Source organism: Oncorhynchus keta, chromosome 9 (genome assembly GCF_023373465.1).
Source record: "Oncorhynchus keta strain PuntledgeMale-10-30-2019 chromosome 9, Oket_V2, whole genome shotgun sequence".
In the NCBI taxonomy this organism is placed as follows: domain Eukaryota; kingdom Metazoa; phylum Chordata; class Actinopteri; order Salmoniformes; family Salmonidae; genus Oncorhynchus; species Oncorhynchus keta.
In genome coordinates, this window is record NC_068429.1 from 23542353 (window position 1) to 23613721 (window position 71369).

The following is a 71369-nucleotide window of genomic DNA, read 5'->3' on the forward strand; positions in this document are numbered from 1 at the left end:
GGGTGTATAACTGATCCTTGAACTTTGACGTGCTCCCAATTACTTCCTGGTCAATAATTTACATCCTGTCCTTCCTTCAGTGGAATAGGGTGGTGGGCAAGTTTTTTTCCACATTTTGTGTCACAAAGTATAATGGATTTATACACCAGTCCAGTTGGTGGTGGTAATGCAACATATTGGATGCCAACTGCCATAAAAGCTAAGAAGAAGAAGATGACTCACGTCCTTCTATAGACTATGATCAATCAACAGCTTATTGATATTCATATTGCAGATGAATTGGGCGTAATCCAATCGGAATCGGATGGTTCATTCATTCAGATCAATAAACTATTATGACTGACAAGTGCATAATGTTTTTTTGGGACTTGACGGACGTAGGATTTGACCGTTAAACAGAAAACTTTGAAAGCTGGAACTTTTGATAGGCTATAATTCGCACCTCTGTCTAAGCTACTGTGAGAAATCTATCGTTCAACCTCTCTATTTTCCTGCTGACGGGTGACTGCAATGGGGAGTGTGCGATCGACAGATAAATCAATCAATCAACTCATAGAAAACGAGACAGTGGATGCCAGAAAATTGCAAGAGTTTACACTGATTATTTAGTTCCAGTAGGACCTATTGATCTTTTTTCATGCTCAAGCTATATATGCCAAGTAGTTATTGATTTCCTCCAGACTATTATATTGCATAGACAATGCCCCTCCTATCTGAACATTACACACACGGCAAAGGGCTATTGAGGGTGAAAGAAAAGTTTTCAGGGAGAGGATTCTAATGACATATCCTTCATCCACTCCCCAGTGCTTTCTGCACTATTTCTAAACAATGTATTTATATCCTCCTGAAGTTCCACCTTATGAAAATCTCAGAAAAACATAACAAAATGCCTTCCTGTGGGGTTGACTAGTTTTATTGGCAAGAACTATGGGGCTAATTGTCAAATCGACTGTTCTGTGGTTTGGTTCCGTGTCAGGCCGTGGTAGGCTACTGATGGTAGGGTCGATGGTTGTGTGTGTGTGTGTGGGCGCGCACGCCCCAGGGCATGTTACTTGGCCCAGTACAGAGAGGTATTGGGATACGTGACTGATTCAGTGCACACACATACACACACACACATACACAATCACACACACACATACACTTACACACACACACACACATATACATACACACATACACATACACATACACATACACACACACACACACACACACACACACACACACACACACACACACACACACACATACACACATACACACACACACACATACACACACACGCACACACGCACACATATACACGTACACACACACACACACACACACACACACACACACACACACACACACACACACACACACACACACACACACACACACACACACACACACACACACACACACACACACACACACACACACGTACACACACACACACACACACACACACACACACACACACACACATACACAGGAAGGAGGACCAACAGCTATCTGTCGTTGGTGCAGGACAGTTGTATGCAGCAGAGCCCAGAGTGACATTGAGACCTGCGTCCATTACTGAATCTATTATTAGTTCATCATTAACTTAATTCCTCTCAGTTCAACTCTAACTGTCTGCTCAGGTAAGCCACTGACTCCTGTTACTGTTAATGCTCTGTTGTGAATGGAGTTCAAAACTTGTTTGGGTGGTTGAGTTTTTGCTGTTTTTGTGTGTTCTTTACAAACAGGGCTTTTCTAACAACATCACTGACTGCATTCTCATTACTCTTTTAAATATACGCATGATCAGGAAATAAACGGTTTGGTTTGACTTGGGATTTTCAGTTCAATAAGAGAAACGGTCAACTTGTATATTGTGTTTTGTTGTGTACGAACATGAGCTTGTACTGTTGGAGTTTGATTGAAAGATTAATGTGTGCTAACGAAACAGTAGCATCGTTAGGAGAGACTGGACTCATGTTTTATGTTAATCAATAGATCTGATCGATCAGTGATGAGTTGGAAAGCTTGCTCAGCCATTCATTGTATTTATTGCATTATTTAATGCCTTTGGAGAGTATATTGAAAAGACAGGAGAATATTTGATAGAGTATATATCATCACATACAGATGTTAGATATGAGATGAATCCTAATTTAACCTACCATGGCTAGATGTTAGATATGAGATGAATCCTAATTTAACCTACCATGGCTAGATGTTAGATATGAGATGAATCCTAATTTAACCTACCATGGCTAGATGTTAGATATGAGATGAATCCTAATTTAACCTACCATGGCTAGATGTTAGATATGAGATGAATCCTAATTTAACCTACCATGGCTAGATGTTAGATATGAGATGAATCCTGATATAACCTACCATGGCTAGATGTTAGATATGAGATTAATCCTGATATAACCTACCATGGCTAGATGTTAGATATGAGATGAATCCTAATTTAACCTACCATGGCTAGATGTTAGATATGAGATTAATCCTGATATAACCTACCATGGCTAGATGTTAGATATGAGATGAATCCTAATTTAACCTACCATGGCTAGATGTTAGATATGAGATGAATCCTGATATAACCTACCATGGCTAGATGTTAGATATGAGATGAATCCTGATATAACCTACCATGGCTAGATGTTAGATATGAGATGAATCCTAATTTAACCTACCATGGCTAGATGTTAGATATGAGATGAATCCTGATATAACCTACCATGGCTAGATGTTAGATATGAGATTAATCCTGATATAACCTACCATGGCTAGATGTTAGATATGAGATGAATCCTAATTTAACCTACCATGGCTAGATGTTAGATATGAGATTAATCCTGATATAACCTACCATGGCTAGATGTTAGATATGAGATGAATCCTAATTTAACCTACCATGGCTAGATGTTAGATATGAGATGAATCCTGATATAACCTACCATGGCTAGATGTTAGATATGAGATGAATCCGGATATAACCTACCATGGCTAGATGTTAGATATGAGATGAATCCTAATTTAACCTACCATGGCTAGATGTTAGATATGAGATGAATCCTGATATAACCTACAATGGCTAGATGTTAGATATGAGACGAATCCTCATATAACCTACCATGGCCAGATGTTAGATATGAGATGAATCCTGATATAACCTACCATGGCTAGATGTTAGATATGAGATGAATCCTGATATAACCTACCATGGCTAGATGTTAGATATGAGATGAATCCTGATATAACCTACCATGGCTAGATGTTAGATATGAGATGAATCCTCATATAACCTTCCATGGCCAGATGTTAGATATGAGATGAATCCTGATATAACCTACCATGGCCAGATGAGCTGTGTATTCTGAACAGGAGCTGTTTCTCTGCTAGTTGTGTTGCTTTGTTAGTTTACAGTGGACATGTGTTATTATCATGGTTTAGTGCAGTGTTTCTGTTTCCTAACCCAGGACTTGGGTTAGTTGAATCAAGGGCTTGATCATTACCATATTAGTTGAATCAAGGGCTTGATCATTACCATATTAGTTGAATCAAGGGCTTGATCATTACCATATTAGTTGAATCAAGGGCTTGATCATTACCATATTAGTTGAATCAAGGGCTTGATCATTACCATATTAGTTGAATCAAGGGCTTGATCATTACCATATTAGTTGAATCAAGGGTGCTGTTGTGCATATATGCCGCCTTCAAAACAACTGGGAACTGGGGAAAAATATTTTTGAACGGTCATCCAAGCTGGAAACTCTGGCATTTTTCTAGAGCGCCGACTTTCCAACCGGAAGATCACTGACGTCATGATTTGACCTTGTTTTTTTCAAGTTCCCAACACCTGGAAAGGTATTTTACATATCAGCTAACCACAACTATGTTACAGCAATCTGTCAGTTGATGACACAGTCATGGAACCATTGGTTGATGCATGTATGCAACTTCTGAGCAGGGTAATGCAACCTTGATTTTAGGCAGTGTCTACACAGGTAGCCCAATTCTAATCTTTTGACCAATCAGATCAGCTCTGAAAAAGATCTGATGTGAAAAGATCTTTATTGGTCAAAATATCAGTTTGTGGAAAAATATGAGAATTTTAGAATCCTTTGATCCTTTGATCCCTGTTTAGAATCCTTTGATCCCTGTTTGATCTTTATGCCTGGCAGTTATGACAGTTATGGCTTGGGTTGATTGTGTCATCTGCTCTGCCTTGTTACCAGGGTGAGGAACTTCATGGAATTGACTCCAACGCAACTCATTACCAATAGGAGAATTGTGATCCAGTGAAGTGTGTTGACCAGGGGTGCACAACTCAGGCCCTGCAGCTTCTCATCCTACTGTTCTAAATTTCTCCATTGTACTTACCTAATCAGTGAATGTTAGAGAATGATTGTGCAGTGAATGCATACACCTGGTTTTCAGGTAGAAAACCATTCAAAATCAAATTAATCAGTCACCCAAAATGGCCCTCAAGGACCAGAGCTGGGCACCCCAGCTGTAAGCCTACCACTAGTATTGTCAGTAGCCCACTCAGTCAAAGTATTCCATGTTCTGAGTTGTCCTTACAATGAACAGCACTCAGGGTGTATGTGGGTTGTGAAACATGCCCTTCACACCCAATGATCAGGAGCTCAGGGGCCAGCTGGTGATCTGGACTGACAAAGGTATTGATCAGCCTACAAAAACCCTGTGTGACTGACAGACAGACAGACAGACAGACAGACAGACAGACAGACAGACAGACAGACAGACACACACACACACACACACACACACACACACAGGGGTACAGATGTAAAATCATTAAATCATTACAAATCTGTTGCCTCATTGTCATCCTTAAAGGTTAATGTAGGCCTAAAGCTGAATTGAATTGTTGAATGTTGTGTATACATTAATGCCCAGTCAGAAATGAACCCATACCCCCCCAGGACAATTTTCATAGATCTGAAGGAATGGGATTGGGTTTAAGTACAGAAGTATATGTCGACCTAGCCCATATGGAGTTTCCGGCATTTTGGTTACATTAATCCGACCCTTTCCGATCTGTGAAAAGTGTCTATGGGATAGGAGTTAGGGATTGATTATTGACTGTTCATAATGTTACGAAATTGATATTTTGAGGGATATTCCTTGAGCATGTCCCCATACACTGCTGTCCCTCTTTATCTCTCTAGCTCTTGTGTGGTCAACCTCTGGTCAGCTATGATTTTCCAATGAGTTTTCCTCGTGTCAATCACCCATCGATCTCCCGGGTTACCAAATACACGTGTGGTGCTGTGTGGTTTGGCCAGGCGTCACATGGCCAGCAGGGTTATTCCTTTAAAGCTGGAATCTGCATTAGGTGAAACAGAGACACTGGTCACCCCAGGCACATTTCTTATTGTTTATGTTTTGTTTATGAAAGGAGGAGAGGAGCAAAAACTGAAAGTTAGTGACCTGAATGTTAGTGACCTGAACGTTCGTGACCTGAATGTTAGTGACTATTACAAGACTGCCAGATGGCAGCTCAGGTGATATGTTGTGATGATCCTCACCAGGAGAGGGCAGGATCACTACGTGGAATACAAATGAGTTTACCTGGGATCATTCAGGTCCCTCTTTAATAAAGTGACCACATATTCAAAATGTAGAAAAACATACAACAGCCAAATTAGAGGTCGAGGACTTAAACCCTATGGGGGAGATGTTCTACACAACTGCAATTCAAAAGTTTACACACACTGTCAAGTTGTTCCTTTGCAATCTACCTGGCTGTATATATATATACAGGTACGTCAGGTTTAGATGAAGAAGTTTATATCCTCATAGTTCATACAGTATATTGGTTCTAAAGGTTCTGTTTCTGTGTGTATTTCATCTGTCTGTGTGTTAAAGCAAGACTCATATCAAAGGATTCTGTAATGAAACAGATTGGAGAGATAGAGAATCAGAGGAGAGAGAAGTGTACAGACTTTCATCCTCTCTCTGTCTCTCTGTCTCTCTATCTCTCTCGCTGTGTCTCTCTCTCTCTCTCTGTCTCTCTATCTCTCTCGCTGTGTCTCTCTCTCTGTGTCTCTGTCTCTCTCTCTCTCTGTGTCTCTCTGTCTCTCTCGTTGTGTCTCTCTCTGTGTGTCTCTCTCTCTCTCTCTGTGTCTCTCTCTCTCTGTCTCTCTGTCTCTCTCGCTGTGTCTCTCTCGCTGTGTCTCTCTCTCTCTCTCTCTCTCTCTCTCTCTCTCTCTCTCTCTCTCTGTGTCTCTCTCTCTCTGTCTCTCTCTCTCTCTGTCTCTCTCGCTGTGTGTCTCTCTCTGTCTCTCTCAATTCAATTCAATTTCAATTCAATTCAATTCAAGGGCTTTATTGGCATGGGAAACATGTGTTAACATTGCCAAAGCAAGTGAGGTAGAAATATATACAGCGAATATATAAAGTGAAATAAACAATAAAAATGAACAGTAAACATTACACATACAGAAGTTTCAAAACAATAAAGACATTACAAATGTCATATTATATATATATATGTATATATATATATATATATATATATATATATATATATACAGTGTTTTAAAAATGTACAAATGGTAAAGGACACAAGATAAAATAAATAAGCATAAATATGGGTTGTATTTACAATGGTGTGTGTTCTTCACTGGTTGCCCTTTTCTCGTGGCAACAGGTCACACATCTTGCTGCTGTGATGGCACACTGTGGAATTTCACCCAGTAGATATGGGAGTTTTTCAAAATTGGATTTGTTTTCGAATTCTTTGTGGATCTGTGTAATCTGAGGGAAATATGTCTCTCTAATATGGTCATACATTGGGCAGGAGGTGAGGAAGTGCAGCTCAGTTTCCACCTCATTTTGGGGGCAGTGAGCACATAGCCTGTCTTCTCTTGAGAGCCATGTCTGCCTACGGCGGCCTTTCTCAATAGCAAGGCTATGCTCTCTCTCTCTCTCTGTCTCTCTCTCTCTGTGTCTCTGTCTCTGTCTCTGTCTCTCTCTCTGTCTCTGTCTCTCTCTCAGGATGGCACATGATTGGCAGGGAGGTAGAAGTAGGAGTCACCAACGATATGAGGAAGATGATGAAGGTGAGTACGGCCACACACACACACACACACACACACACACACACACACACACACACACACACACACACACACACACACACACACACACACACACACACACACACACACACACACACACACACACACACACACACACACACACACACACACACAGTTGTGTAGTGTGTGCAATGTCCACTGTATGGAAGGAACAGACATCTGTAAGTCCAATACGTCAAGTAGAGTTTTAAGGAAGATAATGTCGATGGTAACCTCTCTTCTCTTTCTCTCTCTTCCCTCTCCCTCTTATCTCCTCTCTCTCTCTTCTTGCTCTCCTCTCTCTCTCTCTCTTCTCGCTCTCTTCTCTCTCTCTTCTCTCTCTCTCTCTCTCTCCTCTCTCTCTCCTCTCTCTCTCTCTCTCTCTCTCTCTCTCTCTCTCTCTCTCTCTCTCTCTCTCTCCCTCTCTCTCTCTCTCTTTCTCAGAACCCCAGCCAGTGTATATTGGTGTTCCGTTAACACACGGTTACAGTAAAAGGAGACGGCGTAAACACCGCTCCCAACGCGAGAAACATCACACCCACCATGACCAACACACACAGCACGAACACACACACCATGACCATCACTATGACAACCAGGAACACTATGAAGATGAGGAGGAGATGGAACAACATGACATATTTCACCCTGACTCCACAGGTGAGCGCTCACACAGAGAAGGGGAGGAAGTATAGAAAACAGGAAGAGAGGAGGGAAGGAAGTATAGAAAACAGGAAGAGAGGAGGGGAGGAAGTATAGAAAACAGGAAGAGAGGAGGGGAGGATGTATAGAAAACAGGAAGAGAGGAGGGGAGGAAGTATAGAAAACAGGAAGAGAGGAGGGGAGGAAGTATAGAAAACAGGAAGAGAGGAGGGGAGGAAGTATAGAAAACAGGAAGAGAGGAGGGGAGGAAGTATAGAAAACAGGAAGAGAGGAGGGGAGGAAGTATAGAAAACAGGAAGAGAGGAGGGGAGGACGGGAGGAAGTACAGAAAACAGGAAGAGAGGACGGGAGGATGTATAGAAAACAGGAAGAGAGGAGGGGAGGAAGTATAGAAAACAGGAAGAGAGGAGGGGAGGACGGGAGGAAGTATAGAAAACAGGAAGAGAAGACAAGAGGAAGTATAGAAAACAGGAAGAGAGGAGGGGAGGAAGTATAGAAAACAGGAAGAGAGAAGGGGAGGAGGTATAGAAAACAGGAAGAGAGGATGGGAGGAAGTATAGAAAACAGGAAGAGAGGAGGGGAGGAAGTATAGAAAACAGGAAGAGAGGAGGGGAGGACGGGAGGAAGTATAGAAAACAGGAAGAGAGGACGGGAGGAAGTATAGAAAACAGGAAGAGAGGAGGGGAGGAAGTATAGAAAACAGGAAGAGAGGATGGGAGGAAGTATAGAAAACAGGAAGAGAGGAGGGGAGGAAGTATAGAAAACAGGAAGAGAGGAGGGGAGGACAGGAGGAAGTATAGAAAACAGGAAGAGAGGACCGGAGGAAGTATAGAAAACAGGAAGAGAGGAGGGGAGGAAGTATAGAAAACAGGAAGAGAGGAGGGGAGGACAGGAGGAAGTATAGAAAACAGGAAGAGAGGACGGGAGGAAGTACAGAAAAAATTAAGAGTGGATGAGAGAAGGAGAGGAGGTATAGAAAGCATGTGGCGTTTGAGATTTCATATGAGGCTGGTGTTTCTCAACCTCCTGTCTCAGGGATGTTGTTGACGGATTGTTCAATTAGTTATTGTGTGATAGTTTGGATCTAATGTGGAGACTGTAGCAAAGTGTCTGTTTGCCTCAGTCTCTGAAGGACTAGTCTCTCTCGCTCTGTCACATCTCTTTCTTTGATTCACTCTGCTTCTGTCTCTGATTCACTCTGCTTCTTTGTCCGATTCACTCTGCTTCTTTTTCTGATTCACTCTGCTTCTGTCACTGATTCACTCTGCTTCTTTGTCCGATTCACTCTGCTTCTTTTTCTGATTCACTCTGCTTCTGTCTCTGATTCACTCTGCTTCTTTGTCCGATTCACTCTGCTTCTTTTTCTGATTCACTCTGCTTCTGTCACTGATTCACTCTGCTTCTTTGTCTGATTCACTCTGCCTCTTTCTCTGATTCACTCTGCTTCTGTCTCTGATTCACTCTGCTTCTTTGTCCGATTCACTCTGCTTCTTTTTCTGATTCACTCTGCTTCTGTCTCTGATTCACTCTGCTTCTGTCTCCGATTCACTCTGCTTCTTTTTCTGATTCACTCTGCTTCTGTCTCTGATTCACTCTCCTTCTGTCTCTGATTCACTCTGCTTCTTTCCTTATCCACTCTGCTTCTTTCTCTGATTCACTCAGACACACAGACACACAGACACACAGACACACAGACACACAGACACACACACACACTTCTTATCCTCAAACCGTAGCAAAGATATGGGTTCTGAAAGTGAAATACCATGCAAACACACCAGCACACCACACTCATTTACAGAGTATATTGTGTGAAGTGTGTATAGTATGTATGCAGATGTTTGTGCTATGTATCAGTCACATGTCATTTGGCATTTCAGGGAATCAATGTATGGACCGGGTGGGGGGCCAGAAAGGGGGGAGGTTATTCATTGACTGTATAAAGGGGGTGAGTGGGGATTAGATGGATCAGGGGGGTGCATGGGGGGTATTTATTTACCAGCTTTCACTGGATCTCTGTGACTGACAGGGGTAAGAGTGTTAGAGATTAGTGGTGTTGTTTTGGGTTTGGGGTGGAAGGGAACTCACACAGGATCAAAGTAAGATAGGACCATCAGGAGAGGAGCGACACACGCAGACACACATACAGCACACACACCCATGCAGACGAGTGGTGTGGTGGCAGTTATCAGAGCTCTGGGCTAGGAGCATGTTAATGGGCTTTGTTCCACCGACAGGAAATTCTGAGACAATCTTGGGAACACTACAGTTTTCCAGTTCTATTCAGTTACAGTTGCAGGCTATACATTTTACAAAGAGTTCCAAACACATATTCTATAAAATGTCTGATTTGTCTGAGTAAATGGTTTAGTACACACAGACAATCCAAAGCTGCAGCAACTGTCTGTCCCCCGTACATCAAAGTAGAATATCCTATAATGAACTCACACACACTGTAAGTAAAAGTGTTCGATACATAGAGTAGATACAGTATATTTTCAAATTCTATTTTTTTGGTTTGATAGTTATTCTCTTGTGTTTGAACTCCATTTCCCAGTGTCCCCGGCGGCGGAGAGGCTGCGTTACATCCTGGGTGAAGATGATGACTTGCCGACGCCCACTCTGTTCACAGAGATGGACACACTTCAACACGATGGAGACGATATGGAGTGGAAAGAGTCTGCTAGGTACACACAAACACACACTTCAACACGATGGAGACGATATGGAGTGGAAAGAGTCTGCTTGGTACACACAAACACACACTTCAACACGATGGAGACGATATGGAGTGGAAAGAGTCTGCTTGGTACACACAAACACACACTTCAACACGATGGAGACGATATGGAGTGGAAAGAGTCTGCTTGGTACACACAAACACACACTTCAACACGATGGAGACGATATGGAGTGGAAAGAGTCTGCTTGGTACACACAAACACACACTTCAACACGATGGAGACGATATGGAGTGGAAAGAGTCTGCTAGGTACACACAAACACACACTTCAACACGATGGAGACGATATGGAGTGGAAAGAGTCTGCTTGGTACACACAAACACACACTTCAACACGATGGAGACGATATGGAGTGGAAAGAGTCTGCTTGGTACACACAAACACACACTTCAACACGATGGAGACGATATGGAGTGGAAAGAGTCTGCTTGGTACACACAAACACACACTTCAACACGATGGAGACGATATGGAGTGGAAAGACTCTGCTTGGTACACACAAACACACACTTCAACACGATGGAGACGATATGGAGTGGAAAGAGTCTGCTAGGTACACACAAACACACACTTCAGGGGACCTGTAGATAGTTTCATTAGAAGAGTGTTAGCAGCAGAGCCCTACAATCGGCTACATCTGACTCCCCTCTATGACTCTGGGGTTAGAGGTCAATCCCAGCATCCCTCAAGGTCACAGGCTGGGAGGCAATAAACCAGCTGACCAATCAATCAATATGTCAAACATTCAATAATGCACATGCATACACAGCCGAGCTGTGTAAGCGGTGAAACAAAAACGACATCCTCTGGCTTTTGAAGAAACAGGAAATTGTCATATTTGAGTCCAGCAGACAGTATTTCGTATGCCTCTATAGCATTTTCCTGTCTGCTCTCTCTGCCTTACTCTCTTTTCCGTGTGTGTGTTGCTCTCTATCTCTCTGTCTCTCTTCCTCTTGCTCCTTCTCTCTAGGTGGGTGAAGTTTGAGGAGAAGGTGGAGGAGGGAGGAGAGAGGTGGAGTAAGCCCCATGTGTCCACCTTGACCCTCCACAGTCTGTTTGAGTTGAGGACCTGTATACAGACTGGCAGTGTACTGCTTGATCTGGAGGGATACTCACTGCCAGAGATAGTGGGTGAGTGTGTGTTTGTGTGACCCTCTGCCATGTCCCAACAACCTGATGTTCCGGTTTTCAGGGGAAATGGAAAGAGAACCTGTGACGAGACTTCCACTTTTGGACGTTAACAAGATAACACTCCATCCTCCTCCAAATTGACTGGATTGGTTGAACAGTGGAGAAGAGAACCTCCCCCGACAGTTTTACTTCTTATTGTCAAGACCAGTATGTAGGGGATTTAGTTTCAGGCACTTATTTTACACCTGCTAGGTCAGGTTAGTGTGACCCAGGCTATGTTCCCTTCTAAAATCAACCCATAGTTCCTGTGCACCTGTGGAGATCCGAGAAAATGTGATAGGTGTAAGCAATATAGTAAAGCTCCATCTTGCCCTCTGATAGGTCAGGTGGATGTGGATCAGAGGCGTTTGGTGGGAGGAGCTATAGGGCTTATTGTAATGTCTGGGATGGAATTCATGGAACGGAGTCAGACATGTGGGTCCATATGTTTGATGTGTTCGATACTGTTCCATTGATTCCATTCTATCCGTTACAATGAGCACATCCTCCTATAGCCACTCCCACCAGCCTCCTCTGAAGTGGATAGGGGGTAAGGGGTTGATCTGGGATTGAGACCACTGATCTCCCTGTGACCAGTTACACCTGCAACCTGTCTGTTCTATATCGCACTCTGTTTCTCTATGTTTGACCTTTGAACTCTCACCCCTGACCCCAGATGACATTGTGGATCGCCAGATAGCTGATGGTCTCATTGGTCCAGAGCTGAGGGAGAAGGTCAGCTTCGTGTTGCTACGGAAACATCGCCACCAGCATAAGAAACCCATGCATCGCTCACTAGCCGACATGGGCAAATCAAACAATTGCCCCGCCAGTGAGTGTGTGTGTGCATCTGTAGGTCTGCGTGCATGTGTGTGTGTATGTGTTGAGTGATCTTGTTGATTTCATCTCTATCATGCTGATTTTATTGAAACAATAATAATTTCTCTCCTCTTTTAACAAACACCTTCACCATCTCTCTTGTTCACTCCATCCCTTTCTCTTTTCTTTCTCTCTCCTATCTCTCCTTCTCTCTCTCTCCCTCCCTCGCTCCTTCCTTACTCTGTCTCTCTCTCTCTAGGCCGTAGTCCCCAATCTGTTCATAATGCCAGCCGTACTAATTTCAGTCGTAGTCCTAGTTCAGCCTCTGGCATCCATCGTTCTACAGAAGACCTACGTGCCAAGTCAGGCAGCCTTGCCCGCCTGCGTGAGTGCACACGCACACACACACACGCACGCACGCACGCACGCACGCACGCACGCACGCACGCACGCACGCACACACACACACACACACACACACACACACACACACACACACACACACACACACACTTAACACTCACGTATACATATAAACTAATACTCTTTCACCCTTTTTCTTATATATGATCCTCATAGAGATAGGTGTTTTAATTGACATATCTATCCTCATAAACCAGTAGAGATACAGTATGTTGGATTGCTGTGTGTGATTGCGTGCAAGCTTTGGTCACACAGTACTTTCAAGAGCTCCCAGTACACAGTGTGTCAATTTGGGGATTGTAGGGTGAACAAGATTAGTTTGTGTGTGTGTGTCCTAACCAAGGTGTTTTCCTGTTCTTTCCCTGCAACTTAATTTTGTCCCTACATTAATAATCAGCTTTGGTGGTAATGATCATTAGGTCTAATCGGCCACACAAAGACACACATTCACACAATAGCTAAAGCTATATTTAACCACAAAGATGAGTTGGAGATGTCTAGTATCCCACATATAAAAATACTACAGTTTAGAATTCTATTGTATTCTGTTGTAAACTGTAGTATAATGTAGAATACTATACTTCCCACTGTAGTATCCTTCATGTAGTACTTACTATAGAATTGTGTTATATACTGTAGAATACTATGCTACACACTGTAGTATCCCTTGATCACGCAGTGCTTACTATATAATTTTGTAGTATACTGTAGAATACTATACGACTCCATACGGAAAAATTATATATATATATATATATATTATATATAAAAAAATTATATATATATATATTTTAACATATAAATATATGTGTACATATGTTTTTCCTATTTTGTTGCATTACAACCTGCAATTTAAACAGATTTTTATTTGGATTTCATGTAATAAACATACATAAAATAGTCAAAATTGGTGAAGTGAAATGAAAAAGATTACTTGTTTAAAAAAACATAAAAAATGAAAAAGTGGTGTGTGCATATGTATTCACCCTTTGCTATGAAGCCCCTAAATAAGATCTGGTGCAACCAATTACCTTCAGAAGTTGCATAATTGATTAAATTAAGTCCCCCTGTGTGCAATCTAAGTGTCACATGATCTGTCACATGCTCTCAGTATATATACACCTGTTCTGAAAGCCCCCAGAGTCTGCAACACCACTAAGCAAGGGGAACCACCAAGCAAGCGGCACTATGAAGACCAAGGAGTTCTCCAAACAGGTCAGGGACAAAGCTGTGGACAAGTACAGATCGGGGTTAGGTTATAAAAAAATATCTGAAACTTTTAACATCCCGCGGAGCACAATTAAATCCATTATTAAAAAATGGAAAGAATATGGCACCACAACAAACCTGCCAAGAAAGGGCCGCCCACCAAACTCATGGACCAGGCAAGGAAGGCACTAATCAGAGAGGCAACAAAGAGACCAAGATAACCCTGAAGGAGCTGCAAAGCTCCACAGCGGAGATTGGAGTATCTGTCCATTGGACCACTTTAAGCTGTACACTCCACAGAGCTGGGCTTTACGGAAGAGTGTCCAGAAAAAAAGCCATTGCTTTAAAGAAAAAAATAAGCAAAAAGGCATGTGGGAGACTCCCCAAACATATGGAAGAAGGTACTCTGGTCAGATGAGCCAAAAATGTAGCTTTTTGGCCATCAAGGAAAACTATATGTCTGGCGCAAACCCAACACCTCTCATCACCCTGAGAACACCATCCCCACAGTGAAGCATGGTGGTGGCAGCATCATGCTGTGGGGATGTTTTTCATTGACAGGTACTGGGAAACTGGTCAGAATTGAAGGAATGATGGATGGCACTAAATACAGGGAAATTATTGAGGAAAACCAGTTTCAGTCTTCCAGAGATTTGAGACTGGGATGGAGGTTCTCCTTCCAGCAGGACAATGACCCCAAGCATACTGCTAAAGCAACACTTGGGTGGTTTAAGGGGAAACATTTAAATGACTTGGAATGGCCTATTCAAAGCCCAGACCTCAATCTAATTGAGAATCTGTGGTATGACTTAAAGATTGCTGTACACCAGCAGGAACCCATCCAACTTGAAGGAGCTGGAGCTGGAGCAGTTTAGCCTTGAAGAATGGGCAAAAATCCCAGTGGCTAGATGTTCCAAGCTTATAGAGACATATCCCAAGAGACTTGCAGCTGTAATTGCTGCAGAAGGTGGCTTGTTTCTTGTTTGTTTCACAAACAAAATATTTTCCATCTTCAAAGTGGTAAGCATCTTGTGTAAATCAAATGATACAACCCCGCCCAAAAATCTATTTTAATTCCCGGTTGTAAGGCAATGACATAGGAAAAATGCCAAGGGGGTGAATACTTTATATACGTATATTTTGTACAAAGATATATGGACATATTACAAAATTGTCCGTTTTCATATATGTTTATATTTAAATATATGTTGTGGAAATATACTTTGACAGCATGTTGTGGTAGCTAGTAAAATATATTCCAAAATATATTTAATAATTATATGTTCCCATGTATTTTAATGAATGGAAAACTTTTCTTCTTAACTTAGATACTGTAGCTATAATTCAATGCATAAAACTACAAATTCAGCACTAAATCACAATAGCATGCTGTGGTATATGCTGTGAAAAGTTTGAATGAATGACTCATGACTGACAACTAAAAGAGCTTTCTATATCCAAAATAATTTGTTAAAATAACTGGGACCATTGTTGGGACCATACCTCTTTGGGACCATACCTCTTTGCAATTAACATCTGTATTTGAAAATAATGTATTTGAACATCAAATTGATGTTTACAATGCAAATTCCTTCACCTCCAGTATCGATTTTCAGACTCACAAGAAATGTTCCCTCTAAGCTGCATGCGTGGGTGTGCAGCTCCCCTGGGACTGCAGCACAGCAGAAATATCAGCCTGCACAGAGAAGCATGAGATTACACTTCACTTCACTTTCTAGACTTTTCCCCATTAGTTAACACTATTAACGTTTCCCTTTACTGTGGGAATTGTGATCGAATCAACACAATATTAACCACGCCCAATGCAGTATACCGAAACAAAACAAACTATGAAAGAGATTTTGTTGTAGGCAGAACGCATCAGAGTGGGATTCTGTTGCATTGACAGGCACGACCCAGAACTTTACTCTAATCTACACAGACCTGTGCGCCATAACCAATCAGAGCTGCACTAGGCCTCTGTGCAAATAGACCGTTGCCATATACCATTCACTTTGAACTGGACTGTTTTTACAGCATAAGCGGCCGTGAGTAGATGGCCTTATTTTGAGATCAAAGCGAGAGGCACATTTGTACATTTGCTCATATCCTTTGCTAGTTCATGAGTTATTAGCACAGGTATAAATCATTTCTAGTCAGCAATGAGGAAGTGATTGCTTCCTACATTTCTATCTTTGAAAAGCAAGCCAGGTAATTTGAGAGAGAGGCTTTAATAAACTAAGTAGCCAATAGGCAGGAGGTTAATTTGCCTGATTCTCTGTAATAGTGGTGTGGGAATAATGATGCATTTTATTTTGTAAAGTGGTTTCTTGCATCAAACAACACAACAACATTTTCAGTCACCTCCTCATTTTCTGAAGGACAAGTAGATGAACAGCTTAATGTCAAGCCCTGCATGTTTTTTTCTTCTCAAAAGTCTCATAGAATGTAGGTCTACATTGAACACCACACATTGGCTGCTCCTGTAGGCTGAATGATAAAACAGCCATTTCCATGTCAAATGTTTTCCGATGCAATTTCTTCATAGTTTTTTATGGCAGGTCAGTCTGCCTACATTATGATAAAATAGCCACAGTAGTGAACATTGCTCACAAGTTGACAGTTACCCTGTGGATAATGCAGAGACATTCCACAGAAGATGAAGCATTTGGGGTTAATGTTCATGAACATCAAATTGATACTTCCAATGCAGATTCCTTCCCCTCCAGTGTCCACTGCAGACTCACATGTTGACAGTTACGCTGTGGATAATAATGCAGAGACAGAGAGTCAGTAAAACAATTCCAGACAAAATTAATAATAAATCTGGGGTTAATGCTCATGAACACATTTTAATTTCATTAGCAAATATGTAGCTAAATGATACAAAAGACGACTTACATTGGTGCTTTCAGGTGTTTGGAAATTGCTCCCAAGGATGAACCAGACTTGTGGAGGTCTACCATTTTTTTTCTGAGGTCTTGGCTGATTTCTTTGGATTTTCCCATGATGTCAAGCAAAGAGACACTGAGATTGAAGGTAGGCCTTGATATACATCCACAGGTACACCTCCAATTGACTCAAATGATGTCAATTCGCCTCTCAGAAGCTTCTAAAGCCATAACATCATTTTCTGGAATTTTCCAAGCTGTTTAAAGGCATAGTCAACTTAGTGTATGTAAACTTCTGACCCACTGGAATTGTGATACAGTGAATTATAAGTGAAATAATCTGTCTGTAAACAATTGTTGGAAAAATTACTTGTGTCATGCACAAAGTAGATGTCCTAACCGACTTGCCAAAACTATCATTTGTCAACAAGAAATTTGTGGAGTGGTTGAAAAACGAGTTTTAATGACTCCAACCTAAGTGCATGTAAACTTCCGACTTCAACTGTGCATAAAATTAACTCTGCTGATTTCTACTCAACTTTCATTTTTAAAACAATTACCTTGGTCAGTCACATTGCACGTTGGTGGCAAGCTAAAGAAGGAGCTACCTATCTAGCTAGCTAGGTAGCTAGCTGTGTTAGCAAGATCGATGAAAACTCTGGGCTGAGGGTTGGGCTCGGGAACATTTCAAATTGTGATTGACAGCTCTGGAAACATATATTTTCATTACAGATACGTTCAAGTGTCTTTTCGAAATAAATAGCATATGTTTCATAAGAGGCAGATAGCAGCTATTAAAGCAAAGTCTAAGGTAGCAGAGGCCAATAGAGACTCAACATTAACGTCAGGGTAGAGAAGGTTGTGAGGTGTGAGTGTCTATTTGATTTATTTATATATTTGATTTTTGTTTTTAAATCATTTAAATATATTTAAATATATTCATATTTTATTGAAATATATACATGTGTTATTTCTCCATATGGGACACACTGTAGTATCCGTCGATCGTGTAGTGCTGACTATATCATTATGTACAGTAAGTAGTACACTGTAGTAAACTGTAGAATACTAGACTACACACTGTATTGATTTGCTAATAGGTCATTTGCATACACCCTGTCCATTCCCCTCCCCCACGTCCCAATTTGTGCTATCCACAAGACCATATGCCAATTATAGACCATATATTGTGTTCTCTACAGGTTATAAAAAAGAGGTTCAGATCCCAGTCCTACCTACTTACAGGTTATGGAAAATGTGCTTTTTTAATATTTGTCTAGTAGGTTTCCTCGAGAAGAAAGCCCCCACTTCTATGTTAAAGATAATAAAACAAAAAACTATTTCGTAAATAATACACTAATTTCCACAAAATCACAACAGTAAATAAATACTACAGCAGGGGTGCCAAACCTACGGTCCACGTACGGTCAGCGCAGGGGGGTCCAATCCTAGTCTAGCTAACACCTAACTCTCCCTCCTGACTTCAGAGTATGGAATGGCTCGTTGATGTTGTCGTCACAATGCGTCAATAATGAAGGAGGCTGTGCTTTTACTGGCTTTCCTCTGTGTCTTTCTCACTCAGCCCCCTGAGCAGCACCCCCTTCCATTACAACGGTTTGATTTTCAAATCCAAACAAGAGAGGCCTCAACCCTGAGGGGAAAAAAACATATTCTGCGCGAATATTGTATATGTTCTCCTTTTGTAGTCAGAGCTCTCCCTGCATCGTGAGTCACGTGGGTCATGTCAGCCAGGCTAGTCTGTATGCAATATACTGTCCATTTGTGCAAAAACACTACAGTGAATAATTACTACAGTAAAGTCCGCAAAAACACTACAGTGTATACTATAGTATATAAATATAATAATACCAAGGAATTTATATCATGTTATAAATGTTCATGTGGGTAGTGCCTTTTCTACTCAATGTGAAAATGAAACACACTAAACAAACTCTAAACTGTACACACACAGAGAAGACAGAGAAGATTGCTAACTTGAGGTGAATTTGTGTGTGTTTTTTTTGATTCCCGTGTTTTGATATGATGTTTCAGATCATGCACAAAGCCGAAGTATGAACGACATTTCAGACACACCAAGCACAGACCAGGTAACAACGAACGTCACTATTCTGTGTGTGACTGTGTAGCCTGGTGTGTGTGTGAATGTCTGTGTGTGAATGATGATGATGGGAATGTCATTACATTGCACAACCCTAAGCTCCTAATAATAGAGTGAGTGTGAGAGAAAGACGAGAGAGAGAGAGAGAGAGAGAGAGAGAGAGAGAGAGAGAGAGAGAGAGAGAGAGAGAGAGAGAGAGAGAGAGAGAGAGAGAGAGAGAGAGAGAGAGAGAGAGAGAGAGAGAGAGAGAGAGAGAGAGAGAGAGAGAGAGAGAGAGAGAGAGAGACTGAAGGCAGAATTAAAATATTTGAGATTCCCTGTTGAAAGAACAAAACAGCACAGCCTTTGCTGTGTTTTTGCTTGTGACTAGCCTGTGTTGTGTTTTTGCTTGTGACTAGCCTGTGTTGTGTTTTTGCTTGCTTGTTGAAGCACCTTTGGCAGCGATTACAGCCTAGAAACCTCTTGGGTATAAAGATACTCCCTGTTCAGCCATGACTGCGTGGCCATGCAAGCCTGCAACTCAATCATCAAGTTTGCAGTGAATACAATAGTAATAGGCTTGATTAACAACAACGACGAGACAGCCTACAGGGAGGAGGTGAGGGCACTTGGAGTGTGATGTCAGGAAAACAACCTCTCACTCAACGTCAACAAAACAAAGGAGATGATCGTGGACTTCAGGAAACAACAGAGGGAGCACCCCCTATCCACATCGATGGGACAGCAGTGGAGAAGGTGGAAGCTGAAATGGTCCACCCACACAGACAGTGTGGTGAAGGCGGTGCAACAGCGCCTCTTCAACCTCAGGAGTCTGACGAAATTTGGCTTGTCACCTTAAACCCTCACAAACTTTTACAGATGCACATCCTGTTGGGCTGTATCATCGCCTGCTACGGCAACTGTACCGCCCACAACTACAAGGCTCTCCAGAGGGTGGTACGGTCTGCACAACGCATCACCGGGGGCAAACTACCTGCCATCCAGGACACCTACAACACCTGATGTCACAGGAAGGCCAAAAAGATCATCAAGGACAACAACCACCCAAGCCACTGCTTGTTCACCCCGATACCATCCAGAAGGCGAGGTCAGTACAGGAAACTGAAAAACAGCTTGTATCTCAAGGCCATAAGAATGTTAAACAGCCATCACTAACAAAGAGTGGCAGCTGCCTACATACAGACTTGAAATCACTTTAATAAAGTGATGTCACAGCCGGCCGCAACCGGGAGACATATGAGGCGGCGCACAATTGTCCCAGCGTCGTCCAGGTTAGGGAAGGGTTTGGCCGGCCGCGATGTCCTTGTCCCATCACACTCTAGTGACTCCTGTGGCGGGCCGGGCGCATACTAATAGGTAGTTGTGGAATTGTTAGATTACATGTTAGATATTGCTGCACTGTCGGAACTAGAAGCACAAGCATTTCGCTACACTTGCAATAACATCTGCTAACCATGTGTATGTGACCAACAAAATTAGATTTGATGATGCTACAAGCTTGGCACACCTGTATTTGGGGAGTTTCACCCTTTCTTCTCTGCAGATCCTCTCAAGCTCTGCCAGGTTGTGCCAGGTAGCACAGCTATTTTCAGGCCTCTCCAGAGATCGGATTCAAGTCCGGGCTCTGGCTGGGCCACTTAAGGACATTAAGAGACTTGTCTCGAAGCCACTCCTGCATTGTCTTGTCCTGTAGAAAGGTGAACCTATGCCCCAGTCTGAGGTCCTGAGTACTCTGTAGCAGATTTTCATCAAGGATTTCTCTGTACTTTGCTCCATTCATCTTTCCCTCGATCCTGACGAGTCTACCAGTCCCTGCTGCTGAAAAAAATCCCCACAGCATGATGCTGCCACCACCATGCTTCACCATAGGGATGGTATTGGCCATGTGATGAGTGATGCCTGGTTTTTTCCAGACGTGAAGCTTGGCAATTAGGCCAAAGAGCTCAATCTTGGTTTCATCAGACCAGAGAATTTTGTTTCTCATGGGTCTGAGAGTCCTTTAGGTGCATTTTTGCAAACTCCAAGGGGGCTGTCATATGCATTTTACTGAGGAGTGGCTCCCATCTGGCCACTCTACCATAAAGGCCTGATTGGTGGGGTGCTGCAGAGATGGTTGTCCTTCTGGAAGGTTCTCCCATGTCCACAGAGGAACTCTGGAGCTCTGTCAGAGTGACCATCTGGTTCTTGGTCACCTCCCTGACCAAGGCCCTTCTCCCCCCGATTGCTCAGTTTGGCCGGGCGGCCAGCTCTAGGAAGAGTCTTGGTGGTTGCAAACTCATTCCATTTAAGAATGATGGAGGCTACTGTGCTCTTGGGGACCTTCAATGCTGCAGAAATGTTTTGGTTTCATTACCCAGATCTGTGCCTCGACACAATCCTGACACGAAGCTCAATGGACAATTTCTTCGACCTCAAGGTTGGTTTTTCCTCTGACATGCACTGTCAACTGTGGGACCTCCAAATCATGTCCAATCAATTCAAGTTCCACAAGTGGACTCAAGTCAAGATTTAGAAACATCTCAAGGATGATCAATGGAAACAAGCTGCACCTGTGCTCAATTTCGAGTCTCATAGCAAAGGGTCTGAATACTTATTTAAATAAGGTATCTGTTTTTTTATTTTGTATACATTTGCAAAAATGACTAAAAACCTGTTTTTGCTTTGTCATTATGGGGTATTGTGTGTTGATTGATGAGGATTTTTTATTTATTTAATCAAATTTAGAATAAGGCTGTAATGTAACAAAATGTGGATAAAGTGAAGGGGTCTGAATACTTTGTGCAAATGTCTAGTAATTATGTCTAGATACATTTTTAAAGCCCTGGATAGCCTACAGACACTATAAACAGGGTCCCTGTGGGACCACAATAGATTTTCAGCATGTTCAGCATTTCTTTATATTGCCTCAAATAGGCTATACAGCACTTACTCAGTCAGACAGGAGTGCCTGTAGGTGAGGATTGGGGAGAGTGACTGATCAATTGTTTCATCCAGGAGTGAGGTTTCATTCAAGCAGTGGTTCAACATCATTCCTGAAGTAAAATCATTCAATATGTGCAGAGGGTATCGTCAATGAATGTGTGGTAGCGTTAGCCAGCCCTAAGACCGATAACATGATCATTACAACATGTAAAAGACATATCAAACTGGTTATGCTATTGAAAAATGTTTATATCGCTTATGAAACTTGACATATAATGGAAAGTAGTCGATAGAAAAACAAGTTCCAACTTTCATGCAAAATGCGATTACTTCCTGTAGCTTAGAACGTGACAATTTTCCCTTGACTTCTGCCTGAATCTTCATTGCGCACGCGCGGATTACAGGAATGAATGTAATCGCTAGTTGAGTCTCTTGGTAGACGAGCATCTCTGATTCAAGTTTCTCCGGCGATAGTTATACATTTTCCGTGACAGAAACAAATGTCATAAACAGAGCAGACAGGATTCCATATTCTACATGTCAGATGCATAGTGTTCTATAATACATTTTTCCACTCTGTCCCTTTCTCTAGGCTAAGCTACTAGCTACACTAGCTGAACTCAATATGGAACTAATATTATAGCAATAACTACACATTATAGCTATAACAATAACACCAATAATCAATATAAATGTCCAATGTTGCTACTTACAAGTAATGTCCAGCATCAATGCCATCCCTTGCTTGAATGCTTCTTCCTCCAAAACAAGTCTACGTGCTGAAAAGCAACTAGCCAAGTTGGGTTCCGAGCATTTCGGTGGGGGATGGGCAGTGTTGGCAATGTATATGTGGCTAAAGTACCATCAGGATAGAGTGAAAGTGATGCTGTTCAATGACAAAGACCTGTCCAATTGTTTACTAGATCAACACAAAAGTGTTTGCCCACCAGTAGATCAAGTGTGCCTTGCATACAAGCCATGCACAACACTGTTTTGTCTGGGGGACCCAACCGCCGGACCCCAACCCCCACCAAAAACACAAAATAAAACCATTTGTTTTTTATTTGGCCGGATTTTTTTTGTCCCATCTAGCAGATTGAAAAAATGACTGTTTTGGAGCTAATTTCATGCTATCCTACACATTCTGCAATTAGATTGAGATAACTTTGCAGTTTGAAAGCTAATTTCCTGTAATAAATGGCTTATGACGTGTTTGTTAACGGGCCCAGGATTGAGACCAGAAAAACATATATTATGTTGACTGTAAAACAGCAACATCACACAACCCAGAAAAGTGTTAGCAAGACATGTTATCTTACTATTTGAAGGTATATTTTGTATATTTATGTATTACAAATCTATTATGAGAGAAGAGAAAGTTGGTTGGTTTCAGGAAAAGTTATCTTAATAGAATGAGGAGCTGAGGTCACCAGTGTAAAGGTCACCAACAAACAGATCTGTTTGATCCACCTCGTGGTATCAATCACTTTCGGTGCATATTAATGCATCAACCTAGAGGACTCCAATAATTGAATCAAAGTAATAAAAGTTATGGCTCACAAATAATACAAACAAATCATACAAAGCTAAAAAAATAAAAATAAAGACACGCCTTGCGGGAGCTGCAGGGATGTGTGCTATGTCAGTGACCGAGAGGTTGTGAGTTCAAATCCCAAGTGAGGTAGTCTCCCAATTAATCAGAATATTGCTGGTCTGCAGTGGTGTGAAGTAGTTCAGTAAAAATACTTTAAAGTACCACTTAGGTAGTTTTTTGGGGGGTATCTGTGCTTTACTTTACTATTTATATTTTTGACAATTTTTACTTTTACTTCACTACATTACTAAAGAAAATAATGTACTTTTTACTCCATACATTTCCCTGACACCCAAAAGTACTTTGAATGCTTAGCAGGACAGGAAGATGGTCCAATTCACAAACTTATCAAGAGAACATCCCTGGTCACCCCTACTGCTTCTGATCTGGCAGACTCCCTAAACACAAATGTTTTGTTTGTAAATTGAGCGTTGGAGTGTGCCCTCGCTATTCCTAAATAAATAAAAACAAGGAAATCGTGCCGTCTGGTTTGTTAATATAAGGAATGTACAATTATTTATACTTTTACTTATGATACTTAACAGTAAGTATGTTTTATCATTGACATTTACTTTCGATACTTAAGCATATTTAAAAGAAAATACTTTTAGACTTTTACTCAAGTAGTATTTTACTGGGTGACTTTCACTTTTACTAGAGTTATTTTCTATTAAGGTGTCTTTACTTTTACTCAAAGGTCAACTTTTACTCAACTGACAGTTGGGTACTTTTTCCACCACCGATGGTCTGCAAAACCACGGCCATTATTCTGAATGTAGATTGTGGGAATCCACTCTGGTTGGATTCCAATAGGAATGAAACATTGTACACCAGTCTCCAGTGTCCAAAACACAATGAAGGTTCGTCTGCCAGCTTAACCAACTAGACCATGCTAGTCTGCCAGCATAACCAGCTAGACCATGCTAGTCTGCCAGCATAACCAGCTAGACCATGCTGGTCTGCCAGGAAAACCTGTTAGGCCATACTTGTCAGACCAGCTTGACCAGCATCCGACCAGCACTGACCAGCATGGACCAGCATAGACCAGTATGCTGTTTTTTTCAGCATGGTTGTGTGATTTTGTATGAGTGAAGTATGCAGAAGTATTGAGTGGCCAATGGAGATTGTGTGGGTGGGTGTGTGTAGCAATAATGATCTACAGTACCATTGGAGTGTGTGTACTTGCATCGTGTCCAAGGGATCACATGGGCCTTCTCTCCATTCTCTCTCTCTCTTTCTCTACCATTCTGCCTTCTCTCCATTCTCTCTCTCTCTTTCTCTACCATTCTGCCTTCTCTCCATTCTCTCTCTCTCTTTCTCTACCATTCTGCCTTCTCTCCATTCTCTCTCTCTCTTTCTCTACCATTCTGCCTTCTCTCCATTCTCTCTCTCTCTTTCTCTACCATCCTGCCTTCTCTCCATTCTCTCTCTCTCTTTCTCTACCATTCTGCCTTCTCTCCATTCTCTCTCTCTCTTTCTCTACCATTCTGCCTTCTCTCCATTCTCTCTCTCTCTTTCTCTACCATTCTGCCTTCTCTCCATTCTCTCTCTCTCTTTCTCTACCATTCTGCCTTCTCTCCATTCTCTCTCTCTCTTTCTCTACCATTCTGCCTTCTCTCCATTCTCTCTCTCTCTTTCTCTACCATTCTGCCTTTACGCCACTCTCTCTCTCTTCTTCTACCATCCTGCCTTCTCGCCACTCTAGCTGAAGAACAAGTTCATGAAGAAGATTCCTCGTGATGCCGAGGCGTCTAACGTTCTGATTGGAGAAGTGGACTTCCTGGACAAACCATTTGTAGCGTTCGTACGTCTGGCCCAAGCTACCACACTGGGAGGCCTGACCGAGGTCCCCGTACCTACCAGGTGTGTGTGCTCGTACGTGCATGAGTGTGAGCATGCGTCTGTGTGTGTCCTGCTGCTCTACAGGTGTGTTAACCCCTTGTCTTCTGGCAGGTTTCTGTTTGTCTTGCTTGGTCCTCATGGCAAAGGCAAGTCCTACAACGAGATTGGTCGAGCCATTGCTACGCTCATGGTGGATGACGTAAGAATGACCAAATCTTTTTGTGTACTTAAAAGTTCAGTAAGTTGAGCTATAAAAAAGAGTGTTTAGATTCAGGGGGGTTTTCATAACCTCAAGATATGCAGTGGATACTTTATCTCACACACTCAATCAATATGTTATAGCCAGGGCTCTGCAGTTCAACTCTGACCTCTTCATTAACACACACATAAGCACACACACACACTCATAACATCATATGCTGTGTGTAACTGTGTGGTGTGCTGTCTTGTCAGTTGTTTAGTGATGTGGCGTATAAAGCCCGGGACCGTGATGACCTGATCGCTGGGATTGATGAGTTTCTGGATGAGGTCATCGTTCTGCCACCAGGGGAGTGGGACCCCAAAATACGCATCGAGCCCCCCAAGAAAGTCCCCTCTGCCGACATGAGGTGCAGAGGATGAACCACCTATCAGATCTATTCATTTGTTCAATGTAGTTAGTAAGTGAGTTAAGCAATTAGGCAGTCAGTTAAGCAGTTAATCAGTTAGTTAGTTGGTTGGTTAGTTAGGCAATTAGTTAATCAGGTAAGGAGTTAGTTAGTTAGGCAGTTAGGCAATCAGTTAAGGAGTTAGTTAGTAAGTCAGTCAGTTCAGGAGTTAGTTAGTTAGGTAGTTAGTTAGTTAGGCAGTCAGATAGGGAGTCAGATAGGCAGTTAGGCAGTCAGATAAGGAGTTAGTTAATTAGGCAGTTAGGCAGTCAGATAAGGAGTTAGTTAATTAGGCAGTTAGGCAGTCAGATAAGGAGTTAGTTAATTAGGCAGTTAGGCAGTCAGATAAGGAGTTAGTTAGTTAGGCAGTTAGGCAGTCAGATAAGGAGTTAGTTAATTAGGCAGTTAGGCAGTCAGATAAGGAGTTAGTTAATTAGGCAGTTAGGCAGTCAGATAAGGAGTTAGTTAGTTAGGCTGTTAGGCAGTCAGATAAGGAGTTAGTTAATTAGGCAGTTCGACAGTCAGATAAGGAGTTAGTTAGTTAGGCAGTTAGGCAGTCAGATAGGGAGTCAGATAGGCAGTTAGGCAGTCAGATAAGGAGTTAGTTAGTTAGGCAGTTAGGCAGGTGGATAGGGAGTCAGATAGGCAGTTAGGCAGTCAGATAAGGAGTTAGTTAATTTGGCAGTTATGCAGTCAGATAAGGAGTTAGTTAGTTAGGCAGTTAGGCAGTCCGATAGGGAGTCAGATAGGCAGTTAGGCAGTCAGATAAGGAGTTAGTTAATTAGGCAGTTAGGCAGTCAGATAAGGAGTTAGTTAATTAGGCAGTTAGGCAGTCGGATAAGGAGTTAGTTAATAAGGCAGTTAGGCAGTCAGATAAGGAGTTAGTTAATTAGGCAGTTAGGCAGTCAGATAAGGAGTTAGTTAATTAGGCAGTTAGGCAGTCAGATAAGGAGTTAGTTAATTAGGCAGTTAGGCAGTCAGATAAGGAGTTAGTTAATTAGGCAGTTAGGCAGTCAGATAAGGAGTTAGTTAATTAGGCAGTTAGGCAGTCAGATAAGGAGTTAGTTAATTAGGCAGTTAGGCAGTCTGATAAGGAGTTAGTTAATAAGGCAGTTAGGCAGTCAGATAAGGAGTTAGTTAATTAGGCAGTTAGGCAGTCAGATAAGGAGTTAGTTAATTAGGCAGTTAGGCAGTCAGATAAGGAGTTAGTTAATTAGGCAGTTAGGCAGTCAGTTAGGAAGTTAGTTTGTTAGTTAGTTAGTCAGAAGAAGAGAGTGGAAGTGGAAGAAGGAGAAGTGATTGTGTTTGGACTGGGTCATGGATCTCTTCCCCCTTCCCCTCCCACCACAACTAAAATTTGCTACCCTTCCACCTCCCCTCTCCAACCCCCAACAGGAAGTCTGTGCTGAACCTGAACGAGCTGGGCCAGGTAAACGGGGCAGTTGGGGGGGCAGGAGGAGGAGAGGACGAGGAGATGCCCGCCCCCCACGAGCTGGGAGAGGAACTGCAATTCACTGGCAGGTAAAGGAGAACTGGGAGAACTGGGAGAACTGGGAGAACTGGGAGAACTGAGAGAACTGGGAGCGATGGGAGAACTGGGAGAACTGGGAGAACTGGGAGCGATGGGAGAACTGGGAGAACTGGGGGCGATGAGAGAACTGGGAGGACTGGGAGGACTGGGAGAACTGGGAGCGATGGGAGAACCGGTAGAACTGGAAGAACTGAGAGACCTGGAAGAACTGGCAGCGATGGGAGAACTGGGAGCGGTGGGAGAACTGGGAGAATTGGGAGTGATGGGAGAACTGGGGGCAATGGGAGAACTGGGAGAACTGGGAGCGATGGGAGACCTGGGAGCGATGGGAGACCTGGGAGAACTGAGAGAACTGGGAGCGATGGGAGAACTGGGAGCAATGGGAGAACTGGGAGAACTGGGAGTGATGGGAGAACTGGGTGAACTGGGAGCAATGGGAGAACTGGGAGAACTAGGAGCGATGGGAGAACTGAGAGAACTGGGAGAACTGGAAGAACTGAGAGAACTGGGATCGATGGGAGAACTGGGAGAACTGGGAGCAATGGGAGAACTGGGAGAACTGGGAGTGATGGGAGAACTGGGAGAACTGGGAGAACTGGAAGAACTGGGAGAACTGGGAGAACTGGGAGAACTGGGAGCGATGGGAGAACTGGGAGAACGGAGAGAATTGGGAGAACTGGGAGCGATGGGAGAACTGGGAGAACTGGGAGAGCTGGGAGAACTGGGAGAACTGGGAGAACTGGGAGAACTGGGAGAGCTGGAAGAACTGGGAGAACTGAGAGGCCTGAGAGACCTGGGAGAACTGGCAGCGATGGGAGAACTGGCAACGATGGGAGAACTGGGAGCGATGGGAGAACTGGGAGAACTGAGAGCAATGGGAGAACTGGGAGAACGGAGAGAACTGGGAGAACTGGGAGTGATGGGAGTGATGGGAGAACTGGGAGCGATGGGAGAACTGGAAGAACTGGGAAAACTGGAAGAACTGAGAGGCCTGGGAGAACAGGGAGCAATGGGAGAACGGAGAGAACTGGGAGAACTGGGAGCGATGGGAGAACTGGGAGAACTGGGAGAACCGGGAGCGATGGGAGAACTGGGAGAACTGGGAGAACTGGGAGAACTGAGAGAACTGGGAGAACTGGGAGAACTGGGAGAACTGGGAGAACTGGGAGAACTGGAAGAACTGGGAGAACTGGGAGAACTGGACGAACTGGGAGAACTGGGAGAACTGAGAGAACTGGCAGTGATGGGAGAACTGAGAGAACTTGGAGAACTGGGAGAACTGAGAGAACTGGGAGAACTCAAGGCGATGGGAGGACTGGGAGAACGGAGAGAACTGGGAGAACCGGGAGCAATGGGAGAACTGGGAGAACTGAGAGAACTGGGAGAACTGGGAGAACTGTCAGCGATGGGAGAACTGGCAGTGATGGGAGAACTGGGAGCGATGGGAGAACTGGGAGAATTGGGAGTGATGGGAGAACTGGGTGAACTGGGAGCGATGGGAGAACTGGGAGAACTGGGAGCGATGGGAGAACTGGGAGCGATGGGAGAACTGAGAGAACTGGGAGAACTGGGAGCGATGGGAGAACTGGGAGAACTGAGAGAACTGGAAGAACTGAGAGAACTGGGAACGATGGGAGAACTGGGAGCGATGGGAGAACTGGGAGAACTGGCAACGTTGGGAGAACTGGGAGCGACGGGAGAACTGGGAGCGATGGGAGAACTGGGAGAATGGAGAGAACTGGGAGCGATGGGAGAACTGGGAGCGATTTGAGAACTGGGAGTGATTGGAGAGGGGCTTTGTGGTGCATTACTCCTGATTTTGTGGATTTTGACTCAGTTCAATGTAAAAGTAGAGTCAGTGATATGACGTAGACCAGTGCCGCCTCTACCTATTTGCAGACTATGTGCTGCGCGTACTGCCCCCGACAGCTAGGGGGCCCCGACAGCTAGGGGGCCCCGACAGCTAGGGGGCCCCTGACAAAAACAAAATGTAGGAAGTTTATCAATTATATTGACAAGATGGTTGAGTGACCGCTCTAACAATGGAAATACATGTACACAAAGATGGAAGGCAGACAAGAGGAGACGAGATCAGGTGGGGCCATTCTAGCCAATGAGAGAGCAGATACACGTGGGAACAGGCACAACTCCGATATAAAGTTTTTATATTTTAAGTTGCCAAAATGCCACGTGCATCCACTTATACCATTGCTTTTATAACAACAGCGGTGCTGCTTGTGGCAATGGCATTTTGCTGAACCTACCTTTCATACAACTTATTTATCCTTCATTATGCTATCCCTCAAGGGGACTCCAACCCTGACTCCAACCTGCTTTCAGGCTGCTTTCAGAGTCAATGAGAGTGGATGGAGTCACCTCTGTGTGCGTTCCCCAGGTTCTGTGGGGGCCTGTGGCTGGACATTAAGAGGAAGGTTCCATGGATCCTTAGTGATTTCTCCCAGGGATTCCACATCCAGTCCATCTCTGCTGTGCTGTTCATCTACCTGGGCTGCATCACCAACGCCATCACCTTTGGAGGCCTGCTGGGAGATGCCACAGACAACTACCAGGTACACACACACACACACACACACACACACACACACACACACACACACACACACATACACACATACACACACACACACACACACACACACACACACACACACACACACACACACACACACACACACACACACACACACACACACAGTGGGGCAAAAAAGTATTTAGTCAGCCACCAATTGTGCAAGTTCTCGCACTTAAAAAGATGAGAGAGGCCTGTAATTTTCATCATAGGTACACTTCAACTATGACAGACAAAATGAGGTGGAAAAATCCAGAAAATCACATTGTAGGATTTTTTATTAATTTATTTGCAAATTATGGTGGAAAGTAAGTATTTGGTCAATAACAAAAGTTTATCTCAATACTTTGTTATATACCCTTTGTTGGCAATGACATAGGTCAAACGTTTTCTGTAAGTCTTCACAAGGTTTTCACACACTGTTGCTGGTATTTTGGCCCATTCCTCCATGCAGATCTCCTCTAGAGCAGTGATGTTTTGGGACTGTTGCTGGGCAACACGGACTTTCAACTCCCTCCAAAGATTTTCTATGGGGTTGAGATCTGGAGACTGGCTAGGCCACTCCAGGACCTTGAAATGCTTCTTACGAAGCCACTCCTTCGCTGCCCGGGCGGTGTGTTTGGGATCATTGTCATGCTGAAAGACCCAGCCACGTTTCATCTTCAATGCCCTTGCTGATGGTAGGCTTTGTTACTTTGGTCCCAGCTCTCTGCAGGTCATTCAATAGGACCCCCTGTGTGGTTCTGGGATTTTTACTCATCGTTCTTGTGATCATTTTGACCCCACGGCGTGAGATCTTGCGTGGAGCCCCAGATTGAGGGAGATCATCAGTGGTCTTGTATGTCTTCCATTTTCTAATAATTGCTCCCACAGTTGATTTCTTCAAACCAAGCTGCTTAACTATTGCAGATTTAGTCTTCCCAGCCTGGTGCAGGTCTACAATTTTGTTTCTGGTGTCCTTTGACAGCCCTTTGGTCTTGGTCATAGTGGAGTTTGGAGTGTGACTGTTTGAGGTTGTGGACAGGTGTCTTTTATACTGATAACAAGTTCAAACAGATGCCATTGATACAGGTAACAAGTGGAGGACAGAGGAGCCTCTTAAAGAAGAAGTTACAGGTCTGTGAGAGCCAGAAATCTTGCTTGTTTGTAGGTGACCAAATACTTATTTTCCACCATAATTTGCAAATAAATTCATAAAAAATCCTTCAATGTGATTTTCTGGATTTTTTTTCTCATTTTGTCTGTCATAGTTGAAGTGTACCTATGATGAAAATTACAGGCCTCTCTAATCTTTTTAAGTGGGAGGACTTGCACAATTGGTGGCTGACTAAATACTTTTTTGCCCCACTGTATGTGTGTGTGTGAGTATATATAGGTGTGTGTGTGTGTGAGTATGTATTTTTTGCCCCACTGTATATACACACACACACACACACACACACACACACACACACACACACACACACTTGTCTTATCTCCTACTCTCTCTCTCCCCTTCCCCCTTTCTCCCACAACCCCCCCCACACACTCTTGCTCTCTGTGCCAGGGTGTGATGGAGAGTTTCCTAGGTACAGCGTTAGCAGGTACAGTGTTCTGTCTGTTAGGAGGTCAACCTCTCATCATCCTCAGTTCCACTGGACCCATCCTCATCTTTGAGAAACTGCTCTATGAGTTCTGCAAGTGAGCCGCACGCACGCACGCACGCACGCACGCACACACACACACACACAGTATCTGTCAGATACTTGTTTCATGCACTTTTATTTAATTATTTTATTTTATTTTATTTACCCTTTATTAACTAGGAAAGTCAATTAAGAACAAATTCTTATTTACAATGACAGCCTACCAAAGGCAAAGGTCCTCCTCCGGGGACGGGGGCTGGGATAAAAAATAAATACAGTATACATATAGGACAAACCACACATCACAAAAACAGAGACAACACAACACTATTATAAAGAGAGACCTAAGACAACAACATAGCAAGGCAGCAACACATGACAACACAGCATGGTAGCAACACAAGATAACAACAACATGGTAGCAACACAACATGGTAGCAGCACAAAACATGGTGCAAACATTATTGGGCACAGTCAACAGCACAAAGGGCAAGAAGGTAGAGACAACAATACATTACACAAAGCAGCCACAACTGTCAGTAAGAGTTTCCATGATTGAGTCTTTGAATGAAGAGTGAGATAAAACTGCCCAGTTTGAGTGTTTGTTGCAGCTCGTTCCAGTCGCTGGCTGCAGCTTCCTGAAAAGAGGAGCGACCCAGGGATGTATGTGCTTTGGGAACCTTTAACAGAATGTGACTGGCAGAATGGGTGTTGTATGTGGAGGATGAGGGCTGCAGTCGATATCTCAGACGGGTTTTATAAATAAGCATCAACCAGTGGGTCTTGCGACAGGTATACAGAGATGGATCAGTTTACAGAGGAGTATAGAGTGCAGTGATGTGTCCTATAAGGAGCATGGGTGGCAAAACTGATGGCCGAATGATAAAGAACATCTAGCCGCCCGAGAGCACCCTCTATAAATTATGTCTCTGTAATCTAGCATGGGGAGGATGGTCATCTGAATCAGGGTTAGTTTGGCAGCTGAGGTGAAAGAGGAGCGATTACGATAGAGGAAACCAAGTCTAGATTTAACTTTAGCCTGCAGCTTTGATATGTGCTGAGAGAAGGACCTTGTATGAGGTGACAACCTCAAGCTCTAAACCCTCGGAGGTAGTAATGACAGCTGTGGGAGGAGGGGCATTCTTCTTACCAAACCACATGACCTTTGTTTTGGAGATGTTCTAAACAGGGTTAAGGGCAGAGAAAGCTTTTTGGACACTAAGAAAGCTTTGTTGTAGAGCATTTAACACAAAATCTGGGGAGGGGCCAGCTGAGAATAAGACTGTATCATCTGCATATAAATGGATGAGAGAGCTTCCTGCTGCCTGAGCTATTTTGTTGATGTAAATTGAGAAGCATGGGGCCTAGGATCGAACCTTGGGGTACTCCCTTGGTGACATGCAGTAGCTGAGACAGCAGACTGTCTGACTTTATACACTGCACTCTTTGAGGTAGTTAAGTTAACAAACCAGCCCAAAGACCCCTCAGAGACACCAATACTCCTTAGCCGGCCCACAAGAATAGAATTGTCTACCATATCAAAAGCTTTGACCAAGTCAATAAAAATAGCAGCACACTATTGCGTAGAATCAAGGGCAATGGTGACATGATTGAGGACCCTTAGTTCCTTTCTTCTGATACTGACTGGTTAGTGTGTATCTGTGTCCCAGGTCTAACACTATAGATTATATGGAGCTGCGTCTGTGGATTGGTCTCCACTCCTGCCTGCAGTGTCTGATCCTGGTCGCCACGGACGCCAGTTACATCATCAAATACATCACGCGCTTCACTGAGGAGGGCTTCTCCAGCCTCATCTCCTTCATCTTCATCTCTGATGCCATTAAGAAGATGGTGGGGTTATACACACACACACACACACACACACACACACACACACACACACACACACACACACACACACACACACACACACACACACACACACACACACACACACACACACACACACACACACACACACACACACACACACACACACACACAATGTCTTAACTGTCTATGTAACGTGTAACTACAGGTGGGATCCTTCAAGTACTACCCTATCAACCGTGGCTTCAAGCCTGACTACGTTACCTCATACAAGTGTGAATGTATCGCACCAGACCAGGGTGAGCCTTTCTCCTCCTCTCCCTCCTCCTTATCCTCCACTCTCTCTCCCTCCTCCTTCTCCCCTTTTTATTCTCCCTCCTCCTTCTACTGTACTTCCTCTCCCTCCTCCTCTCTCCTCCTTCTCCTCCTCTCCCTCTCCTCCTCCCCCCTCCTTCTACTCTTCCTCCTCTCCCTCATCCTTCTACTGCTCTTCCTCTCCCTCCTCCTCCTCTTCCTCTCCCTCCTCCTTCTCCTCCTCTTCCCTTATACTCTTCCTCCTCTCCCTCATCCTTCTACTGCTCTTCCTCTCCCTTCTCCTCTCCCTCCTCATTCTACTGCTCTTCCTCTCCCTCCTCCCCTCTCTCCTCCTCTCTCTCCTCCTTCTCCTCCTCTCCCTCTCCCACCTCCTTATACTCTTCTTCCTCACCCTCCTCCTTCTACTGATCCTCCTCTCCCTCGTCATTCTCTTTTGGGAGCTTTACTAGACCTCACACATGAAGTGCACTATTGCCATCTGCAGGACAGTTTAAGGAGTGCACATCCTTGACAGCCCTATAATTTGGTAAGTGTATAAACTACTGTTTGTGTTCTCTTTCCTAACTACTGTAACTGATGTGTGTGCTGTCTGTTTCTGTCTCTCTGTCTCTCTGTCTCTGTCTCTCTCTCTCTCTCTCTCTTTCTCTCTGTTTCTGCCTCGGTCTCTCTCTCTCTCTGTCTCTCTGTCTCTCTCTCTCTATTTCTGCCTCTGTGTCTCTCTCTATCTCTCTCTCTCTCTGTTTCTGCGTCTGTGTCTCTCTCTATGTCTCTCTGTCTATGTCTCTCACTCTCTCTGTCTCTCTCTCTCTGTTTCTGCCTCTGTGTCTCTCTCTATGTCTCTCTCTCTCTGTTTTCTCTCTCTCTGCCTGTCTCTCTCTCTGTTTCTGCCGCTCTATCTATCTCTCGCTGGCTGCTATCTGAGTGAGTATACCTCGACAGCTACAGCATGCTACAAACCTGTCTTGTTACCATGAAACTGGCATCATGTAATCTAGCTGGGGCACCTGACGTCTCTCTATCCCTGTCTCTCTTTCTCTAACAGCCCCTGCAATGGGTTTGAATGTTTCAGTTCCACTAGCGGACGATAACATGACTGATTTGGTAAGTGGCTTGGGAACTAACAATCTACAGGGACAGTCTGCATGTGGTCCAAATAGACTTAACATAGTAGGACTTACCATAGTCACAGGACTTAGTGGCAGGTCTCTACACTAGCAGCCCTGTACTGTCTGTCCGCTTCCATGTCCGCACTACTCTGTATTCTCTCTTCCCTTGTTATTCTACTCTTTCTCTCTATCTCTCTATTCTCTCCACCCCCCACCCCACCCCCCTCTGTAGTATAACATAACAGGTCTGGACTGGAGTCAGCTGAGTAAGAAGGAGTGTGTGAAGTATGGCGGCGCCCTGTTGGGAAACACCTGTAAGTACGTCCCTGACCTGGCCCTCATGTCCTTCATCCTGTTCTTCGGGACCTACTCCATGACCGTCTCACTCAAGAAGTTCAAGACCAGCCGGTACTTCCCCACCATGGTGAGACACAGAGGCCCATAGAACATGAGACATGGGATGCAGGGGACAGAGGGCATGGGGGACATACGGGACAGAGGACACAGGGGGACAGAGGACACAGGGGTACATAGGACTTGTGGAAACAGGGACACAGGGGGCAGAGGACACGTGGACAGAAGACACAGGGGGACCTTTATGTTTTTTGTGTAATGGGTCGGAAGCTTAAACTGAACTCCTTCCCTTTTCTTGGCTGCCAACTCCCCCCTCTCCCGTATCCCCCCCCCCTCCTGTCCTTCCTGTCCATGCCCCTCCTCTTCCTGTCTGTGCTCCAGTGCCGCTCCCTGATTGGTGATTTCTCGATCATCATCTCAATCCTGGTATTCTGTGGGATAGACTACCTGTTAGGGCTGGAGACACCCAAACTGCATGTGCCCACTGAAATCAAGATCCTCTCGTCCCCTCATCCCTCGCTCCATCTCTCGTTTTTCCTATTTCTCTCCCTCTTTATCTCTTCCTTCTTCCTGAAATGATTAGGAATAAAACTTCACTTTTCAAGTGTGTGATATTGAGACATTAACATACTGACACTTTCTTCTGTTTTATTTCATCTCTCTCTCCTGGTTGTGTATTTGTTTTGTACCTTTGTCTCTCCATCTCTACCACCCCTCTGTTTGTCTGTCTGTTTCCCTTTTTGTTTCTTGTCTGTCTGTGTGTGTGGGCGGGCCTAGCTGAGGAAGCTGATCAGTGATTTCTCCATCTTCATGTCAATCATGACATTTGTGGGTCTGGATATGCTTGTAGGGCTGGACACACCCAAACTAATCGTACCCACAGAGTTTAAGGTATTTCTAACCATTAACCCAATATGTGTGTGTGTGTGATTCACAGATGCATGCATTCTGTAATTCAATCTCTATTTGTAGGTGTATGTCTGTGAGTTGCATGTGTCTTTTTGTCAGATTTAGTGACTCATGTAGTTTTGATTTGACTGTGTAAACTGCATGGTTGATGTGCATGTTTTTAGCACCACACAGGGCTTAGTGAAAGAGGACAACAGTGTCTCATTGTGACTCAAATCAAATTCCATTTTAATTGGCACATGCTTCGTAAAAAACAGCTGTAGACTGGCAGTAAAATGCTTACTTACTGGTCCTTTTCCAATAATTAAATAAAGATACATTTTGTTAAATATAAATATAATTAAATGTTACGAGGAATACATAGCTAATAACAATAATAAGTCAAAATAAGATGGCAGGGAGCTCAGCCCCAGTGATGCAGCTGTACAACTTTGTGAGGACCTGGTGGCCCGTGACAAATATTTTCAGCCTCCTGAGGAGGAAGAGGCGCTGCCATGGCCTCTTCACAACTGTGTGGGTGTGTGTGGCCCATTTTAATTCCTTAGTGATGTGGACACCGAGGATCTTGAAGCTCTCGACCTGCTCTACTACAGCCCCATCGATCTGGATGGGGGCGTGCTTGGCCCTCCGTTTCCTGTAGTCCACGATCAGCTCCTTTGTCATGCTGACATTGAGGGAGAGGTTGTTGTCCCTATAGGCTGCCTCATTGTTGTCAGTGATCAGTTCTAACACAGTCGTGTCCACAAACAGTGCTGAAGTCATGCGCAGCCACATAGTCGAGTGTAACGGCTGTCGTGGGGTGAAGAAGGTGAGGACCAAGGTGCAGCGTGGTACGTGTTCATCTTTATTTATGAATTGAACACAATGAAAAAACAACAAAAGAGAATGAACAAAACCGAAACAGTTCTGTCTGGTACAGAATACAAAAACAGAAAACAACTACCCACAAACACAGGTGGGAACAGGCGACCTAAGTATGGTTCTCAATCAGAGACAACGATTGACAGCTGCCTCTGATTGGGAACCATACCAGGCCAAACACATAGAAATACAACACACAGAACAAAAGCAAGAATGAAAAACATAGAATGTCCACCCCAACTCACGCCCTGACCAAACCAAAACAGAGACATAAAAAAGGAACTAAGGTCAGGACGTGACAAAGGTGCAGACTCCAGCCGCAAAACTTGAACCTATAGGGGAGGGTCTGGGTGGGCATTTTACCGCGGTGGTGGCTCTGGTGCGGGACGTAGACCCCACTCCACCTTAGTCTTGGCCCACTTAGGTGGCGCCTCTGGAGTGGCGACCCTCGCCGCAGACTCCGAACTGGGGACCCTTACCGCGGGTCCCAAACAGGATTGAGACTCTAGCGGCGCCGGACAGGCGGGAGACTCTGGCGGCACCGGAGTCTCCCGCTAGGGCTGGTGCCGTATAACCCGGGCCGGGGAGACGCACTGGAGACCAGATGCGCTGAGCCAGCATCATCCCTCCTGGCTCGATGCCCACTATAGCCCGGCCAATTTGAGGAGCTGCGACATAACACGGTGCCTGCCCGGTCACTCTCTCGCCATGGTAAGCACGGGTAGTTGGCTCAGGTCTCCTACCTGACTCCCCGTGTGCCCCCCCAAAAACAAATTCTGGGGCTGCCTCTCGTGCACGTTACCTCGAGCCAATTCCTTGTAGTGTCGCCGCTCCGCTCTAGCTGCCTGCCTGAATAAAGGTTAAATAAATATGTGTGTGTGTGTGTGTGTGCGTGTGTGCGTGCGTGTTGTGTAGCCGACGCGTCCAGACCGTGGCTGGTTGGTGATGCCGTTTGGTAAGAACCCGTGGTGGGTGTACGTGGCCAGCGCCGTTCCTGCTCTCCTGGTCACCATCCTCATCTTCATGGACCAACAGATCAGCGCTGTCATCGTCAACCGCAAAGAGAACAAACTCAAGGTACAGTACGACCGCAATTATAACACAACAGAACACAGAAACATACTTACTTACTTACTCGTTATAAGTCTTCTAAAAAAAAAAAAATATGAACATAATGTCAATCTAAACACAACCATTCTATACCCATAAACACAACAGCAAAACAGAACACAAACTGCAGATAAAAACTCTTGAACGTTACCTCACCCCACCTTTTCTCTCCCCCTCCAACAGAAAGGTTGTGGGTACCATCTGGACCTGTTCTGGGTGGGTATTCTGATGGCAGTGTGTTCCTTCCTGGGCCTGCCCTGGTACGTGGCTGCCACTGTCATCTCCATCGCCCACATCGACTCTCTGAAGATGGAGAGTGAGTCCAGCGCCCCAGGAGAGCAGCCCCAGTTCCTGGGAGTCAGGTAAGGAGAGGTTGGGGGAGGGGTTAGGGGTGTGAGTGAGTGTGAGTGAGTGTGTGTGGGGGAGCTTAACATTGTTGTCATGTATTGCTCACCAGGTGCCCTTAGAGAGTTCCTCAATGAGCCTGACACCTTGATAAGCTAATTTCCTGACGATGGCTCACCGTGCTTTGTACTTGGCGACTTCAACCTTCCAACTCTTTCTTTCCCGTTCCTTACCTCTTTTTACCTCACTCTTTCCCAGTCCTTTCCCACTCATAAGTCAGGCTGTTTGCCTACTAACCTCACTGCCACCCCCCTCCAGGTCTCTGATCACTACTTTGTTTCCTTTTCCTCTCCTCCAACCCTAGCCACTCAGACTCTACCCAGATGCAGATGAGGTAGACTTCCAATTAATCAGAATATTGCTGGTCTGCAGTGGTGTAAATTACTGAAGTAAAAATACTTTAAAGTACTAGTTAAGTCGTTTTGGGGGGTATCTGTACTTTACTTTACTATTTTTAATTTTTTACAACTTTTACTCCACTACATTCTTAAAGAAAATAATGTACTTTTTACTCCATACATTTTCCCTGACACGCAAAAGTACTCCCTGGTCATCCCTACTGCATCTGATCTGGCGGACTCACTAAACACAAATGCTTCATTTGTAAAATATGTTTTAGTGTTGGGGTGTGCCCCTGACTATTCATACATTTAATAAACAAAATTATGTCATCTGGTTTGCTTAATAAAAGGGAATTTGGAATGACTTATACTTTTACTTTGGATACTTAGTATATATTAGCAACGATATTTACTTTTACTCAAGTATCACAATTGGATACTTTTCCCACCACTGCCCAGATGGTCATGCGCCATCGCAATCTTTGCTTTCTCTCTCACACTACTCTTTTCTCTTCTATCCTATTATCTGTCCCTTCTGCTAAATCCTTCACCCTCCTGTCTCCTGATTCTGCCTCGTTGACCCTACTCTCCTCCCTTACAGCATCCTATGACTCGTATTGTCCTCTTTCCTCCCGGCCGGCTCGGCCCTCCTGTCCTGCTCTGAGCTTACAGAAGAGGGCAGCGGAGCAAAAATGGAGGAAAACTAAACTTCCGTAGGACCTATCATCCTTTCACAATGCCAAGCGTCACCTGGAGTGGTGTGAAGCCTGCCAACATTGGACTCTGGAGTAGTGTGTTCTATGGAGTGATGAATCACGCTTTACCATCTGGCAGTCTGACCTGAAAAATCTGGGATTGGCAAATCCCAGGAGAACGCCACCTCCCCTAATGCATAGTGACACATAGTTTCCACTGCTCCAGAGTCCAATGGTGGCGAGCTTCACACCACTCCAGCCAATGCTTGGTATTGCGCATGGTGATCATTGACTTGTGTGCGGCTCCTCGGCCATGGAAACCCATTTCATGAAGCTTCTGATGAACAGTTGATGTTGCTTCCAGAGGCAGTTTGGAACTCGGTAGTGAGTGTTTCAACCGAGGACAGATGAGTTTTACGCACTACACGCTTTAGCACTCGGTGATCCCGTTCTGTGACCTTGTGTGGCCTACCACTTCGCAGTTGAGGCGTTGTTGCTCCTAGGCATTTACACTTCAAAATTACAGCCCTTACAGTTGACCGAGGCAGCACTAGCAGGGAAGTAGTGGCATCCTATGACGGTGCCACGTCGAAAGTCACTGAGCTCTTCAGGATGGGCCATTCTACTGCCATTTCTTTTTTTTTAGGGTGGATCAGCTTAATATTGCGGAAAGAATGTTGCTTCCAATGTAATTGTCTGCATAATTTCCAATCCCCCATATTTTTTTGGTAAATATATATATCCATACACGCATGCATATATATACACATATATACATACACATACCTATATAGACATACATACTTTTTAAAGAATATACCTTTATTATTATTCCCCGCAAACCCTACCGCCGATCCCCCAATTGAAGTAAACAAATAAACACTTCTGCTTCTACCTTCAATCCATACATCTTACACACATTCTACAGACACAGTCTACTTTACAATAGTTCTCTCTTGTTTGTTCTTAGTCCTTCCTCTATTTCTGATGTCCATCCAGTTTGATTTCTATTTGTAACTATGCTATTTCACAAAAGTTCTGAACCTATATATATTTTACAGATCCCGTATGTTTTACATTGTTTATCTTGTTATTAGTCCCACCCTTCAGCTCCATTCAACCCCTCCCATCTGTCTCTCAACATCATCCATTTCGGATTTCTACTTGCCATATATTTTTCATCTGTGCTGTGATGCTTCACAAAATAATTGAACCATCCTATTCTCATAGCTTCTACAGATTGTAAATTAAAAATAAACATTTTTGCTAAAATAATTCATACATTATTGATTGATTGACTATGGCTTTTCAAATCACCCAGTATTGCTGTCTGTGGTGTTAGTTCCAGGCAAATGTTGCAATTCTTCAGCCATTCCTGGACCTGTGACCAAAAACGAGCTACATATGGACAGTACCAAAACAAATGATCTAATGACTCTGCCTCCTCACAGCAGAATCTGCAGAGCTGGGAAGATTGTATCCCCCATATATATAACATTATATTAGTTGCAAGAATTTTGTATAGTAATTTATATTGAAAAAGTTTTGAATCCGGCGTTGTTTTGCGTATCAATTCATAAACCATGTGCCTTGGAATGGGAACATCGAAAATCTCTTCCCAACTATTTTGCAACTTATATGGCACAGCTGTCAGTTTTTTAGTCCTTAAATGAAATTGGTGTATGTTTTTATTTATCACACTTTTCTTTAACCATTTATGTTCTTTAATACAGGAGCTGACATACAAGTTCCTTACTTTTCCCCCTTCTACTTGCCTCTTCCATTTTTGTGGTAATGCTGCAATTAATTGGTTGTAATTTTGGGTAGAGCAGATATTTCCATATGTCTGTGTAGGCTGCATGTGTGACATAACTCCACCAGTCCTATTTATGATATCATTCACTAAAATGTACCTTTTTTAACAATTTTTTTGATAAATACAGTTTTTTTAATCAATTAGTATATTTGAATTTAACCACAATATTTGTTGTATTATTTGTTTCGTCCTTTCAGGTGGATTAAACTGAAATTGCAACCAACTTTCTAAGGCTTGTTTAAAAAATAAAGATATTTTAGAGATTATTTCCTTTTCAAACAACCGAAAGTGAGCAGGTGTAATCTGAATAAAGGGGAAAAGGCCCTTCCTGAATATAGGATGAGACATTCGTACCAATTGACTAGAGAACCAGTTTGGATTTAAGTATAACTTTTGTATGACTGATGCCTTTAGTGAGAGGTCTAATGCTTTAATATTTAATCATTTCTGCCCACCGAATTCATATTCGTTATATAAATAGGCCCTTTTAATTTTATCTGGTTTGCCGTTCCAAATAAAATTAAATATTTTTTGTTCATATAATTTAAAAAGCAGGTCACTGGGTGTAGGCAAAACCATAAGCAAATAGGTCAACTGTGATATAACTAAGGAGTTAATCAGGGTGATTTTTCCACAAATAGACAGGTATTTTCCTTTCCATGGTAGCAAGATCTGATCTATTTTGCTAACTTTCTATAAAAATGTATTGGAGTGAGATCAATTCTTTCTTTTGGGATTTGTTTACCGAGTATGTCCACATCTCCGTCAGACCATTTAATTGGTAAACTACATGGTAATGTAAAATGTGCATTTTTTAGTGATCCAATACGTAATATGGTACATTTATCATAATTTGGTTTTAATCCAGAGAGGATAGCAAAAGTATCTAGATCCTCTAAGAGGCTGTGGAGAGACTCCAAATGTGGTTTTAAAAGAAAACATGAATCATCAGCGTACAATGACACCTTAGTTTTTAGGCCACGGATTTCTAATCCCTTAATATTATTGTTTGATCTAATCTTAACAGCTACTCATTCAACTGAGACTGCTCTTCTCTGTATCACGGAGGCGCTCCGCACCGCTAAAGCTAACTCTCTCTCCTCGGCTCTCATCCTTCTAGACCTATCGGCTGCCTTCGATACTGTGAACCATCAGATCCTCCTCTCCACCCTCTCCGAGTTGGGCATCTCCGGCGCGGCCCACGCTTGGATTGCGTCCTACCTGACAGGTCGCTCCTACCAGGTGGCGTGGCGAGAATCTGTCTCCTCACCACGCGCTCTCACCACTGGTGTCCCCCAGGGCTCTGTTCTAGGCCCTCTCCTATTCTCGCTATACACCAAGTCACTTGGCTCTGTCATAACCTCACATGGTCTCTCCTATCATTGCTATGCAGACGACACACAATTAATCTTCTCCTTTCCCCCTTCTGATGACCAGGTGGCGAATCGCATCTCTGCATGTCTGGCAGACATATCAGTGTGGATGACGGATCACCACCTCAAGCTGAACCTCGGCAAGACGGAGCTGCTCTTCCTCCCGGGGAAGGACTGCCCGTTCCATGATCTCGCCATCACGGTTGACAACTCCATTGTGTCCTCCTCCCAGAGCGCTAAGAACCTTGGCGTGATCCTGGACAACACCCTGTCGTTCTCAACTAACATCAAGGCGGTGGCCCGTTCCTGTAGGTTCATGCTCTACAACATCCGCAGAGTACGACCCTGCCTCACACAGGAAGCGGCGCAGGTCCTAATCCAGGCACTTGTCATCTCCCGTCTGGATTACTGCAACTCGCTGTTGGCTGGGCTCCTGCCTGTGCCATTAAACCCCTACAACTCATCCAGAACGCCGCAGCCCGTCTGGTGTTCAACCTTCCCAAGTTCTCTCACGTCACCCCGCTCCTCCACTCTCTCCACTGGCTTCCAGTTGAAGCTCGCATCCGCTACAAGACCATGGTGCTTGCCTACGGAGCTGTGAGGGGAACGGCACCTCAGTACCTCCAGGCTCTGATCAGGCCCTACACCCAAACAAGGGCACTGCGTTCATCCACCTCTGGCCTGCTCGCCTCCCTACCACTGAGGAAGTACAGTTCCCGCTCAGTTCGCTGCTCTGGCCCCCCAATGGTGGAACAAACTCCCTCACGACGCCAGGACACCGGAGTCAATCACCACCTTCCGGAGACACCTGAAACCCCACCTCTTTAAGGAATACCTAGGATAGGATAAGTAATCCTTCTCACCCCCCCCCCCCCTTTTAAGATTTAGATGCACTATTGTAAAGTGACTGTTCCACTGGATGTCATAAGGTGAATGCACCAATTTGTAAGTCGCTCTGGATAAGAGCGTCTGCTAAATGACTTAAATGTAAATGTAAATGTAACATTTCGATGGCAATAATAAATAGATATGCCGATAGTGGACAACCTTGTTTTACTCCTGTAGATAGTTTAAAACTTTCCGAGATGTAGCCATTATTTACTATTTTACACCTAGGGTTAATATACATAACAGTAACCCATTTTATAAGAGATTCCCCAAAATTGAAATATTCTAAGCATTTATATATAAACTCCAGTCGTACTTTATCAAAAGCCTTTTCAAAATCAGCTATGATTCCTTCCTTCCCAGGCATATTGCTACGATTTTTGCATCACAACCGTGAAGTGTAAGAGGTCTCCAATTTTTTTAAATGGACTGGATCTTTACATATACCACTTGGGTCCTGTTTCAGTAATAATGATATCAGACCTTGATGCGTGTCTGATAATCTACCATTTATATAGGAGTGGTTAAAACGGGCAGTGTTTGTCTATGGAGATTGCATGGCTGTATGCTCAATTGTATATACCTGTCAGCAACGGGTGTGGCTGAAATAGCTGAATCCACTAATTTGAAGGGGTATCCACATACTTTGTATATATAGTGTATCTTAAGATGAATGCACTAACTGTAAGTCGTTCTGGATAAAAGCATCTGCTAAATGACTAAAATGTCAAATCTAAATGTGTGTGTCTGTGTTTTACAGGGAACAGAGGTTGACGGGTATTCTGGTGTTTGTCCTAAATGGAGTCTCCATCTTCCTAGCTCCTGTCCTGCAGGTGAGTCAGTGAGAGAATGGGCTAACCGTCACATGCAGTGGGTGGTGTTGTGGAGGATTGTGTTAACCGGTATATTGTATTCCCCCAGTACATCCCCATGCCTGTTCTCTACGGTGTCTTCCTTTACATGGGAGTGGCCTCACTTGCTGGAATACAGGTACATTTCACGTGTGTGTGTGTGTGTGTTTGTTTATGTGCTTACTCACCCTCCTCCTCTTTCCTTCCTAGTTCTGGGAACGTATAAAGCTGTACCTGATGCCAGCCAAGCACCAGCCAGACTTCTCCTTCCTGCGTCATGTTCCTCTGAGGAGGGTTCACCTGTTCACCCTGGTCCAGATCATCTGTCTGGCTGTCCTCTGGATCCTCAAGTCTACTGTCGCTGCCATCATCTTCCCTGTCATGTCATGGTGTGTGTGTGTGTGTGTGTGTGTGTGTGTGTGTGTGTGTGTGTGTGTGTGTGTGTGTGTGTGTGTGTGTGTGTGTGTGTGTGTGTGTGTGTGTGTGTGTGTGTGTGTGTGTGTGTTGTGTGTTGCATCGATTGATGGGGATAACCTCTGTTTGTAGATCCTGGGTCTGATGGTGGTGCGTAAGATGATGGACCTGATGTTCTCTCAACATGACCTGGCCTGGCTGGACGACATCCTGCCGGAGAAAGACAAGAAGAAGGAGAAAGGGGGGAAGAAAAAGAAAGACAACAAAAAGACCAAAGCAGCAGCAGAGACGGAGAGCGACGAGGAGGTAAGAGACAAGGACTAGCAGAAACACACACACACACAGTATCAGGCTGACAGTGTGTTGTGGTGTGTAGGACTGGCTCCATCTGTTGTGTTGAGTGTGTTCTCTGACTAATATGTTTCTCCTTTCTCTGTCCCACAGTGTTGCTGAAAAGGCACTGTATAACACTTACTACTGTCTGTCTCATAGTCTGTCTCGACGTCTGTCTGTCTGTCTCGACGTCTGTCTGTCAGTCTGGACGTCTGTCTGTCTGTCGGTCTCGACGTCTGTCTGTCTCGACGTCTGTCTGTCTGAACGTCTGTCTGTCTGAACGTCTGTCTGTCTGAACGTCTGTCTGTCTTGATGTCTTTCTCCTTCCAACTTTCACCTGCATGGTTCAATCCTCTCTGTGTATTATTTAAGCATTTAATTGCACCATTTACTGTTTACACTGTATCCTGTGCATATAATGAATAAACTTTGATTTGATGGTTGTGATGTTTTGCTTCGATTTAAGCATGCAGATTGTGTGAGCGTGTGCGTTCATGTCCGAGTATATTTGGGGCATCATCCCTCACGCCTCTGTTGAGCCACTCCCCTGATGGTTCCTCCTGCACGCTGATTGGTTCCCCCCGGTTCCCCCCTCTGTCACTCAGCCCAAGACTCCCCTCCCTCCTCCAGTGAAGATACTCATGGACACCATAGACCTGCCTAAAGACCCTGACCCCTCTGTAACCCCACTCACTCAGCCCCCTGTCTCTGGCTGGGAGTAAACCTCTCTTTTGAGATTGACCAAAGGAGTGACAACTGTTGTTTGTATTACTGTGATGTCATTGTTGTGCGACAGATGGAGCAGCTAGATTGATGTTATGATGTTGTGAGACACTGATGGTTTTATTATTTTTTTTTGTCTTCCTTCTCTCCTACCTCACCTGATTCTTCACTCTGCCATTCAACCCTTCCTATCTCTGTGTGTGTGTGTGCGCATGTGCGTGCGTGTATGTATGCATATGTGTGTGTGTTTGCTTGTGTACATGTCTGTGTGTACAGGAGAAGAACGTTTACTCTAGTGTGAATCCTGATAACATTGAGCTGGACCGCAGGTACTGTGTGCTCAAACTGCACGTCCCCTACAGTGACCTGATACAACCTGCCATCACACACACCGACTGAGGAGTACATGGCCAGCAGGACCACAACTACACACACACACACAACTACACACACACACACACTTCACTTGAAGGCATTCAGTTGTACAACTGACTAGGTATCCCCCTTTTCCTTCTGTACAATTACCGACACATGCTAGGAACCATTTAGCAAAGTTCCATTCACTATTAGCATTCTTTAGCACTGTTGTCACCTAAACACTTTATACACATAGAATTTCATATAAATATATACAAATATTCCATAAACTGTAGATATGATGTGATATTTAACATATAAACATATGTCTATTAGATTCAGTTGGATAGTAGTTATTGTATTATAAGTGTGTTATGCAACACCTTTACTCGTAAACATTGTATAAATCACTGTAGTGTCTGGTAGACATACCCAGACACATGGATCACATGCCATTCTGAACCTTAAGTCTACTGTCCAAAGCTGTTGGAGCATAAATCGCAGTGTGTGGACTGAGTCTTCTCTTCGTTCAAAATATTCTCTGAGCTCCAGCACCTACTCAAACCACTGGATGTTGTGTGTGTAATGTTTTTCTCTGCTATACTTTGGCCCTACTGTAGATGTGTTTGTGAGGGCAGACTGACAGTTGTTCAAATACCACAGCCCATGCACCTGAAAGCAAGGCAGAAGTAGTTTTTGTGTGTTTGTTTGTTTTGATGATGTCTTCCATGTGTTATTTATTCACCGTGTGCTGTGTGGTTTGTGGCAGCAACCTCTGTTGTACTAATGTAAAGACTCCTCTGAAGGCATAGTTGGCGAAGGAAGAGTTGTAATGTTATAGTAATACAATATTATTATTATTGAAAAAAAAAAGTATTTCAACCCCTTTTTCTCCTCAATTTCGTGATAACCAATTACGATCTTGTCTCATCGCTGCAACTCCCCAACGGGCTTGGTAGAGGAGAAGGTCGAGTCATGCGTTCTCCGAAACATGACCCGCCAAACTTCGCTTCTAAACACCCGCCCGTTTAACCCGGAAGCCAGCTGCACGGAGAAAACACCGTTCAACTGTCAGCCTGCAGGCGCCCGGCCCGCCACAAGGAGTCGCTAGAGCGCAATGAGCCAAATAACCCCCCCCCCCCGGTCAAACCCTCCCCTAACCCGGACGATGCTGGGCCACTGTGCCACTCGGTAGGCAGTAATACAATATTATAATACAATGTTAGTCTGACATCTGAGGGGTGGTGGTTGTCAGGAGTTCATTGGAGACACAATTCAGACCTGATCATTTACATATTTTATATTTTGGAATTATAAGACTTCTCTGATCTACAATGGGACAGTCATCCTCCCCCTTGTCAGTCCCAGCTGGTTTTGTCAGCCACTGCTCTCTCAAGACAAGTGAATTCTGGACCCATGTGATTGTCTGGGACAATCAATGTTTGTCTGAGAAATACAGAAATAGGTATTTGATTACCAGTACATATAGGTCATGAACCTGCTGCAGTACAGTAAGTCTAGTCTGTCTCACCTTCACCCCTTTTCACCTCACCCCGTTTCACCTCACCTCATCCCGTTTCACCTCACCTCACCCCGTTTCACCTCACCTCACCCCCCTTCACCTTACCTCACCCCCCTTCACCTTACCTCACCCCCCTTCACCTTACCTCACCCCCCTTCACCTCGCCCTTCACCTCACCTCGCCCCCAACCCAATCCGTTTACTTTTTGTCACCGTTCAAACTCACATCCTCCTCCAAATCTTTCTAACTACCCCATAACGTTCTTCTCCCGCTCTGTGTGTGTGTGTCTGTGTGCACGCACGTGTTCGTGCATGTGTGTCTGTTTTCCCCTTTGTAGTAATGTGTGCTCTTGCTCGTGTCAGTTAACACATTCTTGTCTGCATTGTAGTTCAGGGAGTATTGTTGAGAAGTGTGAAACTGTTTGTTTGTGCTCACGAGACTGATTGCCTGTGCTCGTGACAGTGCATGTGTGTGTGTGTAACCTGGGCTGTTCCACCTGACTGTTCCTCCCTCAGAATTACTCTGCACCTGAAGATCTGCCCCCCCCCCCCCCCCCCCACTCCCAGGTGAGCCTTACCCCCGGATCATCATCACGCCCTCCTGTTTCCCAGTTTGACATCCAGGTGGAGTCTGAATACAAGGAGTCTGACCTCTACCCACTGGGTCATGACCTTTACCCCAGCATTAACCCCTGCCCTCTGAATGGCCGCTACCTGACCTCTAAGACTCAACGAGACCAGTACCAATACAAAAACCCACACTCTCATCCCTATGATGTAGGCAGTGAAACCTTGCTGTAGGTTGACAGCACATAGACACACAGACACATATAACCAGTTGCGAAATCCTCAAAACTATACAAGACTACAGGTTCTCTCCAGTTTATATGAATAAGAATTTCCTTTTAACCCGAGGTACCTATCAGTTATTATAAGAAGACAGACAAAGTATAACTTTTATATATTCAGTGCCCCTGCCCATTACAACAATTTAGTACATCAACAAAAAAGAAACAACAAAAACTATATTAATTACTTGATCGCAAATGTATCTGTACAATTATAAAAAATGAAGAAAAAATATAGAAATATAGAAACGTGAGCACTGTGATAATAATGGTTTAAAAATGACTGATGTATTGTTTATTGCATTTACTAGGTATTTTGTTTTCAGTGCATTCACCTTTATGAATTTATGTGTATAAATGACTGTTGGATAAAGTGAGATACTAATATCAGAGTGTACTTACTTTGGATTGTAAAGATTTACAAATGCATGTTAATAAAATAGTATTAAAAAACCTTGTAGTCGAAAGTTTGTGTGAAATCTTTTATCCTGGAGCATTTATCCTTTAACATGTAAACAACCTAACATATTTTTCAGGAAAAAAATAACAACCTTTCAACTGGCATACAAGAAAAGATCATACAAATTCTTTAAAAAGTTGATTCCTGGACTTCCTGACAGGCCGACCCCAGGTGGTGACCCCAGGTAGTGGGGGTAGGAAACATCTCCTCCACCAGGCTGTCCCTTAACACTGGGGCCCCACAGGGTTGTGTGCTTAGTCCCCTCCTGTACTTCCTGTTCACCCACGACTGTGTGGCCACAAAAGACACCAACAGCATTATCAAGTTCGCTGTCAACAAGACAGGGGTAGGCCTGATCACCGGCGATGATGAGTCAGCCTACAGGGAGGAGGTCAGTGACCTGGCAGTGAGGTGCCGGAGCAACAACCTCTCCCTCAATGTCAGCAAGACCAAGGAGGTGATCGTGGACGACAGGAATTGGGGAGGGCGACCACGCCCCCATCCACATTGACGAGGTGGCAGTGGAGCAGATAGACAGCTTCAAGTTCCTCTGTGTCCAAATAACTAAAGACCTAAAATGGTCCAAACACATGCTCAGTCGTGAAGAAGGCGCGACAGTGCTTTGGCATGGGTCCTTAAATCATGAAAAGGTTCTACCATTGAGAGCATATTGATTGGCTGCATCACTGCTTGGTTTGCCAATAGCACCACCCTCGATAGCACTACAGATGGTTGTATGGACAGCCCAGTACATAACTGGGGCTGAGCTCCCTGCCATCCAAGACCTCTATATCAGACAGTGTAAAAAGAAGGCCTGGAAAATCGTCAAACACCCCAACCTCTCAAGCCATAGACTATTTTGTTAGCTGCCGCATGACAAGAGAAGTCTGACACCAACAGGCTCTTGAACAGCTTCTATCCCCAAGAAATACAAATCAAATCAAATCCAATTTATTTATATAGCCCTTTGTACATCAGCTGATATCTCAAAGTGCTGTACAGAAACCCAGCCTAAAACCCCAAACAGCAAGCAATGCAGGTGTAGAAGCACGGTGGCTAGGAAGGCCAAAACCTAGGAAGAAACCTAGAGAGGAACCAGGCTATGAGGGGTGGCCAGTCCTCTTCTGGCTGTGCCGGGTGGAGATTTTAACCTCATAGTCCACCAATACCGGATCCGGGTTCGTGACTACGGCTCAAGCTCATTAGCATAACGCACAATGCGAAAAAATATTCCTAAAAATATTTAACCTCCACACATTAACAAGTAAAATAGCTCAAATGAAAGATAAACAAGTTGTTTATCTACCCAGCAAGTCAGATTTCTAAAATGTTTTACGGCGAAAACATAGCACATATTTATGTCAAACCACCACCACAGACATAGCTCATTTGCATAGCCAAGTAGGAAAAAGTATGCAATCAACAAACGCAGGATTAAAAGAAAAATAATTTCACTAACCTTTTGAAATCTTCATCAGATGACAGTAATATAACATGTTACACAGTACATTCATTTTTTTTCAATAATCTGCAATATATATCCATAAATCTCTGTTTACAATGATGCATCGTTCAAAAAATGCTACTAAAATGTCAGGAGAAATGCCGATAGCTCCGGCAGATAACGTCAGCTAACAAGGAATACACATAAAAAACTTTGACTAAATATGCATGTTTTACATATGTATAGGAAGATACACTTCTTCTAAATGCAATCGCTGTGTTACATTTATTTTTAACGTTACAGGTTGCGTTCACTAGGCTATACTAGGAGTCGGCGCTCCAAAATTAGCATTATCGTTCCTCTATCTTGGAGTCGACAGAAACCCAAATTTACCACATAAATATTCCCTTACCTTTGCTGTTCTTCCATCAAAAGACCTGGAAGGGATTATACTTACCAAACCAGCGTTTAGTTTTCAAGTCTGTGTCTTTCGGTTCTCAAAATAGCCACATTTCTGTCGAAATGTAGGCAAAATTCAAGTGGATGCGCACCAAAACGTCGAAATTACATATTATATGTCGAGTAAACTTGTCAAACTATGTTCATAATGAAGCTTTAACATGTTACAAAGGTGCACAGAAATCGTGAGGACGAATAGAAACACACACGTCGTTTAATCGATCCTGAAGAAAATACATCACCCGGCCAGAGCGCGCGTAACAGTCACCTTTTTTTTCGCTTGGCCGAGAGGTTTCGGCTCGCTCAAACTCCCGTGAGCGCGCAATTCTCACAATGAGAAGCCCCATTGAAAGCAGGCTTCGCGCTGAACACGTACAGACTGTTCCCAGAGCGGTAGCTGTTTGGGAAGTGAGTGTGAGATGACGTCAAAGTTGGGCCAACTTTTTCCATGACAAGAGAGCATTTGGGAGAATGCATGCCCTGAGAGTTCTGCTTTACACAGAGACAACATTTAAACGGTTTTAGAAGCTTTAGAGTGTTTTCTATTCGATAATATTTTTTATATGCATATATTAGCAATTTTGGGGAAAAATATTTTCAGTTTACTATGGGCACGGACTTTCTCCAACAGGGGCAGTATAGAGCAAGAGTTCTAAGAGGATAACAGAACATGGTCAAGATGTTCAAATGTTCATAAATGACCAGCATGGTCAAATAATAATAATCACAGTTGTTGTCGAGGGTGCAGCAAGTTAGCACCTCAGGGGTAAATGTCAGTTGGCTTTTCATAGCCGATCATTAAAAGTATCTCTACCACTCCTGCTGTCTCTAGAGAGTTGAAAACAGCAGGTCTGGGACAGGTAGCACGTCCGGTGAACAGGTCAGGATTCCATAGCCGCAGGCAGAACAGTTGAAACTGGAGCAGCAGCACGGCCAGGTGGACTGGGGACAGCAAGGAGTCATCATGCCAGGTAGTCCTGAGGCATGGTCCTAGGGCTCAGGTCCTCCGAGAGAGAGAAAGAAAGAAAGAAAAAAAAAGAGAGAGCATACTTAAATTCACACAGGACACCGGATAAGACAGGAGAAGAACTCCAGATATAACAAACTGACCCTAGCCCCCCGACACATAAACTACTGCAGCATAAATACAGGAGGCTGAGTCAGGAGGGGTCAGGAGACACTGTGGCCCCATCCGATGATACCCCCGGACAGGGCCAAACAGGAAGGATATAACCCCACCCACTTTGCCAAAGCACAGCCCCCACACCACTAGAGGGATATCTTCAACCACCAACTTACCATCCTGAGACAAGGCCGAGTATAGCCCACAAAGATCTCTGCCACGGCACAACCCAAGAGGGGCGCCAACCCAGACAGGAAGATCACATCAGTGACTCAACCCACTCAAGTGACGCACCCCTCCGAGGGACGGCATGAAAGAGCACCAGTAAGCCAGTGTCTCAGCCCCTGTAATAGGGTTAGAGGCAGAGAATCCCAGTGGAAAGAGGGGAACCGGCCAGGTAGAGACAGCAAGGGCGGTTCGTTGCTCCAGAGCCTTTCCGTTCACCTTCAAACTCCTGGGTCAGACTACACTCAATCATATGACCCACTGAAGAGATAAGTCTTCAGTAAAGACTTAACCTCTTGCTCCTACCTGGCACGCAGGCGTCCCATCTAGAGCTCTGGAAATGCAAATGCACTACGCTAAATGCTAATAGTATTAGTTAAAACTCAAACGTTCATTAAAATACACATGCAGGGTATTGAATTAAAGCTACACTCGTTGTGAATACAGGCAACAAGTCAGATTTTTAAAATGCTTTTCGGCGAAAGCATGAGAAGCTATTATCTGATAGCATGTAACACCCCAAAAGACCTGCAGGGGACGTAAACAAAATAATTAGCATATTCGGCGCTACACAAACCGCACAATAAAATATAAAACATTCATTACCTTTGACCATCTTCTTTGTTGGCACTCCTAGATGTCCCATAATCACTATTGGGTCTTTTTTTTCGATTAAATCGGTCCATATATAGCCTAGATATCGATCTATGAAGACTGTGTGATAAACGGAAAAAAATAGCGTTTCATAACGTAAGGTCATTTTTTAAAATTCAAAAAGTCGACGATAAACTTTCACAAAACACTTCGAAATACTTTTGTAATGCAACTTTAGGTATTAGTACACGTTAATAAGCGATAAAATTCATCAGGAGGCGATGTAAATTCTATAGGTTGTCCGTCTCGAAAAAATGTCTGGAGAGAGCTCGACCAAAACATCCGGTCGGAGACCGGAGGGAATCGGTTCCCTTGATTCGGTTTGACCAAGAATCAAAGCTGAATCAAATGACAAGACTCTAGACATCGTGCTGTAGGCACTGCAACCTCGGCCTCATTTAATTCGATTCACTTTGAACAATTCCTGGAAGTAGCGCAAGGATATTTATTTCCATTTTCAGTGATCAGGTTTTCCTGCACTTTTCGATGAAACGCACGTTCTGTTATAGTCACAGCCGTGATTTAACCTGTTTTATAAACGTCTGAGTGTTTTCTATCCACACATACTAATCATATGCATATACTATATTCCTGGCCTGAGTAGCAGGGCGCTGAAATGTTGCGCGATTTTTAACAGAATGTTCGAAAAAGTAGAGGGTCGACTTAACAGGTTAAAGGTTGAGCCCGAGTTTGCATCTCTCACATGGGTAGGCAGACCGTTCCATATAAATGGAGCTCTATAGGAGAAAGTTCTGCCTCCAGCTGTTTGCTTAGAAATTCTAGGGACAATTAGGAGGCTTGCGTCTTGTGACTGTAGCGTACGTGTAGGTACGTACGGCAGGACCAAATCAGAGAGATAGGTAGGAGCAAGCCCATGTAATGCTTTGTAGGTTAGCAGTAAAACCTTGAAATCAGCCCTTGCCTTGACAGGAAGCCAGTGTAAGGAGGCTAGCACTGGAGTAAAATTATAAAATTGTTTGGTTCTAGTCAGGATTCTAGCAGCCGTATTTAGCACTAACTGAAGTATATTTAGTGCTTTATCCGGGTAGCCGGAAAGTAAAGCATTGCAGTAGTCTAACCTGGAAGTAACAAAAGCGTGGATACATTTTTCTGCAACATTTTTGGACAGAAAGTTTCTGATTTTTGCAATGTTACATAGATGGAAAAAAGCTGTCCTTGAAACAGTCTTGATATGTTCGTCAAAAGAGAGATCAGGGTCCAGAGTAATGCCGAGGTCCTTCGCAGTTCTATTTGAGACGACTGTACAACTATTAAGATTAATTGTCAGATTCAACAGAAGATCTCTTTGTTTCTTGGGACCTAGAACAAGCATCTCTGTTTTGTCCGAGTTTAAAAGCAGAAAGTTTGAAGCCATCCACTTCCTTATGTCTGAAACACAGGCTTCTAACGAGCGCAATTTTGGGGCTTCACCTTGTTTCATTGAAATGTACAGCTGTGTGTCATCCGCATAGCAGTGAAAGTTAATGTTATGTTTTCGAATGACAACCCCAAGAGGTAAAATATATCGTGAAAACAATAGTGGTTCTAAAAAGGAACCTTGAGGAACACCAAAATGTACAGTTGATTTGTCAGAGGACAAACCATTCACAGAGACAAACTGATATCATTCCGACAGATAAGATCTAAACCAGAACAGAACTTGTCCGTGTAGACCAATTTGGGTTTCCAATCTCTTCAAAAGAATGTGGTGATCGATGGTATCAAAAGCAGCACTAAGGTCCAGGAGCACGAGGACAGATGCAGAGCCTCGGTCTGATGCCATTAAAAGGTCATTTACCACCTTCACAAGTGCAGTCTCAGTGCTATGATGGGGTCTAAAACCAGACTGAAGCATTTCGTATACATTGTTTGTCTTCAGGAAGGCAGTGAGTGAGTTGCTGCGCAACAGCCTTTTCTAACATTTTTGAGAGGAATGGAAGATTCGATATAGGCCGATAGTTTTTCGTATTTTCTGGGTCAAGGTTTGGCTTTTTCAAGAGATGCTTTATTACTGCCACTTTTAGTGAGTTTGGTACACATCCGGTGGATAGAGAGCCGTTTATTATGTTCAACATAGGAGGGCTAAGCACAGGAAGCAGCTCTTTCAGTAGTTTAGTTTAGAATAGGGTCCAGTATGCAGCTTGAAGGTTCAGAGGCCATGATTATTGTCATCATTGTGTCAAGAGATATAGTACTAAAACACTTGAGTGTCTCGATCCTAGGTCCTGGCAGAGTTGTGCAGACTCAGGACAACTGAGCTTTGAAGGAATACGCAGATTTAAAGAGGAGTCTGTCATTTGTTTTCTAATAATCATGATCTTTTCCTCAAAGACGTTCATTAATTTATTACTGCTGAAGTGAAAGCCATCCTCACTTGGGGAATACTGCTTTTTAGTTAGCTTTGCGACAGTATTTTCTTCAATTAAGTTGGAAAAATCGGATGATCAAGCAGCAGTAAGGGCTCTTCGATACTGCACGGTACTGTCTTTCCAAGCTTGTCGGAAGACTTCCAGTTTGGTGTGGCGCCATTTCTGTTACAATTTTACAACTGATATAAAGCTAACAAAATAGCGACACGGACCGAGTTGTGTCTTGTATCCTTATGGACCTTTTATTTCAGTACTTGCACTGTCTCTATACACACTCACAGGGCCCTACTCACTCCATCATTTGCTCACTCACACTTAATATGCACATACATTTATACCGACTCTACCCACCTGCATACCCACTCACATGCAAGCTGCTGCTACTCTGACTATCTTACATCCAGTTGCCTAGTTCCCTTACCCCTGTACATATCTACCTCCATCACCCCAGGATCCCTGCACATGTAAATATGGTATTGGAACTGACTTTCTAAATATTTCCTGTATATAGTATGCTTACTTACTTTTATGTATATTTTATATTTATTTCTCATGTGCTTTTTCTAATAATAAATAGTTATTGATTATTTAATTGTTGGGTTTTGAGTTTGCAAGAAAGGCATTTCATAGTACTTGTGCATGTGACATTAAAACTTGAAACTTGAGCTCTGTGAGACATTCATAGCGATGGGGGCAGATATTTTGATCAAGAGAGACCTTTAGAAAATATGCACATTTTCTCTAACATTAAACATACACATATGTATTTTACAGTTATAAGAAAGGTTAAATCTCACAGTTAGTCGTTTCAAATTTTGATTATGCTATATTTAGAAAGCATATAAGTCATTTCAAGCATTCATACAGTTTTGTTGAATAATAAATACATCATATAAAATATTTCAGATTTTCATATTTGTACTTTATTCTTGAGCATGTGTTCTTAAAAGTGACTACAGCTCATCAATGTATAACTATTTTTACCAGAAAGGTGAGACTTTAACCTTTCTTGGAGTATGCAGCATTACAAATGGTTGTTCATGGCCCTCTCATGATAAATAATTACTTTGGAGGATTAGGTAGATTACAATTTCGATTACATTTAACTGGTGAACAAGTCTACGTCGTGAAAATCCCAAAAGTTAAAAAAACAAACATTTAATGACGTTGTTGTAGATGACGTCATTGTCATATTACATTACACTCCCTTCTGATTTGCCAGAAAGCATCCCTATTTCCGGTTTGTGATCCAAACACTTATCCGTTTTGAGCCGAAAGAACTGTAGCCAGACTGATAGACGACAACCATCATAGGAGAAATGGCAGAGTTCACGGATAAATTCAGCTCTTTCACCATGACGCAGTTAAACGAGTTACTTGAAGACGATGAAAAGTTAAATTCTATTGTCAAAGAAATGAACGAGGTAAGTTCCCTTTGTGTTTTACTAACGTCAGCTGGCTATCCCTAGTAACGCTAGCTAGCATCAACATATCTAGGCAGCTGTGCACTTATGACTGTTGTCAGGCAGTCCTTCATTCACAACTTCCTTTCTAGATGCAAACATGTTTCGCATTGAGCAAGCTCATCAACATCCGCCTCGTTGCCACAACTGAGAAGCTTGCTCCTTGTACTGTACTCAACATTTGGATGTTTAGTGGATGCTCATGCTGTTTCCATATTTGTATTTTCTAATCAGTTTCGACAATAACCCTGTTTGTGTACATATGCCACAAATGGCAGTGTCATTGTTTGGCATTAGGCCACAAATGCCATCTGATTCCCATTATTGCATAAGTAATGGACACACCCGGGTTTAGGAACAGATTTGAAATGATCTGGTTTGTTTTGTTTCCTGTTCTATGAACAGGATCCGCACAAGACAAGCCAGTCATCAGCTATGTGGAAGGTGTTAAAAGTTGGAAGAGGTTTTCCTATTGACTAACCTAGGCGGAGGAGTCCATATTTCAGTGCAGCACACCTCTTTAGCCAACATTCTGATGCATTGAGCACACACCACTGCACAGATTGTAACAAAGGTCGATGCTTAACCAAGAAGCAACCCCTCACAGCGTATTGACATTTGGTTATGTCAGTGTTCTTTCAGACATGTGTGCAGCATTCATTCTGACACTGGTATTTTGTGCCTCATCTCTCTCCATCTCTCGCTAGCCTTGTCTAGTTTAGGTATTAGGAAAGCTCAACTTGCTTTTGGCTTCTTCACCTTCTGTATATTCATGTATGTGGCTTATGCAAGACTCCCCACCATGGCGCTGTGACGTTGGTGGAACTGTTAGTCCTTACCCACCAATGTGGAAATAGCTTTACAGGAACAGCCTGTGAGCAGAGATACAAATCTGGTTGCGGCTGGAGAGCTGTCTAGTGCCTGTCTTCCAGGGCTGGTGCCAGCATGGCAGCATCTAATCCCTCCCGACCATGTTATTTATGATTCATTATAGCCTAGTTCATTAGTACTGATATCTTGATTGAGTGCTGTGTTTTAGCTGGAACCCAACTTATTTATTGGCCCGCCGACATTGGCCTTTTACCTCTATCAGTATCGGACAATAATTCTGTCGATAACCGATATTCAATAGGATGAAAAGGGGGAAGCTCATGCTGATCTGAACACTTGCGGACATTTTCATGTCATTATTTGTCACGATGTAAGTAATCAACATTTGAAGCATATTTGTTGGACAATTGCTTTTTTGGATTGTATTTTTGGAGAATTCGGTGTGTAAAAATGTCACTTTCATTTCCCTGCTGTAAAACAGTATATTGGCAGTCGGCAGATATATCAGTAAGTTTTGCTCCCCCAAGATTGGGGTATCGGTCCCAAAAAAACATATTGGTTTCCCTGCCCTTAGTGATAAGAGCTCTGCTTTCTGCTGTGGAGTCCTGTAGATATAATAGCCTATGGGGTCCTATTTCAGGTATTTCACATCTGTTTGTAGGCTTGGTGAAAGGGATTATAAATAATCACTGTCCTCCATAAAAATATACTCATATTTAATCACCAGAGGTTAGGTTTTGAGCTGGTTTGTCGCTGGCCTATAGGCCTACTCTACACATCACAGTCTGGGGGTCAGTCAGTCTCTGTCTGTGTGTATTGTCTCAAGTACTAACTCACCTTCCCTCTTCCTGTGTGTGTCTGTCTGTGTATTTGTCTCTGTGTTAGATGTGTGAGGTGCAGCAGGTGAAAGAGCTGACCCTGGTCAGTAACATCAGTCTGGCAGAACAGAACCTCCAACTGCAGCCCAGTCTGGACCTTCAGAAGAACCAGCTCACCTCACGCTACCGCCACCTACAGGAGCTCTATGACAACTACCAGCTACGCAAGTCCACACTCTGTAAGACCGCTAAACAGGTCCACACTACCAAGTCCACACTCTGTAAGAGTCCTAGCAAGTCCACACTTGATGAGACACCAAGCTAGTCCACACTACTAAGGACAGTGTGCCTGTATACCAGTCTCTTTCTGTCTACATCTCACTCAGTGCACTCTGCTATCTGAAAGACCAGTCTTTCTCTCTCTGTGTTGGTAGCTGACTGTTCTCTACATGTCTGTCTGGTCGAGCCAGTTCAGTCACTTGTTGTTCCTAGATACTGCTCCTCTGTCAGTCGGGTTGTTCTAGATACTGCCCCTCTGTCAGTCGGGTTGTTCTAGATACTGCTCCTCTGTCAGTGGGGTTGTTCTAGATACTGCTCCTCTGTCAGTGGGGTTGTTCTAGATACTGCTCCTCTGTCAGTGGGGTTGTTCTAGATACTGCTCCTCTGTCAGTGGGGTTGTTCTAGATACTGCTCCTCTGTCAGTCGGGTTGTTCTAGATACTGCTCCTCTGTCAGTGGGGTTGTTCTAGATACTGCTCCACTGTCAGTGGGGTTGTTCTAGATACTGCTCCACTGTCAGTGGGGTTGTTCTAGATACTGCTCCACTGTCAGTGGGGTTGTTCTAGATACTGCTCCACTGTCAGTGGGGTTGTTACTGGATACTGGTCCTCTGTCAGTGGGGTTGTTACTGGATACTGGTCCTCTGTCAGTGGGGTTGTTACTGGATACTGGTCCTCTGTCAGGGGGGTTGTTACTGGATACTGGTCCTCTGTCAGTGTGGGGTTGTTACTGGATACTGGTCCTCTGTCAGTGTGGTTGTTACTGGATACGGGTCCTCTGTCAGGGGGAGGTTGTTACTGGATACTGGTCCTCTGTCAGTGGGCTTGTTACTGAATACTGGTCCTCTGTCAGTCAGGTTGTTACTGGATACTGGTCCTCTGTCAGTGGGGTTGTTACTGGATACTGGTCCTCTGTCAGTGGGGTTATTACTGGATACTGGTCCTCTGTCAGTCAGGTTGTTACTGGATACTGGTCCTCTGTCAGTGGGGTTGTTACTGGATACTGGTCCTCTGTCAGTGTGGGGTTGTTACTGGATACTGGTCCTCTGTCAGTGTGGTTGTTACTGGATACGGGTCCTCTGTCAGGGGGGGGTTGTTACTGGATACTGGTCCTCTGTCAGTGGGCTTGTTACTGAATACTGGTCCTCTGTCAGTCAGGTTGTTACTGGATACGGGTCCTCTGTCAGGGGGTGGGGTTGCTACTGGATACTGGTCCTCTGTCAGTGGGCTTGTTACTGAATACTGGTCCTCTGTCAGTCAGGTTGTTACTGGATACTGGTCCTCTGTCAGGGGGGTTGTTACTGGATACTGGTCCTCTGTCAGTGGGGTTGTTACTGGATACTGGTCCTCTGTCAGTGGGGTTATTACTGGATACTGGTCCTCTGTCAGGGGGGGGTTGTTACTGGATACTGGTCCTCTGTCAGGGGGGGGTTGTTACTGGATACTGGTCCTCTGTCAGTGTGGGGTTGTTACTGGATACTGGTCCTCTGTCAGTGTGGTTGTTACTGGATACGGGTCCTCTGTCAGGGGGGGGGTTGTTACTGGATACTGGTCCTCTGTCAGTGGGGTTGTTACTGGATACTGGTCCTCTGTCAGTGGGGTTGTTACTGGATACTGGTCCTCTGTCAGTGGGGTTATTACTGGATACTGGTCCTCTGTCAGTCAGGTTGTTATTGATACTGGTCCTCTGTCAGTCGGGTTGTTACTGGATACTGGTCCTCTGTCAGTGGGGTTATTACTGGATACTGGTCCTCTGTCAGTCAGGTTGTTACTGGATACTGGTCCTCTGTCAGTCGGGTTGTTATTGATACTGGTCCTCTGTCAGTGGGGTTGTGACTGGATACTGGTCCTCTGTCAGGGGGGTTGTGACTGGATACTGGTCCTCTGTCAGGGGGGTTGTTACTGGATACTGGTCCTCTGTCAGGGGGGTTGTTACTGGATACTGGTCCTCTGTCAGGGGGGTTGATACTGGTCCTCTGTCAGTGTGGTTGTTCTGGGTACTGGTCCTGTCAGTGGGGTTATTACTGGATACGGGTCCTCTGTCAGTGGGGTTGTTACTGGATACTGGTCCTCTGTAAGTAGGGTTGTTACTGGATACTGGTCCTCTGTCAGTGGGGTTGTTACTGTATACTGGTCCTCTGTCAGGGGGGGGGGGTTGTTACTGGATACTGGTCCTCTGTCAGGGGGGTTGTTACTGGATACTGGTCCTCTGTCAGTGGGGTTGTTACTGGATACTGGTCCTCTGTCAGTGGGCTTGTTACTGAATACTGGTCCTCTGTCAGTCAGGTTGTTACTGGATACTGGTCCTCTGTCAGGGGGTTGTTACTGGATACGGGTCCTCTGTCAGGGGTGGGGTTGCTACTGGATACTGGTCCTCTGTCAGTGGGCTTGTTACTGAATACTGGTCCTCTGTCAGTCAGGTTGTTACTGGATACTGGTCCTCTGTCAGGGGGGTTGTTACTGGATACTGGTCCTCTGTCAGTGGGGTTGTTACTGGATACTGGTCCTCTGTCAGTGGGGTTGTTACTGGATACTGGTCCTCTGTCAGTGGGGTTATTACTGGATACTGGTCCTCGTGTCAGTGTGGGGTTGTTACTGGATACTGGTCCTCTGTCAGTGTGGTTGTTACTGGATACGGGTCCTCTGTCAGGGGGGTTGTTACTGGATACTGGTCCTCTGTCAGTGGGCTTGTTACTGAATACTGGTCCTCTGTCAGTCAGGTTGTTACTGGATACTGGTCCTCTGTCAGTGGTGTTGTTACTGGATACTGGTCCTCTGTCAGTCGGGTTGTTATTGATACTGGTCCTCTGTCAGTGGGGTTGTGACTGGATACTGGTCCTCTGTCAGGGGGGTTGTGACTGGATACTGGTCCTCTGTCAGGGGGGTTGTTACTGGATACTGGTCCTCTGTCAGGGGGGTTGTTACTGGATACTGGTCCTCTGTCAGGGGTTGTTACTGGATACTGGTCCTCTGTCAGGGGGTTGTTACTGGATACTGGTCCTCTGTCAGGGGGGTTGATACTGGTCCTCTGTCAGTGTGGTTGTTCTGGGTACTGGTCCTGTCAGTGGGGTTATTACTGGATACGGGTCCTCTGTCAGTGGGGTTGTTACTGGATACTGGTCCTCTGTAAGTAGGGTTGTTACTGGATACTGGTCCTCTGTCAGTGGGGTTGTTACTGGATACTGGTCCTCTGTCAGTGGGGTTGTTACTGGATACGGGTCCTCTGTCAGTCGGGTTGTTATTGATACTGGTCCTCTGTCAGTGGGGTTGTTACTGGATACTGGTCCTCTGTCAGTGGGGTTGTTACTGGATACTGGTCCTCTGTCAGTGGGGTTGTTACTGGATACTGGTCCTCTGTCAGTGGGGTTGTTACTGGATACTGGTCCTCTGTCAGTGGGGTTGTTCTGGGTACTGGTCCTGTCAGTGGGGTTATTACTGGATACTGGTCCTCTGTCAGTCGGGTTGTTACTGGATACTGGTCCTCTGTCAGGGGGGTTGTTACTGGATACTGGTCCTCTGTCAGGGGGTTGTTACTGGATACTGGTCCTCTGTCAGGGGGGTTGTTACTGGATACTGGTCCTCTGTCAGTGGGGTTGTTACTGGATACTGGTCCTCTGTCAGTGTGGGGTTGTTACTGGATACTGGTCCTCTGTCAGTGTGGGGTTGTTACTGGATACGGGTCCTCTGTCAGGGGGGTTGTTACTGGATACTGGTCCTCTGTCAGTGGGCTTGTTACTGAATACTGGTCCTCTGTCAGTCAGGTTGTTACTGGATACTGGTCCTCTGTCAGGGGTTGTTACTGGATACGGGTCCTCTGTCAGGGGGTGGGGTTGCTACTGGATACTGGTCCTCTGTCAGTGGGCTTGTTACTGAATACTGGTCCTCTGTCAGTCAGGTTGTTACTGGATACTGGTCCTCTGTCAGGGGGGTTGTTACTGGATACTGGTCCTCTGTCAGTGGGGTTGTTACTGGATACTGGTCCTCTGTCAGTGGGGTTGTTACTGGATACTGGTCCTCTGTCAGTGGGGTTATTACTGGATACTGGTCCTCTGTCAGTGTGGGGTTGTTACTGGATACTGGTCCTCTGTCAGTGTGGTTGTTACTGGATACGGGTCCTCTGTCAGGGGGGTTGTTACTGGATACTGGTCCTCTGTCAGTGGGCTTGTTACTGAATACTGGTCCTCTGTCAGTGGGGTTATTACTGGATACTGGTCCTCTGTCAGTCGGGTTGTTATTGATACTGGTCCTCTGTCAGTGGGGTTGTGACTGGATACTGGTCCTCTGTCAGGGGGGTTGTGACTGGATACTGGTCCTCTGTCAGGGGGGTTGTTACTGGATACTGGTCCTCTGTCAGGGGTTGTTACTGGATACTGGTCCTCTGTCAGGGGGTTGTTACTGGATACTGGTCCTCTGTCAGGGGTTGTTACTGGATACTGGTCCTCTGTCAGGGGTTGATACTGGATACTGGTCCTCTGTCAGGGGGTTGATACTGGTCCTCTGTCAGTGTGGTTGTTCTGGGTACTGGTCCTGTCAGTGGGGTTATTACTGGATACGGGTCCTCTGTCAGTGGGGTTGTTACTGGATACTGGTCCTCTGTAAGTAGGGTTGTTACTGGATACTGGTCCTCTGTCAGTGGGGTTGTTACTGGATACTGGTCCTCTGTCAGTGGGGTTGTTACTGGATACGGGTCCTCTGTCAGTCGGGTTGTTATTGATACTGGTCCTCTGTCAGTGGGGTTGTTACTGGATACTGGTCCTCTGTCAGGGGGGTTGTTACTGGATACTGGTCCTCTGTCAGGGGGTTGTTACTGGATACTGGTCCTCTGTCAGGGGTTGTTACTGGATACTGGTCCTCTGTCAGGGGGTTGATACTGGTCCTCTGTCAGTGTGGTTGTTCTGGGTACTGGTCCTGTCAGTGGGGTTATTACTGGATACGGGTCCTCTGTCAGTGGGGTTGTTACTGGATACTGGTCCTCTGTAAGTAGGGTTGTTACTGGATACTGGTCCTCTGTCAGTGGGGTTGTTACTGGATACTGGTCCTCTGTCAGTGGGGTTGTTACTGGATACTGGTCCTCTGTCAGTGTGGGGTTGTTACTGGATACTGGTCCTCTGTCAGTGGGGGTTGTTACTGGATACTGGTCCTCTGTCAGGGGGGTTGTTACTGGATACTGGTCCTCTGTCAGTGGGCTTGTTACTGAATACTGGTCCTCTGTCAGTCAGGTTGTTACTGGATACTGGTCCTCTGTCAGGGGTTGTTACTGGATACGGGTCCTCTGTCAGGGGTGGGGTTGCTACTGGATACTGGTCCTCTGTCAGTGGGCTTGTTACTGAATACTGGTCCTCTGTCAGTCAGGTTGTTACTGGATACTGGTCCTCTGTCAGGGGGGTTGTTACTGGATACTGGTCCTCTGTCAGTGGGGTTGTTACTGGATACTGGTCCTCTGTCAGTGGGGTTGTTACTGGATACTGGTCCTCTGTCAGTGGGGTTATTACTGGATACTGGTCCTCTGTCAGTGGGGGTTGTTACTGGATACTGGTCCTCTGTCAGTGTGGTTGTTACTGGATACGGGTCCTCTGTCAGGGGGTTGTTACTGGATACTGGTCCTCTGTCAGTGGGCTTGTTACTGAATACTGGTCCTCTGTCAGTGGGGTTGTTACTGGTCATACGGGTTGTTCTAGATACTGCTCCTCTGTCAGTGGGGTTGTTCTAGATACTGCTCCACTGTCAGTGGGGTTGTTCTAGATACTGGGTCAGTGGGGTTGTTACTGGCTCCACTACAGTGGTCCTCTGTCAGTGGGGTTGTTACTGGATACTGGTCCTCTGTCAGTGGGGTTGTTACTGGATACTGGTCCTCTGTCAGTGGGGTTGTTACTGGATACTGGTCCTCTGTCAGGGGGTTGTTACTGGATACTGGTCCTCTGTCAGTGTGGGGTTGTTACTGGATACTGGTCCTCTGTCAGTGTGGTTGTTACTGGATACGGGTCCTCTGTCAGGGGGTTGTTACTGGATACTGGTCCTCTGTCAGTGGGCTTGTTACTGAATACTGGTCCTCTGTCAGTCAGGTTGTTACTGGATACTGGTCCTCTGTCAGTGGGGTTGTTACTGGATACTGGTCCTCTGTCAGTGGGGTTATTACTGGATACTGGTCCTCTGTCAGTCAGGTTGTTACTGGATACTGGTCCTCTGTCAGTGGGGTTGTTACTGGATACTGGTCCTCTGTCAGTGGGGGTTGTTACTGGATACTGGTCCTCTGTCAGTGTGGTTGTTACTGGATACGGGTCCTCTGTCAGGGGGTTGTTACTGGATACTGGTCCTCTGTCAGTGGGCTTGTTACTGGATACTGGTCCTCTGTCAGTCAGGTTGTTACTGGATACGGGTCCTCTGTCAGGGGGTTGTTACTGGATACTGGTCCTCTGTCAGGGGTTCAGTTGTTACTGGATACTGGTCCTCTGTCAGGGGGGTTGTTACTGGATACTGGTCCTCTGTCAGTGGGGTTGTTACTGGATACTGGTCCTCTGTCAGGGGGGTTGTTACTGGATACTGGTCCTCTGTCAGGGGGGTTGTTACTGGATACTGGTCCTCTGTCAGGGGGGTTGTTACTGGATACTGGTCCTCTGTCAGTGTGGGGTTGTTACTGGATACTGGTCCTCTGTCAGTGTGGTTGTTACTGGATACGGGTCCTCTGTCAGGGGGGTTGTTACTGGATACTGGTCCTCTGTCAGTGGGGTTGTTACTGGATACTGGTCCTCTGTCAGTGGGGTTGTTACTGGATACTGGTCCTCTGTCAGTGGGGTTATTACTGGATACTGGTCCTCTGTCAGTCAGGTTGTTATTGATACTGGTCCTCTGTCAGTCGTTGTTACATACTGGTCCTCTGTCAGTGGGGTTGTTACTGGATACTGGTCCTCTGTCAGTCAGGTTGTTACTGGATACTGGTCCTCTGTCAGTCGGGTTGTTATTGATACTGGTCCTCTGTCAGTGGGGTTGTGACTGGATACTGGTCCTCTGTCAGGGGGTTGTGACTGGATACTGGTCCTCTGTCAGGGGGTTGTTACTGGATACTGGTCCTCTGTCAGGGGTTGTTACTGGATACTGGTCCTCTGTCAGGGGTTGACTGGTCCTCTGTCAGTGGGTTGTTCTTACTGGTCCTGTCAGTGGGGTTATTACTGGATACGGTCCTCTGTCAGTGGGGTTGTTACTGGATACTGGTCCTCTGTCAGTAGGGTTGTTACTGGATACTGGTCCTCTGTCAGTGGGGTTGTTACTGGATACTGGTCCTCTGTCAGGGGGGTTGTTACTGGATACTGGTCCTCTGTCTACTGGTCCTCTGTCAGTGGGGTTGTTACTGGATACTGGTCCTCTGTCAGTGGGCTTGTTACTGAATACTGGTCCTCTGTCAGTGGTTGTTACTGGATACTGGTCCTCTGTCAGGGGTTGTTACTGGATACGGGTCCTCTGTCAGGGGTGGGGTTGTTACTGGATACTGGTCCTCTGTCAGTGGGCTTGTTACTGAATACTGGTCCTCTGTCAGTCAGGTTGTTACTGGATACTGGTCCTCTGTCAGGGGTTGTTACTGGATACTGGTCCTCTGTCAGTGGGGTTGTTACTGGATACTGGTCCTCTGTCAGTGGGGTTGTTACTGGATACTGGTCCTCTGTCAGTGGGGTTATTACTGGATACTGGTCCTCGTGTCAGTGTGGGGTTGTTACTGGATACTGGTCCTCTGTCAGTGTGGTTGTTACTGGATACGGGTCCTCTGTCAGGGGGGTTGTTACTGGATACTGGTCCTCTGTCAGTGGGCTTGTTACTGAATACTGGTCCTCTGTCAGTCAGGTTGTTACTGGATACTGGTCCTCTGTCAGTGGTGTTGTTACTGGATACTGGTCCTCTGTCAGTCGGGTTGTTATTGATACTGGTCCTCTGTCAGTGGGGTTGTGACTGGATACTGGTCCTCTGTCAGGGGGGTTGTGACTGGATACTGGTCCTCTGTCAGGGGGGTTGTTACTGGATACTGGTCCTCTGTCAGGGGGGTTGTTACTGGATACTGGTCCTCTGTCAGGGGGGTTGTTACTGGATACTGGTCCTCTGTCAGGGGGGTTGTTACTGGATACTGGTCCTCTGTCAGGGGGGTTGATACTGGTCCTCTGTCAGTGTGGTTGTTCTGGGTACTGGTCCTGTCAGTGGGGTTATTACTGGATACGGGTCCTCTGTCAGTGGGGTTGTTACTGGATACTGGTCCTCTGTAAGTAGGGTTGTTACTGGATACTGGTCCTCTGTCAGTGGGGTTGTTACTGGATACTGGTCCTCTGTCAGTGGGGTTGTTACTGATACTGGTCCTCTGTCAGTCGGGTTGTTATTGATACTGGTCCTCTGTCAGTGGGGTTGTTACTGGATACTGGTCCTCTGTCAGTGGGGTTGTTACTGGATACTGGTCCTCTGTCAGTGGGGTTGTTACTGGATACTGGTCCTCTGTCAGTGGGGTTGTTACTGGATACTGGTCCTCTGTCAGTGGGGTTGTTCTGGGTACTGGTCCTGTCAGTGGGGTTGTTACTGGATACTGGTCCTCTGTCAGTCAGGTTGTTACTGGATACTGGTCCTCTGTCAGGGGGTTGTTACTGGATACTGGTCCTCTGTCAGGGGGTTGTTACTGGATACTGGTCCTCTGTCAGGGGGTTGTTACTGGATACTGGTCCTCTGTCAGTGGGGTTGTTACTGGATACTGGTCCTCTGTCAGTGTGGGGTTGTTACTGGATACTGGTCCTCTGTCAGTGTGGGGTTGTTACTGGATACGGGTCCTCTGTCAGGGGGTTGTTACTGGATACTGGTCCTCTGTCAGTGGGCTTGTTACTGAATACTGGTCCTCTGTCAGTCAGGTTGTTACTGGATACTGGTCCTCTGTCAGGGGGGTTGTTACTGGATACGGGTCCTCTGTCAGGGGGTGGGGTTGCTACTGGATACTGGTCCTCTGTCAGTGGGCTTGTTACTGAATACTGGTCCTCTGTCAGTCAGGTTGTTACTGGATACTGGTCCTCTGTCAGGGGGGTTGTTACTGGATACTGGTCCTCTGTCAGTGGGGTTGTTACTGGATACTGGTCCTCTGTCAGTGGGGTTGTTACTGGATACTGGTCCTCTGTCAGTGGGGTTATTACTGGATACTGGTCCTCTGTCAGTGTGGGGTTGTTACTGGATACTGGTCCTCTGTCAGTGTGGTTGTTACTGGATACGGGTCCTCTGTCAGGGGGGGGGGTTGTTACTGGATACTGGTCCTCTGTCAGTGGGCTTGTTACTGAATACTGGTCCTCTGTCAGTGGGGTTATTACTGGATACTGGTCCTCTGTCAGTCGGGTTGTTATTGATACTGGTCCTCTGTCAGTGGGGTTGTGACTGGATACTGGTCCTCTGTCAGGGGGGTTGTGACTGGATACTGGTCCTCTGTCAGGGGGGTTGTTACTGGATACTGGTCCTCTGTCAGGGGGGTTGTTACTGGATACTGGTCCTCTGTCAGGGGGTTGTTACTGGATACTGGTCCTCTGTCAGGGGGGTTGTTACTGGATACTGGTCCTCTGTCAGGGGGGTTGATACTGGATACTGGTCCTCTGTCAGGGGGGTTGATACTGGTCCTCTGTCAGTGTGGTTGTTCTGGGTACTGGTCCTGTCAGTGGGGTTATTACTGGATACGGGTCCTCTGTCAGTGGGGTTGTTACTGGATACTGGTCCTCTGTAAGTAGGGTTGTTACTGGATACTGGTCCTCTGTCAGTGGGGTTGTTACTGGATACTGGTCCTCTGTCAGTGGGGTTGTTACTGGATACGGGTCCTCTGTCAGTCGGGTTGTTATTGATACTGGTCCTCTGTCAGTGGGGTTGTTACTGGATACTGGTCCTCTGTCAGGGGGGTTGTTACTGGATACTGGTCCTCTGTCAGGGGGTTGTTACTGGATACTGGTCCTCTGTCAGGGGGGTTGTTACTGGATACTGGTCCTCTGTCAGGGGGGTTGATACTGGTCCTCTGTCAGTGTGGTTGTTCTGGGTACTGGTCCTGTCAGTGGGGTTATTACTGGATACTGGTCCTCTGTCAGTGGGGTTGTTACTGGATACTGGTCCTCTGTAAGTAGGGTTGTTACTGGATACTGGTCCTCTGTCAGTGGGGTTGTTACTGGATACTGGTCCTCTGTCAGTGGGGTTGTTACTGGATACGGGTCCTCTGTCAGTCGGGTTGTTATTGATACTGGTCCTCTGTCAGTGGGGTTGTTACTGGATACTGGTCCTCTGTCAGTGGGGTTGTTACTGGATACTGGTCCTCTGTCAGTACTGGATACTGGTCCTCTGTCAGTGGGGTTGTTACTGGATACTGGTCCTCTGTCAGTGGGGGGTTGTTACTGGATACTGGTCCTCTGTCAGTCAGGTTGTTACTGGATACTGGTCCTCTGTCAGGGGGTTGTTACTGGATACTGGTCCTCTGTCAGGGGGTTGTTACTGGATACTGGTCCTCTGTCAGGGGGGTTGTTACTGGATACTGGTCCTCTGTCAGTGGGGTTGTTACTGGATACTGGTCCTCTGTCAGTGGGGGTTGTTACTGGATACTGGTCCTCTGTCAGTGTGGGGTTGTTACTGGATACGGGTCCTCTGTCAGGGGGGTTGTTACTGGATACTGGTCCTCTGTCAGTGGGCTTGTTACTGAATACTGGTCCTCTGTCAGTCAGGTTGTTACTGGATACTGGTCCTCTGTCAGGGGGTTGTTACTGGATACGGGTCCTCTGTCAGGGGTGGGGTTGCTTGGATACTGGTCCTCTGTCAGTGGGCTTGTTACTGAATACTGGTCCTCTGTCAGTCAGGTTGTTACTGGATACTGGTCCTCTGTCAGGGGGTTGTTACTGGATACTGGTCCTCTGTCAGTGGGGTTGTTACTGGATACTGGTCCTCTGTCAGTGGGGTTGTTACTGGATACTGGTCCTCTGTCAGTGGGGTTGTTACTGGATACTGGTCCTCTGTCAGTGTGGGGTTGTTACTGGATACTGGTCCTCTGTCAGTGTGGTTGTTACTGGATACGGGTCCTCTGTCAGGGGGTTGTTACTGGATACTGGTCCTCTGTCAGTGGGCTTGTTACTGAATACTGGTCCTCTGTCAGTGGGGTTATTACTGGATACTGGTCCTCTGTCAGTCGGGTTGTTATTGATACTGGTCCTCTGTCAGTGGGGTTGTGACTGGATACTGGTCCTCTGTCAGGGGGTTGTGACTGGATACTGGTCCTCTGTCAGGGGGTTGTTACTGGATACTGGTCCTCTGTCAGGGGTTGTTACTGGATACTGGTCCTCTGTCAGGGGGTTGTTACTGGATACTGGTCCTCTGTCAGGGGTTGTTACTGGATACTGGTCCTCTGTCAGGGGGTTGATACTGGATACTGGTCCTCTGTCAGGGGTTGATACTGGTCCTCTGTCAGTGTGGTTGTTCTGGGTACTGGTCCTGTCAGTGGGGTTATTACTGGATACGGGTCCTCTGTCAGTGGGGTTGTTACTGGATACTGGTCCTCTGTAAGTAGGGTTGTTACTGGATACTGGTCCTCTGTCAGTGGGGTTGTTACTGGATACTGGTCCTCTGTCAGTGGGGTTGTTACTGGATACGGGTCCTCTGTCAGTCGGGTTGTTATTGATACTGGTCCTCTGTCAGTGGGGTTGTTACTGGATACTGGTCCTCTGTCAGTGGGGTTGTTACACTGGTCCTCTGTCAGTGGGGTTGTTACTGGATACTGGTCCTCTGTCAGTGGGGTTGTTACTGGATACTGGTCCTCTGTCAGTGGGTTGTTCTTACTGTCCTGTCAGTGGAGTTATACTGGTCCCTCTGTCAGTCGGGTTGTTACTGGATACTGGTCCTCTGTCAGGGGTTGTTACTGGATACTGGTCCTCTGTCAGGGGGTTGTTACTGGATACTGGTCCTCTGTCAGGGGGGTTGTTACTGGATACTGGTCCTCTGTCAGTGGGGTTGTTACTGGATACTGGTCCTCTGTCAGTGTGGGGTTGTTACTGGATACTGGTCCTCTGTCAGTGTGGGGTTGTTACTGGATACGGGTCCTCTGTCAGGGGGTTGTTACTGGATACTGGTCCTCTGTCAGGGGGCTTGTTACTGGATACTGGTCCTCTGTCAGTCAGGTTGTTACTGGATACTGGTCCTCTGTCAGGGGTTGTTACTGGATACGGGTCCTCTGTCAGGGGTGGGGTTGCTACTGGATACTGGTCCTCTGTCAGTGGGCTTGTTACTGAATACTGGTCCTCTGTCAGTCAGGTTGTTACTGGATACTGGTCCTCTGTCA

The 71369-nt window shown here is 45.0% G+C and overlaps 3 protein-coding genes, 1 long non-coding RNA gene and 1 pseudogene across 6 annotated transcripts in view; all 5 read left to right on the forward strand.

The window, feature by feature from the left end:
• The first annotated feature begins 1530 nt into the window (after window positions 1-1530).
• Window positions 1531-45106, forward strand: LOC118373301 (electrogenic sodium bicarbonate cotransporter 4-like). Of its 2 annotated transcripts, none has more exons than XR_008143106.1 (23): window positions 1531-1634; window positions 7021-7085; window positions 7548-7763; window positions 10324-10453; window positions 11481-11641; window positions 12357-12512; window positions 12759-12884; window positions 19075-19130; window positions 25363-25520; window positions 25611-25698; window positions 25953-26107; window positions 27542-27667; window positions 30073-30247; window positions 31814-31947; window positions 33563-33743; window positions 33931-34021; window positions 35107-35138; window positions 35376-35567; window positions 36275-36388; window positions 38183-38344; window positions 38561-38739; window positions 44656-44885; window positions 44957-45036. XR_008143106.1 is itself a non-coding variant. In XM_052525507.1 (23 exons), the coding sequence occupies exons 2-23, from the start codon at window positions 7022-7024 to the stop codon at window positions 44970-44972; spliced, it is 2925 nt and encodes a 974-aa protein (XP_052381467.1). In that variant the 5' UTR covers window positions 1531-1634; window position 7021; the 3' UTR covers window positions 44973-45106. The 2 variants fall into 2 exon arrangements, 1 of the variants encoding a protein (XP_052381467.1); XM_052525507.1 differs by having other exon boundaries at window positions 44656-44728; window positions 44817-45106.
• LOC118373307 (uncharacterized) lies at window positions 18276-18328 on the forward strand (annotated as a pseudogene).
• A 171-nt stretch (window positions 45107-45277) lies between the features above and the next one.
• Window positions 45278-48647, forward strand: LOC127931805 (electrogenic sodium bicarbonate cotransporter 1-like). 2 transcript variants are annotated; one of them, XR_008143107.1, is made up of 2 exons: window positions 45278-45466; window positions 45605-48647. XR_008143107.1 is itself a non-coding variant. In XM_052525516.1 (2 exons), exons 1-2 carry the CDS (start codon window positions 45305-45307, stop codon window positions 46613-46615), a joined length of 285 nt encoding a protein of 94 aa, XP_052381476.1. In that variant the 5' UTR covers window positions 45278-45304; the 3' UTR covers window positions 46616-48647. The 2 variants fall into 2 exon arrangements, 1 of the variants encoding a protein (XP_052381476.1); XM_052525516.1 differs by having other exon boundaries at window positions 46493-48647.
• Window positions 48648-56952: 8305 nt separating this feature from the next.
• LOC127931804 (vacuolar protein sorting-associated protein 37B-like) lies at window positions 56953-59666 on the forward strand. Its single transcript, XM_052525514.1, has 2 exons — window positions 56953-57100; window positions 58856-59666. The coding sequence occupies exons 1-2, from the start codon at window positions 56996-56998 to the stop codon at window positions 59111-59113; spliced, it is 363 nt and encodes a 120-aa protein (XP_052381474.1). The 5' UTR covers window positions 56953-56995; the 3' UTR covers window positions 59114-59666.
• Window positions 59667-65063: 5397 nt separating this feature from the next.
• The window catches only part of LOC127931809 (uncharacterized), a 12439-nt gene continuing 6133 nt past the window's right edge, over window positions 65064-71369 (forward strand). Inside the window, exon 1 of the long non-coding RNA XR_008143110.1 lies at window positions 65064-65226. This is a non-coding gene — a long non-coding RNA (uncharacterized LOC127931809). The remainder of the gene's footprint in view (window positions 65227-71369) is intronic.

Coding starts and splice junctions, on each gene's coding strand:
- LOC127931805 (XM_052525516.1), top strand. CDS start 45,305: ATGGTGGTGCGTAAGATGATGGACCTGATGTTCTCTCAACATGACCTG. Junction 45,467..46,492: donor AGACGGAGAGCGACGAGGAG/GTAAGAGACAAG, acceptor CTGTGTGTACAG/GAGAAGAACGTTTACTCTAG.
- LOC118373301 (XM_052525507.1), top strand. CDS start 7,022: ATGGCACATGATTGGCAGGGAGGTAGAAGTAGGAGTCACCAACGATAT. Junction 25,521..25,610: donor GAGGTCCCCGTACCTACCAG/GTGTGTGTGCTC, acceptor GTCTTCTGGCAG/GTTTCTGTTTGTCTTGCTTG. Junction 30,248..31,813: donor ATGCCACAGACAACTACCAG/GTACACACACAC, acceptor TCTCTGTGCCAG/GGTGTGATGGAGAGTTTCCT.
- LOC127931804 (XM_052525514.1), top strand. CDS start 56,996: ATGGCAGAGTTCACGGATAAATTCAGCTCTTTCACCATGACGCAGTTA. Junction 57,101..58,855: donor TTGTCAAAGAAATGAACGAG/GTAAGTTCCCTT, acceptor TCTCTGTGTTAG/ATGTGTGAGGTGCAGCAGGT.